The sequence below is a fragment of the Pleuronectes platessa genome, chromosome 6 (assembly GCF_947347685.1).
Source record: "Pleuronectes platessa chromosome 6, fPlePla1.1, whole genome shotgun sequence".
In the NCBI taxonomy this organism is placed as follows: Eukaryota; Metazoa; Chordata; class Actinopteri; order Pleuronectiformes; family Pleuronectidae; genus Pleuronectes; species Pleuronectes platessa.
This window is the reverse complement of record NC_070631.1, coordinates 17,699,725-17,770,914: the sequence shown is the minus strand read 5'-3', so window position 1 is coordinate 17,770,914 and position 71,190 is coordinate 17,699,725. Positions and strand designations below refer to the sequence as shown.

General features: G+C 42.1%; 3 protein-coding genes and 1 long non-coding RNA gene across 7 annotated transcripts in view; 2 read left to right on the top strand and 2 right to left on the bottom strand.

The window, feature by feature from the left end:
• Positions 1–1,789: 1,789 nt before the first annotated feature.
• Positions 1,790–8,334, bottom strand: stac3 (SH3 and cysteine rich domain 3). The gene is made up of 13 exons (XM_053425291.1): positions 8,124–8,334; positions 7,399–7,439; positions 6,804–6,882; positions 6,060–6,213; positions 5,823–5,920; positions 5,598–5,655; positions 4,953–5,044; positions 4,713–4,779; positions 4,353–4,402; positions 3,771–3,853; positions 3,582–3,633; positions 3,330–3,467; positions 1,790–2,586 (listed from the first exon to the last, which is right to left on the bottom strand). Exons 2-13 carry the CDS (start codon positions 7,404–7,406, stop codon positions 2,479–2,481), a joined length of 987 nt encoding a protein of 328 aa, XP_053281266.1. The 5' UTR covers positions 7,407–7,439; positions 8,124–8,334; the 3' UTR covers positions 1,790–2,478.
• Positions 8,335–10,563: 2,229 nt separating this feature from the next.
• Positions 10,564–25,967, top strand: LOC128442269 (methyl-CpG-binding domain protein 5). Of its 4 annotated transcripts, none has more exons than XM_053424649.1 (13): positions 10,564–10,767; positions 11,697–11,906; positions 13,058–13,197; positions 13,816–13,918; positions 14,102–14,273; positions 15,702–18,134; positions 18,382–19,373; positions 19,642–19,750; positions 19,911–20,050; positions 21,637–22,410; positions 22,644–22,696; positions 22,927–22,993; positions 24,120–25,967. In XM_053424649.1, exons 3-13 carry the CDS (start codon positions 13,082–13,084, stop codon positions 24,189–24,191), a joined length of 5,031 nt encoding a protein of 1,676 aa, XP_053280624.1. In that variant the 5' UTR covers positions 10,564–10,767; positions 11,697–11,906; positions 13,058–13,081; the 3' UTR covers positions 24,192–25,967. The 4 variants fall into 4 exon arrangements, with proteins under 4 accessions (XP_053280624.1, XP_053280625.1, XP_053280626.1 ...); XM_053424650.1 differs by lacking the exon at positions 10,564–10,767 and adding an exon at positions 10,815–11,140; XM_053424651.1 differs by lacking the exon at positions 10,564–10,767 and adding an exon at positions 10,815–11,144.
• Positions 25,968–27,418: 1,451 nt separating this feature from the next.
• Positions 27,419–47,845, top strand: kif5aa (kinesin family member 5A, a). Its single transcript, XM_053425833.1, has 29 exons — positions 27,419–27,784; positions 31,427–31,514; positions 31,602–31,675; positions 32,008–32,112; positions 32,315–32,363; positions 32,479–32,534; positions 32,620–32,707; positions 35,315–35,439; positions 35,534–35,638; positions 36,142–36,290; positions 36,990–37,138; positions 37,258–37,430; positions 37,839–37,907; positions 38,088–38,294; positions 39,274–39,420; positions 39,503–39,691; positions 39,873–39,990; positions 40,126–40,187; positions 40,673–40,782; positions 40,948–41,049; positions 41,706–41,766; positions 41,966–42,037; positions 42,444–42,548; positions 42,927–43,143; positions 43,261–43,435; positions 43,688–43,767; positions 43,985–44,024; positions 44,267–44,352; positions 45,219–47,845. Exons 1-28 carry the CDS (start codon positions 27,656–27,658, stop codon positions 44,343–44,345), a joined length of 3,123 nt encoding a protein of 1,040 aa, XP_053281808.1. The 5' UTR covers positions 27,419–27,655; the 3' UTR covers positions 44,346–44,352; positions 45,219–47,845.
• Positions 47,846–69,389: 21,544 nt separating this feature from the next.
• The window catches only part of LOC128442888 (uncharacterized), a 2,096-nt gene continuing 295 nt past the window's right edge, over positions 69,390–71,190 (bottom strand). Inside the window, exons 2-4 of the long non-coding RNA XR_008338909.1 lie at positions 69,867–71,171; positions 69,639–69,757; positions 69,390–69,549 (exon numbers count right to left, since the gene is read on the bottom strand). This is a non-coding gene — a long non-coding RNA (uncharacterized LOC128442888). The remainder of the gene's footprint in view (positions 69,550–69,638; positions 69,758–69,866; positions 71,172–71,190) is intronic.

The following is a 71,190-nucleotide window of genomic DNA, read 5'->3' as shown; positions in this document are numbered from 1 at the left end:
ACTGGCTACTGGCTTGTATGGCAGCACTATGGAAACCATGTGGCCCATTCAGTAGAAAGGACATCATAACCTCTCTGCCCTTTTTAAAACTAATCACTGTCCCAGTTTAGAACAAAGCACAAGATGGAGAATCCATTGTTTGTTTATCGCACTAATTCATGTTGTAAGGTTAGAGCTAAAGGGATCGAAGTGCATTGAGGTAAGAAATGCAAACATAAATTATGCACAGTTAAGGTGGACAAAGAATATATGTACAGGACCAGGCAGCAGCAGCTGAATAAACATTGTAGCGTATAAATATATATATAGCAGATGAATATAAATACAGATTATGTGGTGAATACTGATAATGTAGAAGAGTAAGTTCCTGGTACCCTGTTGAGAATTGTGTGTCTATTTTTGTCACTGCACTGAGCTCAACTACACTGAAGTTAGAATCCAAGTTTGTATACTCATACATGGCAAATACAGCTGAGTCATGTTTCTAGTTTCAAGTTAAATTTGTCATCTGCAGGCTAACACAGGGTCAACAGCACAATGAAAGCTGTTGGACAGGAAGAGACAGGTCAGCTCAGCAGTGCAATAGTTACATTAAAATAAAAGCAAGGTAGAAAGAGCTGACTATAAAAAAGTCAATACAATACAGTACAAAACTAAAACTATATATATTCAAAGGCGCAGTTTGACATTCGTTACAAATTAAGTAACAGCTTTACCTGTATGTAGTGTGTGTGAATAGTTATTGCACCGTGTGTTTATCAGTTGTTTCACATTTTCCTAATAAAACTGATCCTGATTAGCTGTGTTACAAACACTATTGCTGTTGTATAACCTCACCTGATGGTCTCATAACATGATGAGAATGGAAACATATATCAAAAATTACTTGAAGCAGCAGTTCACTGATTACGTAATACGTGTCTATGGCCACAAGAGGGTGCACAATTCAACATAAACCCAAACTATGGCCTCGTATCCTCACATTTGACTGTTGACTTTCTGTTGCACGTGCAGATGCGTTCTTTCTTTTTTCGAATTTCCCTCACAAATATCCTGCAAGCACAACCGGGTGTTTTATTTTTTAGAAATTGTGTAGGTCCTCTTCATAACATTTAGTTTAAGTAAAAAGAACATGTCGCTGAACTGGTTATGCATTGCGAGTTTGTCGTGTGTTTTATCCTCCGGGGCAGTAGGTGGCAGTAACCTAGCACCCAGCTGACTATAGTACTGGAAGAAAGCTAAACAAAATGTCGAGTCCCCCTTTGCTGCGATGAGTAGTGTAAACAGTCATTACAGCATCACGTACAGAGAAGGAAGAGGATGAGCTCTTCTCTGCCGCCACAACAAAACTGCGATATTTTTTTTTATAGGGTGGTGGTGTTGTTGACAAGCTAACGAAGCAGCCCGGGGGGAGTTTGTATCTGGAGCAGATCGAGCAGCTCCACGTGTGAAATCTTTTTATTCTCTTCGCATCTCAATAGTTTTTATTTCAGTCCTCAGCTGAGTTCAGACAGTTCAATGAAATCTTGACCTCGCTGGTGTGGAACCATAGACCAGTTTGTGGAACCTACGTGTAGAACATGTCGGACAGTTGTGAGCAGATCAAATGACAGAGGAAACCTTTCCTGAGCCCTCACCGCTCATGGCACCGTCGGTTTGCCTGATTAGCTCATCTGAGCCTCTTCATTTACCAAATCACCAAATCATGAGTTTTAAATAGTATGATGCTTTCCAGAAATATATATATTAAAAAAAAAAGTTTCACACAAGGTATTTAAGTGCACTTCAGGTTTAATATTTGAAACATTTACACGTAAGGCATTATCCAGTCGTATCCACAGTAAAGTCATGTGAAATTCTGTTCAAACCCAGTCCAGTAAAATTGTCTGCGTTTTTCCTTATTACATTGTTAATAGAAAGATATGTACATGTTGAAATGGCTTTATTTATGTAACTGTCAAGGGCAGAGAAGCAAATGGTAACAAATCATTCCCATTTGCTGCCTCTTATAAAAAGGTATCTGCTACTCAGAGGTAGAGTTGTAAGATGTTAGAGGAACTTTCCATCACTATTGTCAAAAACATACATGGATGCATGTTTCAAATATCAATTGCAAAACAATTCATGACTTGCACTATGACCTCTGCAGGTTTCCCCAGCCTCTCCTCAAAGCTCCTGTCAGCCGGCAGTAAATTAAAGCATTTAGCTTTTTTATTTTTAAAACTATTCACAACAAAACCATTATATCACAAATTGTGTCTTTCCAACTTAAAACTGTCAGTGTCAATGAAACAGTTTTTCAAATCCTCAATGTCTTTGTTCTCGTGCTTCACTTCGTGTCAAAGGCGCAAAGGGATCACAGCAAATACGCATCTGCAGTGACCGACACAGTAAGAGTAAATGTAGAAAACAGCTGTAAGGCCCCAGTTTGTGCTGATATTTAAAGTGTGTTGTGGCTATCACTGCACATCATGGCTTCTATGTCACAGTGATCTCCTCCAGCAGATCAGCAGGGAAGTAGCCCAGCTTGCGTCCGGTGCTGACCTTCAGGTAGCCGCCCTTCTCATCTCCCTTCTTCACCACAATCTGAAACACAGAGGTGCAGCAGTGTCGTCAGGAAGAACTTCCACCTGCTCTCAAAGGATCCTAAACATGTTTTCATGCACCATGTTTAGAAGCTGATGAAGAAGGTACACCAATGTTAGCAGGTAAAGCATTGATAAGACTAGAATGGCACTCAGTTGAACACATATCTCTGCCAAGACCCAACAGTCCCCTTAAATTCAATCATTCTGCACCAGATTTCTCTATTACTCATAGACATCAGTACGCTTAATGTACCTGGCTTGTTTCATCTAGAATAATGAATTATTCCCTGGGGATTGTAACATTTCAGTTGAAAATGTTTAAGAAACACAAACAAATCCTGGAACCACTGCTTTGTGCAAATCCACTCCAAAATTTGAAGGATACTTCCCTGACCTATACCGTGTCCCTCCATCAAGTTTGTGGAAATCCATTTGGTTGGTTTTTGTGTTATCTTGCTTGCAATCATACAAACTAAGAATTTAGGTAATTAACAATAGGCCTATACAAGGGCGGGAGGTTGATATAATGATTTTACATATCTGTGTTTTTTTAAACCTTATCAGCTGTTTGGTGTGATCGCTGAAGAAAATAATTTAATATCGGGAGATATATGTTTCATTTGTTCCTATAAAGCAATAAATGCACCGACAGATGAGAATCAAGTTCCAGTGTATGATCAGAACATTTTTACATTTTGCTCAGTAAATGCCAACACTTGCACACTTTAGTGCAGCAGTTACCTGATCTTTCTTCAGTGTGATCTGTCCCATCTCTCTGTTCCCCACAAAGGAGCGAGTCACCTTGAAGACTCTCTCCGACGCGCGCACCTTTATGAGGTAGTTGGTGGGGAAGTAGCCCGTCTTATCTCCCATCTTTCCCTGAAAGCACGGCGGGGAGACTTTGAGTTCATTCTCAGTACAAACTTTAAAAAACAAAAGAAAGACAGAACTGAAGCAGATTAAAGCTTAATATAATCAGGAAGTTTCACTCACTCTCCACCACTCTTCATTTGAGTCATCCAGGACGGTGATCCGATCACCGGGGCTAAAACACAACCAGAATTTAAACTCAACATTTAAAAATTCTTCCTCGCTGACAATGATTTGATTAAGCAAATAAAAGAATATATGCTTGTGAGTCAGTAGTTAGTAGTTAAGGCATTGCTTGTCTTTCAAACTTACTGGATGTCCAGGTCGTCTTTCTCAATGGCCTTAAAGCGGTAGAGAGCCAGGTAGTAGTGGGATTGGGAGAATGTGCCTTTACTCTGTTGATGACACAGAACAGAGGCTGCTGTAGATTACAACTGGTTTTCATTTATAACAAAACTAGAATGATCACTCTGTTGTTATATGCCTCCATCAACCAATGCAGTGTCAGTCTAAATACATTGTTTCTCCATGCAGACGCATATGAGGTCATCATGACATGTGACCCCTGACATCTAATCAGTTCAACTTTGAGTCCAAATGATATCTGATCAAAACCTGAAGAAAATCCCTAGTGGTAAACAAGAGGCTAATAATGGGTTTTGTGAGGCCACCATGACCTTTGACATTTTTTCCCTCAAGTCTTATCAGTTTATCTGTGAGTCTGAGTAAACACTTGTGCCAAATCTCAAGAAATTCCATCAAGGAATTCTGGAGTCATCATGTTCACAAGAACTGGTCGGACGGACGGACGACCTGACAATGCTCCAAGCCACTGACTGTTGCGGAAGCATAAGAAGGTGCATGTAGAAATGTTGCAGCTGGTTTGGTTCTCACCTTTTCATCTGCTTTGTGTTCTCCTTTGTCTTTCTTATCATCAGGCTTACCTGTGTGCACATCAGAGTCAACAACATAGGCCTCACTGTTTTACAATACAGCCATTTAGAACCTGAGAACGACTCATTTCATATTATTGTTATTGTTTTGTATTTTGTATTATATAACATCCTTGTGGCATTTATAACTTTTTAACAGTTATTCTGCATTTTTACAGCACAGCTTCTGGATGTTTATTTTCTTACTTTATTCCATGTAAAATATGGGTTATCCACAAATGATGTTAATTTTGAATAGTTGTTACAACAAATATATAACACAGAATACATGTAACCATCTAACTCTATTGTTTATTTGTACCTTCTCCCTCATCGTTCTCTTTGGGCTGTTGGTTCTCTTCTTCCTCTTCCTCCATCATCACCATCAACTAGTTGACAAAACAATGATAAAATCTGAAATGTACATGAATATTATATTCCATGTATTTATCAACACAGAAAATTCAAACCTTTTCAAAATGCTGTATTTCCTTGGATCCCTTGTGAATGTGAATTCATGAAAAGTGTTTATGATCTGATTGATGCTATATTGAGTACTCACGTTTTTCTTGTCGTTTTCATTCTTTTTGCGCTCCTTATTTGCCATGATGACCCCGACCCGCAGGGTGTCGAAGACGGGGTCGCTCCTCGAGTCTGGTTAAATACCGAGTAAATAGGGAATCATTCAATCTGATATTTTTCATGAATAAACTATCGTCCTTCAGAAATAATTGAATTGCACTATATGATATATGAAGGCCATGGCCTGGATTTTTTGTCCTGAGTCCAAGAAATGTCTGAGCAGATATTTAAACACTTTGGGGTTGTTGTTGCAATTCTATAAAAACTGAATCAAGCTCCAAGAAATTTTCAAAAATTCAGTGTGTTATTAGATACTTATTTTTTCCATACGCGTGCTAGTGTTTGAAATATAACATTTTAAACCAAGATTATTTAAGCCTTCAATTTATCTGGAAACTTAAAAGTTATAAAATCTGGAGATAAATTGGACATTAGTATTTTATTGATCAAATTAATTGTTCAGTTGTCTTCGATAAAAATTAAAATAATCGACTTGAAGGTTTGTTTATTGTAGAATTTAAACTTTCTCCATATCTCTCAAAATATTGTTATAAAAAAACGAGGCTATACAAAGATTTTATTGATGTTTCTACAGCGCTGAATATAAGGACAAACCCATATTTACTTGGATCTTGGTCGCTGCTGTACAGGGGGGAGCTGTAGGCCCTTCTGAAGCCAGGGGGCTACGGGAACAAGAAGAAAACATTGGGTTTGAATGTGTCCAATCAGTTGTAGTCACAGGTATCTGTCTCACCGCAGGCAAAGCAGTGGGAATATATGTGCGTTTTTAGCAGCCCACTCTGCTGTACTGTAGATATTCTTGTTTTCTAAAAAAAGGAACATGACTCACAATTTTTCCAAAGCATCTCTGGAACTCGACATAGGACTGACATGAATGGTGGATGTTGGTCTTGCAGTTTTTACACCTCAGAGCAAACTTGTTGTTCACTGAAAGATAAACAAAGGAACATGTGAGGGGCTGCTCAGAAATCCAGATTCAAGCAGTAAACACAAAACATTTACATAGAAAAATGTAATTTTTTAATGTTTGCACATGTAATATCTCGACGTGAGGTCCAGTACGTACAGACGATCATTCGAGCACAGACGTCACAGAACTTGGGTTTCTTGCAGTAGTGGTCCTTGAACTTGTGAGGTTTGTCGTTGACTCTGACAACTGGTGGAGGAGGTTCTGGTTCCTTCTCCTCCACCTCCACCTCCTCGTCATATATGAAATAGACCTGGAGATAAAGGCCGTATGTCAGACAGTCATTAAAGACACAAAAAGGCACTCAGTGGAGCACTAAGGCCTAATAATCCCTTCATGAAACCACATTCCAATTCCCTAGGATCAGATTTTGATTTGAACCAAATTTTACAAAAAAGTTTCAGTAAATTAAATCCTGGATCCACACCTTCATTCCCTCTGTATTGTTAAAAGCAAAAATTTGTGTAGAATATTTATGGTCTGCAGTTTTGCCCTCAAATAATATGCAGACAAATTCCTACAGAGTGAGGACTGCTACTGGATGGTGCTTTTATTTGATGCAACCATAACTGCAGAATTTGATGTGTCCCAACATCCCTGTTTGACACATTGAGCATTCTGTTGTTCATCACATTTAAAATGCAGGTCTCGTCCTCTCTGCAGATCAGCCTGCAGCTTCGCGTTATCCCACGAGGAATAAAAGACTCTTAAGTCAGAGCTCATATTTTTCCAATTGACGCTGCACTGCGTTCCTGTCCCAGCTGGTGGCTATTTTAAACCGCTCGGGAATGGCACCGCTAACATTGGGGGGTGGCTGGGATTTGACATGGTCTTGTCACTCACAGTGTCTCCGTCCTCCTTCAGTAGATTGTCAGGAGCTGGAGGGTTGTCATGGATATCCAGGGAGTTTTTGTCATCCTCCCTGACACACAGACACACACACACACACACACCCACGCACACACAAAGAAAGTAAAACAGAGCGAAGAGGAAGATCAAATCATGCAGATACTAAAGTTTGTTTTAACTTGGGCTTAAATAGGGGATGGGAACATGAAAAGTGATTGTGTTGAGGTTTTCTGGTTTGTTACAACAACATCATGCAGTGACCTGATGCAGCTGACACGATTTGTGTTGGCATCAAATTGCCGTTCCACCTTAAAATAGTTGTTGATCATTTATTTTGGGAGACTCCCGTGGTTCATTTTCTCAAATTAACATCTAGGTGCTTTTATATTATTGTATGTCAAAATTGACAGACATGGATAATTGATTAAGATGTAGGCGCTATTGGATGTTTTTGTACTTTTCTGTCTGGGCTGTTGCAACATTTAGCTCAATAAGAAATTCAACAGAGTCGTGTGGGGGGGGGGGGGGGGGGGGTGCAGGCAGGCAAAGTCGGGGAAGCAATGTATTTGTATCTTGGAGGTATACTCACTGGTCCATGGTGTTAGGTGGACAATGTCAGCACTCCCTCCCCTATGAAGATATTTAGATCTCATTCATTTGTTCAGCACATTTATTAATTTTATCATAACATTTGATACATTTGAATTAATGTATTATTATATTTCTGTGAATTGTGTTGTTTCCCATATCAACTGCAATTGACCTGGACAAAAGCCACAAGCCTACACACGTGTAATCAACACAACTGAATGAAACTGAATGTTGTGTATAGGTGGAGCCTTTACGTGACTTTCGGTCGCATACACTTTTGTCACCATTTATCCTCTATAAAGGATCCCTTTTTTAAAATGTTACACAGCAGAATATTATATGATTTTTATGATGTAATCAAGTTTAGCACAATGTTGTTTAAGGCACACAGTGACACAAAGACATGAAAAGCCAGATAACAGTATGTCTTCTTGTGTCTATATATGAGTACATAACAAAAAGGCTACATGTTGCCTTGCACCTAATGCTAATACACACACACAAACACAAACACACACACACATTGTTTAAATGCACTTGACAACTTGACCTCGACTATATAGGGGTGTGTGTAATTTAATCTAATCACAGCTAAATTAGCTGCCTCTGCCAATAAATGTAAACAAGAGCCAAAAAGTCTTTGTTAATTAAGAAAAATCTTTTTTTTCCAAAACCACGCATCACACAGAGGAACACTACAAACCAGTTGAATAAGTCCTTCACCTGCTGACAATGACTGTAGCCCAGTAGATCCGAGTCGGTCAAACCAGCTGCGTAGGGCTCTTTGGATTGTGTGCACAAACTTGCACAGGCTGGACCCCTGGCCTTGTTCTCTCTGTCGTGTCTTCAGGTGATTCCCAAAGTAGGATTCCCAGCTCAAGATCTGAGTATTTGTGTAGTTATCTATAATTTTGTATGTGAGTGTCTGTGTGTGTCTTTGTGATAGGCTGAGCACTCATGTGTCAGGCTGACTGCTTGCGACAGCTGGGGGCCTCGGACTGAGCGCCGATGACGAGGGGAAATCAGATACTTTCTCCCCCCTGTCTTCATTACACACACAAATACTCCCCTCTTTCCCCTTGTCCCACTTGTTTAGGGGGAACAGAAACACACACAGACACACAGACACACTAAGGCATTTACTTTGATCACTGCCCTTGCCCTTTAATCCCAGTAAATTGGATGCACAAACTTTTATCTGAAAAAGTGCCATATTCAATTTGTAATATTGTGGTTACGTTGCACTGTCAGCAAAAAAGGACTAATAATGACAATGTTGTTATTTACCTGATTTTACACTTTAAGAAAATATCTTAAAATTTGAAAAGGTTAATCAAATGTGAGGGGGGATTTTTCTTTTCTTTCAGAGGTTAGTGCTGTGTAGGAGGGGGTTTTACTCATGACCCCTGTGTTTTTGCCCTGGCAGCTGCCCTTGTTTGTGGATTATACAACTAGAACTGTGCTCTTACATCAGACCAGGGCCGGTTGCATTCACACCTAAACCACCTCATCAGAGATGAGTAGAAGTGCTGTTGTCTGTGTTAACACATCTTCGATAACACCTTTATACAAGCTGACCTTTTCACATTTTAGAGGCTGCAGCTTGTTGAGCTGTGAAATTTTTATGGAATTATTTTGACAGGTGTTTCTATTATTTCGTCCACTTCATTAATATCTATCTATCATAGAGCAGGCTTAATAACAGAAACGCCTTAGTACATTGCAACAGCATCACAAACTGCAGCCTCCAAAATGATCATACAGTTGCATCGTCACCGATCTAAAACAATTTCCACTGAATGGTGCTGTGGTAGAGAACATACCTCCGTCAAGGGCCCAAAAGTCCCCTTAAATTAAAACAAACTGCAACAAAGGTTGCACACTCATGGATAGCAGTCCTCTAAATATACTAGATGTTCTTTATCAAGATCTGTGTGTTATTAATTTGGAAATTGGGGAAAATCTAAAAGAAAAAAAAAGCCTTTCTTACCATTTTGAAAAAGTAAAAAAAGCAAAAGATCCTAGATCTACCTCTTTGCCCTGATCTGCACCAAATTTCTGAAGTTTCCTTATATCGCCCATATCCCAACCTTCCAGCAAGTTTTTCAGAAAAATTTTTTGTAGGTTATATGTAATCCAGCAAACAAACAAACAAATGGACAGGGGCAGAAACATATTATCCTTGGTGGAGGTAATAAAAAACTGAAAACTATTTCAGAATCAGAATCAGAATGTATTTATTGCCAAGTAGGTTTACACCTACCTGGAATTTGCTCTGGTTGTTGGTGCATACAACGAACATAAAAACAAAATAAATACAACACACATAAGAAAAAAATAATATAAAAGAAAAATATATAAAAGATAAAAGATAAAAAAAGTAAAGTGAAATACAAAATCTTGATCGAGGTAAAATTGTACGCATTACCTGCCTATATATCAGTCTATATATGCGTATATTTATATACATTTATTTTAGTATCTCATTAAAATGATTAAAAGCTCATATACAGTTTATATCGTTATGCAATCATCCTATATGCCACTGCATTTTACAAAGTAGGTGTCTCTTCCTATACAATTTCATCTGTAGAGGCAGGAGTGAACATATTCGCTGAATTTCATTTTATTGCAGTCCTATTTTATATTAATTTGCCTATGTCTGTTCAGTTTTATACTTTCATGTAATCTCTCGTTTTCTTTTGACGATCTGCTATAGTAACAACATCTTGGAAAATCTCAGTAAGTTTCACATGGAAGGAGCAGGGAGTGAAAGGAAAGGTCATGTGGTTTGCATTATTGCATTACACTTTAAAATACATAGAAATGCATAAATATCATACATGGGTGTATGTTGGACTTTTTGTCAGCATCCTTTGTGTTTTTAAGGTGAATTTCAGTGCAGAGAGCAGAGAAGGTGTACAACTGTGTGAGCTGTTATTATTGTGTCGTTATCATCATCATCTCACACACACAGACACACAGGCATAGACGCACACACACATACACGCACACACCCCCACAGAAACGAACACACACAGCTCCTCCATTATAGCATGCTCCTGTCTGGAGCACTACAAAGGTCCCGGTGCATGTCGGGTACAATACTCCCTGGTCACCCAGTGCGCATGCCCGACAAAAAAAAAAAAGCTCCATTATTTTTTTTTCTCGGAATCTGTAAGAAAAAAAAACACAGAGGGTAGCTGTGGATCTGGATTACATGGGTCGTTATTATGGTTGTGGGACCACGGCGGACTGGAAGACGCTTTAGGGGAGCTGGGAGCCAGGTGGCGGCCGGGTAGCGGAGCAGCAGCAGCGGGAGCGGAGCGGGACATCCTCCAGTCTTGTCGGGACTCTCCACCATCAAGTAAATTTCAGTCAGTTAGCCGTGTTAGCCTAGCCACTGGGGCTAGCAGCGACAGCCCAGGCGCAGCAAAATGAAGCGTTATTGCCCTTTGTTTTAAACCCGACCGGCAGACGTCGCGCACACGCTGAGGGCTGCTGCTTCTCGCCCGAGTGCGTGATTTGAACGGACGGATTACTTTATTTCGCGGTGATTTATTTTGAAGTATCTGTCCTTTTCAAAACACTCCGCGGCTAGTCCGTTAGCTAACCAGCTAACTCTTGATTCTCCCGCGACCCAGAAAAGCCAGGACTCCAAAACTTCGCCAGCAGGCAGAGAGAGAGAGGCTCGCATGTCCCGCTAACACCGAGGCTAGCTAGCGGCTGTCAGTCAGTCAGTAAGTGAGTGAGTGAGTGAGGCCACGCATGCATTTCCCTGTGCAGCTGTATCGGGCTCTGCTCGGTTCTGGTCACCGTGGCTAACACGCAAGAGTTTCGCATCGGAGTGTTCTGTGCGCCTGACAGCTGTCACGACGAACGCACTATAAAGTGGGGGTAGCCTGCTAGCTGCTATCCTAGCTGCTAGCGTTGCCTCGTAGTTGAGCAGGTACTGTTGTTGCAGAAAGCAGATATGTTCCCCTGAGTTCTGCATCTTAAAGATTTTTATTTCAAGCTGCGTCCATGTTGCTAGCACGCTAGCTTCTTGGGAGGGTAGCTGCTTCATGTTGTAGCTAAAGGTCCAGCAAACTACGGGCCTATCGAAACACACCCTCCCACATGAGAGCAGTCGCAGCTCGTCCTGAACTTGTTTTCTTTTATAACACTGTGATCTCTGTGATGTGAGCACGCTGCCGCTGCCATGACATCATTTGCAGGAAACAGTTTCGAGCGCGAGTTATTTACCCTGCTTCACCCTGACAGATTACATAACCCACCTCCACACTTCTTCTGCAGGCGCTTCATCTTCACCCGAGCCCCTACTCTGATGTGAGCAGGACAAATACGTCTGCAGGAGTCATCCTCCACAGCGAGGAGCAGCCGGGGGAAAGTCCAGGCATCGAGTCAGGTTTTACTGGCAGTCTGTGCGCTTCTCACCCACCAGCATGTACACCGGACAGTGGATCCCCTAGCCAAAACAGATCCTGGCTTCCCAAAGATGACACGGTATGTAAAAAGTGCTTTGTTTGTTTGTTTGTTTTTTACCTTAACTGACCTTAAACTAAAATCGTGTTTTCTTTTAACATGACCACATCCAGTCATACCTTTTATTATCAGAATACGTTTATGTTTCATGATTCTGTTAAATCGATGCAGATTTCATCATAGTGGTTCAATTTATTAATATTTGATCTTTGACATTTACATGTGGTGTTGTTTAAAGAGACGGAAGTGGCATGCAGCTTGTTTTAATCAGTGTTGATATTCCTTAGATATCACTGCAAAGACATGCGTATGGGATCTGAAAATAAACGCGCCTATTTTAAAGCTCTGTAAAAACCTTGGATGCTATATGCAGTAGTAATGGGTCATTACACAATGTCATTGTCTGACTCTATAAGACATCTTTAGCCCATACCTTAAAAAATGAACACATGAAAACATTTAAGACAATGACATTGACTTTGAAAATGAAAAACAAGGATTTGTTCTCAACAGGGTATTTGTAAAGCCCCCACTAACATCTGTCTGCAATGGGAAAGGATACATCAGAATTCCCTCCCGGGTCAGATGACTCTGCAGAACACATGACATTGACAGTGATTGAAAAATGACACCTGGGTCAACGCGCAACTTTCTTCTTAAACTTGGCAGTCTAGAAACTGACTCCACATTTTCTGCTCAGTGTAACAGTGTGCATTAATACTCTGGCCATGAACTGAAAAACAGTTTTTTTACATCTTGGGAACAATGCACAACTGCAATTTTTTTTCTTTTTTATCATGCAAGATGTTTCACTGGCTTGACAACAAGATGAGAGAGCTTCTCAGTATTTTGGTGCATTTTTTACGTCAAACATGACTCATTAAAGGAAAAAAACAGAAAGTCAAACTCCTTTACTGGCAAGGGGAAAGGAGTAATTCTTTTTTTTTTTGTTTCTTTATGTGCATTTCAAGAACCTGTGTACGTGATAATTTTGACGTAAAAGATGTATAACATACCCAAACTCCATCCACCATCATACTGCTTATCTTATGGGGCTCACAGCGTGGGGGAGCTGCAGCCAATATATCCGAACTCTTGTCTCTTAAAGTAATTGAACTTGATTTTACGGTATTGAGTTGGAATGATCTTTTAACAGTAGCTTCCTTTCCAAGGTGCTGGCACACGGCAGCTACGAAATGATGGGAGGCAGTGAGACTGTCAGTGGGGACAAGGATGGTGTCCACGCCACTGCAATACACGTCCCCATCGGCTGGCAGAGGAGAGTGGAGGGCTGGCAGGTGATCTATGTCAGGTGTGTTGGCTCAGTTGAAAGTGTCTGCAAGCGCACTGCACATATTTGTATATTTTCAAACTGGTCAAATGGAAATACACTGCTGAATGAGCTTGATCTTATGTCACAGCGATTTATTTATTGACAAAAAGATATGACAAGGGGACATAGACATGAGATCACATTCACTTACGTGTACTTGGACCAAGTTTGACTAAATTGGTGGTCAAAGGTCAAGGTCAATGTAACATCACAAAACTTGTTTTTGGCTGCAACTCAATAATGAATATGCTCATTAAAACACACTAAAGACATTTTATTTTTCTGGATCGACATGGATATAAATAAGGGCTGCACGATATATCAAAAATATTTTTCCTGTCGTTTTTTCTTTCTTTTTTTTCCGTTCCAAAAACATACAGTAGGGGAACCTTTTAGAGAGGCACTTAAAACACAACATGTTTTACTTTGTGGATGGGCTCAAATACTCATGTCAACAAGATATTTAAACGTGCAGATTCTGGTGTGTGATCAGGTCTGTTACTGAACACTGCTGTGCTTTGGACTTGTCTTTGCTTGTTCACTTTTCTGTTTACTTTGTGTTTGCTGTAACTAATTATTCCTGCCTTCTTCCTGTAGTCCCAGTGGCACTGCCTTGTCCTCTCTGGATGAGGTCAAGACCTATCTGTCGACTGATGGCACCTGCAAATGTGGTCTGGAGTGTCCACTCATCATCCATAAGGTAAGCTTGTAGTATAAAAGTTATAAAGTTGTATTTGTGTGATAACGTAGGAGCCACTCTTGCTCTTTGAATTCAGTTTAAAACACAACTACTGTCATATCAACAAATTACCTTTTAACCTCTTCAAAATCAACTGACCAGTATGTAATAAACATCATGCTTTTTTATTCTGGTATCCTGCAGGTTTTCAACTTCACTGTGGGAGTGAAGGTAAAACAGCACAGCCAGCCTTTAGGCAAAACAGAGCAGGACATGACCAAACTGTGTAACCACCGCAGGAAAGTGGTAGCCATGGCTGCTCTGTGTCGCAGTATGCAGGCCTCCCAGCTGCCCTTCAACAACCTTCATCATGCAGGTAAATCTTGAAGCATTGAGTAACACTTCAGATGAGACACACCAGTACACTCCTGAACCTTTTATATCAAACATTGTTGAATAAAATAGTAAATCAATCGATGCGAATAACTTTTCTATACGAATTACTAAACAGATGCTGATCAGCATCACAAGTAAATTTTAGTTTTTATTTAGTTGTGGATGGAGACTCTCAGTCCACCAGAGTTTAATAATACCTACATTTTTTTCTATCAAAACTGTCTATGGTGGAGTTGCATGTGTTGTACGCACATTAGTAACCTTACATCAATGGTTACATGTACAGTTATACGATTTAGTACTTATTATTTTTACAAGATTATCCTCGGAGGTGAAGTTAAATCAAAGTGAATAACTTTATACATATTTCCCCTTATCCAAATCAGTTCTGTAAGCAATAACTCTTATTCAATTTGCAGTATTATTAATGTACGTCCCCTTTTCACAAAACAGGATCCATTCAGTAATTGTTTGCTCAGATGTGTTGTTGGGAAATTAACAAATACATTTTCATCACAGGCTGTTACACGTGGGTTTAAAAGGGTGTGAATTATTTGACTGAGTGAAAATATTTGGATTACAAAATGTCACCAGTTACTGCAAACTGGTAAGTGTCTTTGAGTTCAGTGTATTTAGAGCTCTACATTACGTATTTTAACATCACACAGACATCCACCAATATAACAATAATTATATTTAAACAGCAAACCTAATTACCATGTACAATTGAGGTACCCAGTTATGTATTGAAAAGGTCCTCCTGCCTAGTAGCTGCTGATCAAAGCTTTTTCTGTGTTAGTCATGCCTTTTAGTGCCTGTATTTGTGCATATATTGGGCATAATAAATCCCCCCCCTTGGTAAGGTGTCATATTGTTTTTAGAGATGGCATGTTCTTACCATGTATACATGATTTATCTCAGTGTACTCTGGCATCCTTCACATCCTCTAAAGACATACAGATTGTGGTTAGAATGATTGGAGACTGAAATTTGTCTGTAGGTGTGAATGTGAGTTGTATGTTTGCCTTCCAATAAGCTTGTGACCTGTCCAGGGTTAATCCTGTCTCTTGCCGAATGTCAGCAGGGATTGGCTCCAGTCCCCCTTACACGCAACACTTGATGGATAAGTGGTTTAGATAATGGAAGGATGGATGATTTTTGACATCTCCTCTGTCCACAGACCTTCATTTTTCTAAATCTACCAGTTGGCAAAAGTTAGTGGTTGTGCTTGGTTGTATTTCTGTAGCACCTTGCACACCAATTACAGCATTAAAGATGTAACATCAGGATGCTCTTCCCAAACACTCACTCGCAGAATATTCATACACAGTAATTAGCCCAGAAGAGTATTTATAATGGATGAGAAAATGACATAACAAGCCTTTCTTGTGTGTGTCTTCACTTTCAGAGGTGAGCAGTCGAGTGGACAGTCGCGATCTTAATGGGATACTCGTGGAGCGGGAAGAAGAGGACCGAAGCCTTTACCATCCCAAACTCCATCCATCCCCTGCTCGACCCCACAACAATTTCCACTCAAATCCCTGTGCCAGCCCTAAATCCTCCCACCAGTTTATTTACCCATATAACGGTTCCAACAATATCCTCCACACAGGCACAAACCCTCATCATCCCTTAGATACCCTGAGAAGGCTTCACCATCCTCCTTCTCTCCTTGCACCTTCCACCTCTTCCTCCACCTCCACATTCCCCTCTTACAGCGCTGCTCAGAGGTCAACCCGCACACCCACACCTCAGAATGTCAGCCAAGGTCAAAGAACACCCAAAACTCCAGAGACCCCTAGTTCTCCTCTACTCGGGTTGCTCTCTTCACCTCCTCCCTCCTCCCCGAAGACCCTTGGTGGAGTAGGAAGAGGAGGACAGACCAACGCTAGTCATCCTCATGGTGTCATCTCGGGGGGCTCCACCCCCTCTCCGTCTCCCTCCCACTCTCCCTCTTTTCATAACATAAACTGTGTTTCTCCTCACCAGCGGACACGCCACCCATCTGCGTCTCCCTCCCCTATCTCTGAGCAGGGTGGAGGCACTACAGCAGCAGCAGTAGAAGGAGGAGGGCAGATGGGAAGTAACTTGTCTCAGAGGAGGAGATCCACCTCTTCCTCTCCACTCTCCCCTCTCCCTGGTGGCTCCCCAAACCCTAGCCCCCATTTCCCGAGGTATAAGCTGGAAGATATCTTGGAGCAGTTTAAGAACTCAGGCAACAGCAGCACTAATAATCACCACCTCCTAAACCCTAATAACCCCTCCTTACTGACCAACCAAAGCGGTAGCAACCTTCATGCTTGCTCCTCGAAGCCTTCTAAGAGTATCTTGAGTCAGACTTCCAGCTCGGGACCACCAGGTTTTGGGTTAAACTCTGCCGGTCCCTCTAGTTTACCTCTGGGGGCATTTTTGAACCACCACAGCCATCAGAGCAAAATGCCACACCCAGCTTCTTTCCCTGCAAGTAGCTTGCTCTCTGCCGCTGCCAAGGCTCAGGTGGCAAACCAGATAACCCAGGGCCAGAGCTCAAATGTGGCCAGCAACGCAGGGAGCTTGAACTCTTCTCTGGACATCTTGAAAGAGGCACAGCAGCAGCAGTCGTCAAAGGTAACTAACAGCACTTTACATAACAGCCACCCTCCCTCCTCCACTGCTTCTAGGTCTCCCCATCCCTCCCTTGCAGCAGCCTCTGCCATCCTCTTTCCTCCATGCCACTCTCTGGCTCAGTCCCTGGCTTCCTCTCTGCCCCACCTGCCTCCCACCGCAGAGCGCAATGCATCGCACAGGAAGAGGCAACGGCGATCTCAGACAGTGCTCAGCATGCTAAGAGACACTCAGCAGCTGGCTAATGGGCCACAGGCGATGTCACCAGGAGAAGCTGCTTCTGCCACAGTTATCAACCTTTCCTCCTCTTCGTCCCCTTCCTCCTTGCACTCCTCCTCCTCTACCTCAACTGTGCAGAACCAGAATGCTGTCATGGATACCCATCATCGTCATCTCCTCCCCGGGCAGATAACCAGGCTCCCTGTTCCTCGACAGACCGCACACCTTCCCAGGCCTCCACGACAAAACGAGCCCCTGGATTTCACTACAGGCCTGACGCCCACACCCCTTGGCTTGGATCCTCCAACCCAGCCTCTGTCTGCTCTGTTGCACCTACTCAGTGTGCAGAATGCACAGACCACAACTACAGTCTCTAACTCTGCTTCTGCTCAGCCAGGATCTATGTCTATTGAAGGAGTTGGACACACTAATAGACAGAGCCCGAGACTGTCACCCACTTCTCCTGCTCATCATTCTAACATCAGGCATTCACAGTCCCCCTCCCAAAGTAATGACACTACTTCTCTGCCGCTCTCTCCTCCTCCCACTTCCCCTCAGTTCAGATCAGCACAGTCTCATTCATACCCACCGTCAACTAAATCAAGTCCCCTACAGAGACATTTTCTTTCTTCAACACTGCTGCCCAACTCAAATGTAGCTTTACCCAACAGCAACAGCCCATCTCTGCGTACGTGCCCAACTCCCTCTGACAAGACTCAACCAACTGAGAGTCACATTCCTACAACAGACTCAGTTTCCCAGGCACCTTTGCAGGAAGCCTCACCAGGGGGCACCATGGGAATGGAGATGGGTAGTAGCACCACATCAACATCAGTGGACCTGACTCACTCTCATGGTTGTGTTTCTATGGCAATATCCACCTCCCCGAAGCCTCTTGATCTTAGCAACCATGTCCTGGCCCTTCTCGCAGCCTCCTCCACCGCTCCACAAGGGGAGGGCAGCTCCTCTGACCGCACCACTGATGTTGAGATGTCTTTCCAAGGAAATCGTGCTACAGGTTAGGATATTCTTTATTCTGCAGTGTATTGCTCCTGCAAATGAAATATAATTTTTTAAAGCATATAGAAGTTAAATTGTTGTTAACAATTTGCAGCATACTGCAAATATACCTATATGGAGACCAAAAATCTGTCATAAATATTTATCTTACAACTTAAGATAAACACAAGGAATGTGTTTGGCTATATGGTCTCCACAGTTAAGTCCTGTTGTTATATAATGGTGGGTTGTCCTTTCTTCTGCAGGGCCAGAGGAGCCTGGATGTGCGGACCCAAAGGTCCCAACAGTAACTAAACCTCCAGCAGCCGTCAGCCCTGGGCTTGCCATCTCCACTCCTCTTGGGGATAATAACAATCCACATACCCCTTCAGCCATGGCAGACTCGACCAGCACCTTACCTCTGGCAGAGGCCTTTCCCTTCATGAACCAAGAGCAGCTTCTTCAACTGCTGTCATCCACAGGAGGATTACCATCCCTCCTGGACCCTACAGTCCTTGCTTCATTGCCCCTAGGGGGAATGTGGTTGGGAGGGCAACATGCCCAGATGCCCCCTGCCAATGCGACACTACAAACACCGGAGCAGCATCAGTTACTGATACAACAACAACAAGAGAGGCAGCAGCAACACCAGGATCAACAACAGAAGCAACAGCAATTAAACAATCCCCTGTTTCCCTTGTTGCCCTTGTTGAGTGGTACCCAAGGGGAGTTGCCTCTGAACCTTTTGGGCTTATTGAACCCCCTCCCACCCCCAGGCTCTACCCCTACCACAGGACAGGAAGCTGATTTTGGGCTAACAGAAAAGTCCAACCTTCAGGCTCTGCTCATGGCCTCATTGTTGCTCGGGCAACAGCAGGCACCATTGATACCTTTGTCTGGGCTGGGTCATTTGAGCCAGGTCAGTTTGGAAGTTCCTCTTCAGCATCCACAGCAGATCCCAACCACATTGGAGGGCCTCACCCTGGATAAAGTCTCTGGCCTCCTTGATCCATCTACCCTACTGGGCCCGGGGCTCTTGGAGGTCGCCCAGGGCCTTCTGCCGATCCCTCCAGGAGCTGAGGGCCTTATCCAAGCCCTGCAGTCTTTGCTCCTCCCTGCCGCTCTTCCTCCTTCCCCTGCAGCCTTCCTGCCCCTCAGCCCTGCCTTGCTCTCCGCTGCCCTGAGCTCTGCTGAGCTCCACCCGCCTCCCCACACCCAGTTAGCTCCTGCACAGCTATCCCAACATACCCAACCTCAGGTAGGCTCCCTTCTCTCCTATAACTCTTTCCTTGGAGCTCCTAGTTTCCCTTAAAGCAACTGTGAGCTACTTCCCTTGCCTGCTTCATTTTTTCTAAACTACATTTAAATGAAGTCCTCCTCTAACAACATTGTTTTTTGTGGTTGCTGAATTGAGTTGTGAATGCACTTATTTCTGGAAAGCTGTCCCGGTCTCTACCTTTTTTTTAATCAGTTTTTTGGGAGGCCTGAAACTGAAATCGTCTTCTGTCCTCTACTCAACTCTCCAGGTATCTACTGATGCTGGTGTTGACACCCTCATACCCCTGTCTCTCCAAGGCAAGGACAACTCCATCCTCCAACAGTTACTTCCCACTTTGCTTAACTCCGCTGTATTAGGTGAGTTGTGCCCACCCTTAGGTAACACTTACTTCTCAAGATTACATTTATTGTGTTAGGAATGACTTATATTAACCACTCTCAGTATAAAAACATGGAACACTGTAGGCTCTTTGTAGTAGTATGATATCACTGAACCTATGAAATGTGTCTACGGTAGGAGATCTCTCTGGTATCGCGGGCCTTCACAACATGATTGGAGCAGGTTCCATCCTCCTGCCCTCAGTCCAAACCTCTGCTTTGGGTATGCCTCTGCTGCAGGGTCCTGATGGGGCCATCAACTTGCTTAACAACATACAGGTAGGTAACTGGTGGATTAAGTGTATATGAAGGCTACTGCCTGAACAGGGATTTTATTGTGGATGAATGCTCTTAGAATATTCAATGATGCTGTGAATTTTTTAACTGATATTTAAGATCAAGATCTGGACAGATGACTCAAATTCTCATTAAAACTGAGCAGTTTATAAAATAGAAAAGTGGCAGAGGTATTGACTGTAACTCGCACTTTAAAATGCTTAATGTTGCCTGTGGCAAGTCTTATCAGCCATTCCTGTTAACAGTTATCAGTATATATATATATATTTATAACCTGCCCCTCTTCACAAGACATTAATTAACAAAGCTAATAATTCAACAATATTCCAATAGCTGCAGGCCAACACAGCCCCTCATATCAAAACTTAATTAACACATTTCATTGTATTTCCTTAAAATACTGGCTTTATTTTGTATTTTTTTTATATAGTTTTCGTTTTAGATTCTATGGTTTCTTTGTTGAGATGTTACATTAACTGATTCCTTTCACTGTTCTGTGACATTCCACCAATTAGGTTCTGAATCTCAGTTTTTTTTAAAGATGTCTGTTCCTTTTAAATTATAATAGCTTCCTCTTTTTTCAAATCTCTCTGGATGTTGGTAGGCAAAGTTGTCTTATGAGCTTTATACATAATTTGCAGAATACTTTAAACTCTATGTAAACTCTATCGACTTCTATCAATGATTATTATGGCTTTTTTTTGTAAAATAAAAACTGAAATGGTATATGTTTTGCTAGCACTTACCCAAACTTCATCACAGTAAGTCAGATATGGAACGATCATTGATTGAACTTGCGTGAGTAAAGAACCTTCACTCGGTAACACCTCTGTACAAGTGATGTGTTGTTTTTTTCAGTCCAGCAACTTGAGGAGAGGGAGAAGTCGTCACTCTAGTGGATTGCATCACATCTACTTTAATTCTATAAATAATTTATTGCTAGAAACCAAATAGCTTTAAGCCAGGTCCTGTTTAGTTTGTAGTTTGTTAGAAAATGTGTGAATGTAATCAGGGCTCATGAAAAACCTGGAAAAGTCATTGAATTTTAAAATATGTTTTTCCAGGCCTGGAAAAGTCATGGAAAAAATAAAATCCCCAAAGTTATGGAAAAGTCATTGAAATTTGTTATATTCATATTTTCATGTCGTTCATTTACGCTGAGTTTTAAATAATTCATATGCTTTTAAAGAAATACGCTCAAAATATAAGCAGGTAACTTGGGTGTGTGTCATTTAAGGTATACTGTATGCCTTGGAATTCTCATTGTTAGTTTAAATACTACATTTTGTCACTTTTTGCGTATACACCGAGATTTCACAAAATGTCATGGAAATCCATTGGTCAAAATGTGTATGAACCCTGATAGTACTTTACAGCTGGTATTTCAATATATAAGGCACCTATTTCACATTTAGGCAAATTAGTATCGGATCCAGTATTTGTACAGTATAGTGCATATGCCAAAGAATTTTGATAATTTGCTTTTCAATTGTTTTCCTTTTGGGTCCTTAAAACGTTTTTGGAAAGTTTGCCTGTCTGAATGAACTTTTTCTTTTTTTGCCCTCCAGCTTAACCTTGCATCACACTCAGAAGGAGAGAAGCCAGTCTCAATGCAGGAAAGACAAAGTCCTGCTCCGCAGGAAGACATTCCCGCCAATCAGATTGCACCTGATATGGTCCACAGACCTGCTCCAGCTCCGCCATCAGCTCCTACCCTTGCCCATGGCCCCACGCCAGCCCCCCAGCGAGAATCTGAGGGAAGGCCTGTTATTGATCCTTACACTTCTTTCATGGACACAATTTATACCTCCTTCCTTCAAGTCAGTGCTAAAGAGCAGGAAGATGGGGCCCACTTGGGGCCATCTGATCCCACTTCACCCTTCTGTGCCTTACCGCCGGTTTCCTTCCCAGTGGAGCACCATACCCCATCCACCCCTGTCCCAACTCTGCCGCAGGCAAGTGCCCCGGTCTCCCTAAGTCCTCGTAGGGCTTGCTCCCTCCGTAACCCAGACCTTTCCCGACTCAGCCTGGAAGCAGCAGCCCATTCCCCTGCTCAGGGGACGCCCAAACCCAGTGAGGACGGGTCTACGTCACCCTTGCACAGGAAGCCAGTCATAGTAGAGGGACATACCCACCCAGAGCCCCCTATGCCACCCATATACTTGGAGGAGGCTAAGACGGACTGTCATGGGCCTGCTGCAGCTGTTTGCCCTTTCGTGGAGGCAGGTGGGGATAGGCAGGGTCGTATTCCCCATTCAGGGTACCTCAGTCCCATGGATGGATGCAGTGTGAGGCCCGGCGAGGAGACAGCTGGGACATTGCTGCACACTGAACAGGGGAGGGTGAGTGTCACGTTCCTCTGTTTTCTTTCAGCTCAGGCACAATTTCATATCACAAATTTGGACTGAAGCATCATCCTGCTGAGACAACAGGATTTGAATGTTTGTATCAACCTCAGACTGTAAAAATAGATGTATTAGTATTGTAACGAATTTGAGAGGCTGCATTTTATATCAGTGATGGATGCTTTCACTATTGGGTTTTTGTAACGGGATTTCTCTTTTCACCTTCTAAGGATCAAGCAGGAACAGTGGGCGGAGCCAGAAGAGGAAGGAAAAGGAAACAAACGTAAGTTCTCTTTTTAATGTTTCATTTCTCAGACATGTAGACAGTGGAATAATCTGAATACATTTATTTTCAGTAGAAATCTGAGATGGACTCACTGAGCAAACACTGTGATCTTCAGTACTTTAGACAATATTTTAGTTTTGCTAATGATTCATTACAACTTGGTCTTATCAACCATATTTGCTGCCATATGTATTGAGTACTAATGTGTTTCTTACTTTGTTTGTTAGGCTACAGAACGTGTTGGAGGACTTCAGAGACATGGATGCAACAGCACTAGAGGAAACCAAGGCTACAGTAAGAGCCAGCTCCCCCTCCGTGCCTCACAGATCTATCAGTTTAATTATCAGCAGTGATGGTTGCCGATCAGCTTTCAAACCTCCAGTTTTAAAATATTCTCCATTTGAGAAAATGTAAGTTAAGATGATCTGGTTTTTAAATTATTTTTATTTTTTCCTGTGTAACAGTACAACTATACCAGCTCAAGGTGCTCTAAAATAATTTGGTACTAGAACTTCTGTGTAAAATACCCAGGTGACACTGGAATTAGATTATAGCATTTCCTTCATCCAAGTTTGATCAAACGTTTGTTTTAAGGTTATTTATATATTATATATCTATATATAATGTTTTTGTTGTTATAATTTCTAATATGTAACTAAATATCATTTAATAATTTCCTACCCTGATCCACCCAGTTATATACTGACTGTTAAGCATTTTAATTTTTTTGATGTAGGACCCCAAACCCCCATCATTTAAAGATTGCTCTTCCATTTTAAAAACACAACCAGGTGCCTATGTTGTCCATGAGCTACTGTAAAGCTTGTCATTATAAATATATTGTAACTGTTATTATCTTTGACCAGTTTCTCTAACTAATTTGATGCATTAGATCCTGAAAAAGTTCCTTAAGAAGGTGTGAGAACCCTGAACTCCCTGTAATGCTCTATTTGCATGTTCGGCCTCTGCTTCTGATATCAGACAATGACAACAAGCTCTTTATAAGCAAGGGAAAGAAAAGCTCGTATATGTCTAGATCAGTAGCTTTGTGGTTAGTTAAATGAGGTGCATCGAGAGATGTGCCTGCTGAAGGAAAGCTCCACTTCGTGCTTGCAGGAAAATACTACTGACTGTCTTCTACTGAAAGGTCATTCAATCGAGCAACACAGGTTAATATCAGAACATTGGTATCCATGTAAACATAGTCACTGTTTTCAAGGTCAAGAATGAAACTTTAATGCCAAAAAGATAGTTCCTAAGAAAAATCCTACAAATGGTGAAAACAAGACGCTGGATCAGCAGCCGGAGGCTCAGAATTCTATATTTACTCTGCTCTGCACTCTAGTCTCAAAACGTTTGCTACAGGGGAATGAGGAGATAAGCCTGACTGACTGTACTCTCTCTCTCTCTCTCGTTCCAGACAGCACTGCTGAAGCCTGAGAGGTCGGTCCGTGGCAGGAGGCGACGAGGCACAAGGTCACAGAGACAGTGATTGGTGGAGGGAGCTGTCAGTCAGCGCTGTGTGCAGCAATCATAGGCAGCCCTCTATCCCCCCCCTCCATTTCTCCACCATCATCACCACTGTTTAGCCCTTTTTCTTATTAATTCAACTGCACTAATATGTTGTTGTCATGTCAACCATTGTTATGGCAACCACTATGAAAAACGCATAGGAGAGAGATCTAGTCTGAAATTAATTTATAAAAAAGTCCCAAGAAAATTGGAGAGAGTTTGTGGATACTTTTTCACTTAGGTCTTCTCTTAGGTCTAGTTCACACAATAATGGTTGCTTGACATTGTAATCAGAGATCTGTTAATTATGGTTGGTGTTAGATTTATGTCAGTGAGAAAATACAAAAAATAACAAACAGTACTGTTTTCTTCTCATCAGTGTGTTACTGTGAGTCAGGATAAAGCCCATCTACTTGAACGATGCTCTCTGTTGAAAGTGTGTGTGTGCACATGTGTGGAAGTGTGTGTGTCTTTTTATGTGTCTTGAGTGTGTGTTGGACAACAGTGCTATTGCTGAGCCCCTCGCTGTCCAATCATGAGTTGAATTCTCGCACACAAGACCCGGTTCGTTAGTGAGGTAAAGAAATGCACAGCAGTTGTATTTCAAAGAATTCATGAAGAAAGAAAGAAAGAAAGAAAGGTGCTGGAAGAATATGAGAAGAACCAGAGTTTTTTGTTTTCCTTCCTCAGGATGAAATAACCTTTGTATGGGCTAAGCCAAGGAAATAATGTGGATCACTATCAGGTTTCAAGTTTACATCGGCCACTTGTCACATGTTGTTTTTCTAATCCTGATTCCACATCTTGTCAAGATTTCCCATAATGGTTTATATATCACTAATAATCTTATGAACTGAGAAAATGTTAATTCTAAATTTGAGGTTTTTTTTGTACAACTGTTTGAATCGTGTCATAACACATTAATTCCCTCACCCTAAAGAGCAGGGAACAAGTGACTCTGAACCCCCCACAGGTTTTGAAGTTTGCAAGGTCCACAACTGAATCTGGAACAATTCAGAAAAAACTTTGAGCATCATTTACTTCACCTTTGTAACCCACTTAAATTTCACATGCTGCGTTACTTGTTGCTGTGAAGAAATACTTGTGGCTGTGGTGTGATGGAGACTATGTAATTATCTGTTGACTTAACACTCACCCAAAACGTTCACCCCCCCAGCCACGAGAAACATGTGTGGAGAGAAAAAAAGAAGGATTTGATTTTGAAACTGAACATGAGCTCAGTTTATAGAAAGAACAGTATGTCTTTGGAGTGTATGAATGAATGTCTGGAAAACGTAAGACGCAGAGAGTGATAATGTCCTACGTGGATCTGTTGAATCCGTGTGTTACTGTGGATTTGGAGTCATATCCTCCCTCTGTCTCATGTCACTGTTTGAACTCTCCTCCACACACTGCCCCGCCCCAAGAGTACTGGCATCACTAGCTGTATTTAAAAAAATAAATGAAAAAAAGAATAAAGAAAAGTGAAAAAGAAAGCAGATTATGCAATTTCTACACTTGGAGATTTGTACATATGTACAGTTAACGTGTTTTATTTTGATTTTATATTGTTAGAGAAAGAGACGAGAAAACAATGAATTGTGAATTTTTCTGGGAATTGTAATTAAGTATTTTTCTCAATCTACCCCTTTGCTTTCAATACTTATGTTTAAAAGACGATTAAATTGTGGACTGTAGCTTTCTTTTTTATATGGGAGTCTTTTTTTATTTAATATTAAACTATTTACAGAAAATGTATCTTGTGTTGACGTCTGTTCAGAAAAGGATGTGAGCAGCTTTATGATGCAGTTTTTTGTATTTATCTGAATTTGCCTATAACTTGAACATTGTTGAAAGGCATCATATTGATGAGATTGTTTACTGTTTGAACAAAATATATGAAGAAATCAGTTTGTAGTAATTGATAGCTTGGAAAGAATAAGACTCCTAGTCTTACATTCTTTAAAATAATCATAAAATTACAGGTATTGCAGATCAATAAAGTCAACTCTTATTTTCCAACCCGATCAGACTTAAAACTTTAGTAAAATCACATATGAATATATATATACAAAACACATAACTTTTGGAACTTCTTGTTTTCAGACTGAAACTAAAGCAGAACTGTGTTTTTTTAAGAAGCAGAAAATAACGTGATCTTAAACGACACAATAAAGCGAGAGGAGGAGGGGGGGAGGAGGAGGAGGAGAGGGGGGCGGGTCAGTGTCGCTGCAGCGTTACTTCCTGGAGGTTGAGTCTTCATGACAACGTTTAGTTTATCTGTGACGGTTATTTTGAACATAATTAATTGAGACTTAAAATATTTAACATTAACACAAAATCAAGGCTTAAATCATTCATGGATCTTGGGGGAAATAATCAGGATTGATGTTCAGGACTAATTTGTTGCAGATCCAAATAATAGTCTGGATTTAGTGAATTTAACTGGCAACATTCTTTATTTTTCTGTTTATTTCTCATCAGTTTATCAGCCTTGGGCTCAAACACTTTAATATATGAAGAAAGACACTAAAGATGAACCATGACATCATTAGAGTTCATGAGATCCTTCAGTTGTGGCTCTGAGGTTTTTTAAAAGGTTAAAAATTTGCCCTTCTTTAGTCCAGGGATAAGGACAGAAGATGTCGCACCTTGTTAAGCCATATGAAACAAATTGTGATTTGTGAATATGGGCTACATAAACAGAATTGAATCAAAAGTCCTCCCTGCCCTCCCATGACGGTGTCTTGTGTCTATGAGGACACACAGTCAGGCGTTGGAGAGGGGCCAGAGACTGTATGAAAGAGCGGTTGCATCATGGGGCCTGGTGGCTGCCTCATGCAAACTAATCAAGTCATCCTTCGCCTTTCTGCTCGGATGTGACGCGGTGGTTTCCGCCTGCCCGTGGGAAGGAGGAGGGGGGATGCTGAGCTGTGATGCTGATGCTGTGGGTACCACTTTAACGAGACGGATGCAGACCACGCCCTTTCTCGACCCGCCGACAGAGGGCGCTGTGGCGAGCCGAGCACCGTCCCCATCATCTTCATCAGCCGCTTTACCTCCGTGTCCTTCCAGCAGCAGCTCACCTTCAGCCGGACACACGCACGTCCACTGCCGCGCCCGCAAAAAACAACAAATAGCGATCGTCGAACAGAGGAGCCCGAGCAGAGCCAGTGTCGGTGGTTGTAATGATGTAGCGGGTCGTTTCACGGTTTGACTTCAACATCCAGCGCCTTCGCCTCACTGCGACACGGACACACCGACCAGCTGCGCACAAATACATCTGCAGTCGATCTCAGCCCGAACCACCCGGCCCGTCCTGCGGCCTCCTCTGCACCAAGAAGGTCCAAGTGTCTGCGCATCGCTCTCCCCGAGGCTCCGCGTCCGCCTCCAGCAGCATCTTTCCAGCAGGAAGCAGCGTCCTCCACCAGCTCAGTCTGCGCCATGGCCGACGTCCCAGCGGAGTGCAACATAAAAGTGCTGTGTCGCTTTCGCCCCCTCAACCAGTCGGAGATTGTCCGCGGGGACCTGTTCCTGCCCAAATTCCAGGGCGATGACACCGTCTCCGTCGGGGTGAGTATACGAGCGGAGGCGCTTTGTTGTGCACACGCAGGCCCCTCATCCATAAATCATCAGCTGGAGCCTGAGACATCTGTTTGGGTGGTGGGCTGTGCAGCAAAACCTGATCATCGGTGCAGCACATAGAAATATGACATCCCTCCCCGCACATCTCATCTGTATTCTGTCTTTACATGACAAAGCAAAAAATGCGTGCAATGTTGTTGTCGTGCGTACTCGGGCCTTTGGAGATCTGCACTCAATGATACAGGCTCATTGCATTAACTCTAATGAAATGTGTCACCTACATTAAATAATTCTAGTTCTAGTTTACTGTATGGACATCAATCCTATCTCAGTGCTTCTGATTCATAACACACATCTAATACAACCTTATAATTCAAATGATTGTTGATGAATGACAAATTATTTTCCTGGGCCTCATCACTGTAATGATTAGGTATTTACCTCTTTCTAATTCATTCTCCGATATGAAGGAGACTCTTTCTTGTTGGTCAGCAGATGCTGGTCTCAGGTCAGTGATGATGTTACATAGACTCTGGGTGGTGAGCTGGGTGGACTGAAACCGGACTACACTGTTAACTTGTTGTGAATGATAAACCTTTTCAGGAAACCACAATCAGATTTTGGTCAAAACTGTGAAAAAAGGACATTTACTAAATATAAAGATTATCAAAATGTATCCAACACAGCAAAACTTCTCCATCTGTTTACATGATAAAAATGTTGCTCAATCAATTTTCTTCGAAAGTGTATGGCTTATTCTAATGTTAGTTTCTAATATAATCACATTTTTTCTCAATTTTTAATTGGGAGTACGTGCTGTTGATTCGTATTAGCCTTATTCAAAATATGTGAATGAAACAGACTCTCATTTCCAGAGGAATTCTTGGAACAACTTGATTTCCATTGGAAACAATCAGAAATAGTCCCACTTCTTGTTTTTGCTCCGTAGTTTTAGTTTTTCAACTATAGACAGAAAGGGTTTGACTAATGGAGATTAACTAGGTAGGCCTATTTGAGAATAGTGACTCCACCTTTGCTTTGTGATTCACGGTTACATTTGAAATTCAGAATAGCGACATTGAAATTGATCCCATGCTGAGTTTAAATGAGGTCAAATCCAATTTCAGAGGCTCGTCCATCAATTTCATTAAATTATGTAACTTCAGTTCATTAAAAAATGGGGCCAGTTAGCTTAATACTCCGTTTGATTTAATTTTTGCACACATATATTACTGGTGGTCTCTCTTTAGATTTAGAATTATTTCTTAACCATGCAACTTAAAGACTAAACAGAGCTCAAAAGAGAGGAATAGTCATCTTTGGGTCAAATGTAGTGAAAAGGAGGAATACCGTTGAAACATCCTCCTGTGACAATGGAGACATTTGGACCTGACCTTCCTCTCTCCTCTCAGCATGATGCTGGACAGTAGAGCCAGAAACTGATCTCTCTAATTGCGAAAGGATCAATAATCATTAAACGAGCTCATACATCACTTACTGACCTGTTTTCTCCTTTCTCTGCCTCCATCCCCCTGCCTGTTCCTCTGCCCCTGTCTTTCACCAATCTCTTATTTCTTTCCTCCCCTGTTTTCACTCTCCCTCCTTCGCTCATCCATCTCCATTTGTATGTCTCATTCTGTTCCTCCTCCATCCGTCCCTCCCTCCTGAGCCCCCCTCTCAGTGGAATCACCCTGTCATGGCGGCCGAGATGAATCAATCTGTTAATGACATTTCATACGGCTGGCTCGTGTTCTGGTGGCTCGTGTTATTGTGTTGCATTGTGGGCCAGTGTATCAGATGGGGGGGTGACATTCAGAGGCTTTAAAGGCCTGGTTTATGCAGGGAGGAGCGTCAGGGCTGAGTCACACGTGGGTGTGTCTCACAGAGGTTGTTTGTGTTGTAGGTGGAGCTGTGGTATTGGGGACACATGTAAACAAACCGTATTCCTGTGGATGAAGCCTCCACCATACGCTCTAATGGTTGAGATATTTAGTTTTAAGTAAATATGTTAGTCTTCATGGACTTTTAACTGAGCTTTAAGGTAAATTCATTTCCTGTCTCTTTACATAGCTACTGTGACATCTGTAAGACAGGGTTGTTTTTTTGTAGAGTGCTAATTCAACCATTTCCCCTGAGACGTCAAAAGATGAATGAATTCTTTCCTCACATTCTAAATGAATGGGTTTCGACTGCTCTCCTGTGTTCTGTAAAAGCCAAAAGCTAAATGAGAAGATTAATACCATTCTCATACGTATCTGTAATATTAATGCAAAGCTATAACCAGGAGACTGTCAGCTTAGCTTAGTTTAGCACTAAGGCTGGTAATGGGGAAAAGTCCATCCGGTTCTCTCTGAAGATGAATTCATGTTGTCGTCACTACAAAACAATCTGAAGCAACAAATAGGATGCAACGTGTTAGTGTGAGCTCTGCAGGTCCGATGTGTTGAGTTGAGGATGATCTATATCTGCAGAAATGTAACGTAATATTCATAATTAAATGTTTTCGTCAGCGTCTAATCCCCTGGCTGAAACTAAGAATCATTGTCTTCTTGTTACCTTTGAAGGAAACTCACTCTAAAACTCTAAATCAGGAGCAGGCTGTTTTCAATGGAGTCCACCATGTTGCTTCACCATTATTCTACAGTAGCCTGGAGCAGACAAACCAATCACTCGTTCTAGAGAGGGTCTTTTGCGTTAATGTGCGTTACCTGAAGGTCACCATAGGTTCTCCCACACGCTTTGCAATTAGAGGTTGATGAAGGGCTATTCCATTGGTTGCAATCTGCAATTTGGCCACTAGACATTATATAATCATACACACTGAACATTTGTCCTCCCTGTGTTTCCAGTCTATGTGCTAAGCTAACCGTCTCTTGGCTGTAGCTTCATGTTGATCTTTCAGCAGCTTTTGGTAACTCCTGGCAGTGAAGTGAATGAGCATACCAATTTATCTTAATAAGTGAACCCACGGAGTTACAGATGCTCATGTAACAGCTCATTAGGACCATAGACTGTATATAACTGTGGTTGACACATCTCCACTTCCAGAAATGAGGCTTAAATATGTTTTTGTATTTCATAATCTCAGGAAATTCCTCTAACCTTAAAGAAATACATTTGTTGCATGTTTTCACGCGACAACAGTAATATATTGTGTTGGATAATAGCGTTAATATTTTTTTTTTCAAGAGAGTTGCACTTTTTTAGATGAGTGTACATCCTATTCTTGGTGTCTTTATATTCAGGCCAATGAGGATGAGTCAGTCACTGAGCGACTCACAGAGCTGACATCATTTCACAAAGCTTACGTACATAGATGACTCGCTTTCGGGGGAAGTGTTTTAAAAAAAAAATAGAATTTGGTTTCAGATAATAGATTACAGTTGATATTCGATATCAAAGTTGATGTTTTTATTTTTTTCATTGATTGTCATTATTTCACCCTTATTAGTTTCATTCCAGTCACATCATAGCTAACACGTGCTCTGTTAAAGAATTCAGACATATACGATTAAATACAGAACTTTAAAAATTGATTAGTTGAAACCTGGAAATTTCAACACAGTTTGGTGATAAACATTCTCTCATATGTCCCTTTATTAACTGTGCTGTTGTTCATGTTCCTCACAGGGGAGGTCCTATGCCTTTGACCGTGTGTTTCCAACCAACACCACCCAGGAGCAGGTGTACAACACCTGCGCTAAGCAGATTGTCAAGGGTATTTATGAATAGCCTATTTCCAAATATTAAGAAGTACCTCCAATATACACTGTGGTCTCATTTCTTGTTTTTTTTTGTCTCGTAGATGTGCTGGGTGGCTACAATGGCACTATCTTCGCATATGGACAGACCGCCTCCGGAAAGACTCACACCATGGAGGTGCACTTTTCATTTAACTAAAAAGATGCAGTGTTTGTACTGTAAATTTGTTTTCTTCTGCTCTGGTCATTTTATAGAATAAATGAATACTTTGAACATGTCTTCACCGGATTCATTTTAATGTTACTTCTACCATTGGAAAATGACCCTTTCATACTGGATTTTTTGTTTTGAATGACACCATGTATTTCATCTCTATTAATTGATTCTCTGTCATTATATATATATACATATATGTGGTTATGACAGAATGCTCTTACTCTCCCTTACTTTGAATTAACGTATTCATGTATTAAGTCCCCATTAACACCCAGTGATTCTTTTATCTGCAGGGCAAACTCCATGACCCTCACCAGATGGGTATTATTCCTCGCATCGCTGAGGACATTTTCAACCACATCTTTGCAATGGATGAAAACCTTGAATTCCACATCAAGGTATGGGAGGAATTAATGTCTTATGTTGTGTTATTGGGTCGGTTTGTGAATCCTCTTTATCACGTTATTAAAAAATATGCTCCACTCTCTCCTTGTATCCACAGTTCAGTTTTGTTTTTGATCAGTATAATAATTAAAGTCTCTAAAACACATAAACATAATTTTTTGTCGGGGTTTAATAAATGTCCTTCTTCCTCAACAGGTTTCCTACTTTGAAATCTACATGGACAAAATCCGTGACCTGCTGGATGGTTAGTGCTTATAAGTACTTTGAGCTTCCAGACTATAATAATGTATAATGCACCATCACAACTACTTAGTTTTCAGAACTTGAATAAAATATCATAATCTTTCTTTATTTTTCAGTGACAAAGACCAACCTCTCTGTCCATGAGGATAAGAATAGGGTGCCCTATGTGAAGGTTTGTGACAGTTCTGTTTTACATAGGGTGAAAATCGGACTATGTTAAATCCTCTGTATTAAATCTGTCCCCTGTTCCGTGGCAGGGATGCACTGAGCGTTTCGTCTCCAGCCCTGATGAGGTCATGGATGTGATCGACGAGGGCAAAAGCAACCGTCACGTGGCTGTGACCAGTGAGTCCTTTTTTGATATTCTGATATTTGATCACATTACTTGAATATTAGAAATCGTCGCTACATATATTTAAAAAGAGCGATCCAAATGCTCACAGTGAAACATGTTCAGCTCTTGACCGTAGCAGGAAGTCTTCTTACCGCTCCACTTGCGCATGAGGGCACGTGGTCGATGTTTCTCGTCGGTGGCGCTCGCAGCTCGTCACTGATGCATGAACTCTTCGCTGAGTGGCCTGTTATTGTGTCCTGTTATGTCATCTTTGTGTTACAGTGTGTTATACTATTCCAGATGCTTTTAACAATGCTCAAAGACACTTTACATGGGTTTAATAAAGCACAAGCAAGTAAAACAAAACAAAAGTCAAACTAAAACTAGACGATAATCTATGGCAGTCATCTAGCATTAATGTTTTTACTTTTAATTATGTTTCAACAATAAAAGCTCCCTGATCTGACGTAATCCCTGCTCTTGGTTTTCTCCTCTGAGCTGCTGACTCACTCCCTTTGGTCCAGTAATAACGTCTGACTAATGACTCCAGTAGCGATCACAGTGATGCAGTAGCTTCATCCTTGGCTCCCAAACGGTATTACAGCATAAAGATAACAGATAACTTCATTACCATTTAATTAAGTCAGTCATTATACTCATTCATTTCAGTAGGTATGTAATATATTGAAAGATAAAACATATTATTGATAAGGAATATATTGGTTTTACCTGTTTATCTGTATGAGACATAATTGAAAGTGTCATAATTATTTTTTTAAGCAAAGAATAATTTTTGATGAAACAAGTTTTAATACCTGCTATCATTGCAGATTTTGTGTTTTCAGGTATCTCAAAAGACAAAATAATAAAAATACAATAAAGAAACCTCCTCTGAGAACTCTAAAAGCAATAAAGCAGTTTATGTACTGCCTTGTTTATTTAATGAATGAATATATTCATTTATTATTTCTGAGTCAGAGTCCTTTGCTGAATTTGACCTCAGACATATGAAAAAAGAGTGAGACCAGATGAAGTCTGGGATTCACTGATCACAACAAAATCACAGGGACTCCTTCACTATAAATAAATCTCAACCCATTCAGTCCTTTCTTCAGAGTTAATGCATCTTCAGAGTTATTCTTGCATTCAAAATATAGTTAATTGAATATAGGATCAAATTAAAGGCTAGTGCTGCTCATTGTGTTTACATCAGTAATGTAACACTTGAGTCCAGTTACTGACAGTTTATGTGCAGACATCAGCACTGACTCATCTACAGAGTGTCTCTGGTCGTAGACTAGTGGGTCTTAATGGATTCAAATCCAAGGCTCAGATCAATAGTCTTGCAGAGCGCTATAAAAGACCACTGGTGTTATAAATCCTCCATCCATTGAACTGATCTGTTGGCAGTCTCTTACCAGACGGACCAATGAAACACAACTCCTCCTCCTCATACTTATTTGCAGCTCGTTCTGGTAGAAAGTGAGCCCCTGCTGCATGTTAAAATTATATAAGTATTCATTTCTGCCTCTGTGTCATGACTTTGAATTAAACAGTGAAAAGGGGGTTTTATAAGATCCACGTATATATATTATGTAAAGAATCATGTGAAGAATCATGTGAGCTTTCATTCGTATACATTTTTAGTTTGTTAGAGAGATGATGGATGTGTATGATTGACAGATGACAAATGAAATAGATCATATCTCGTTTAAATAATGAAAGGTGAAAGTAACTCACGCTTAGAGAAGGACAGATCTGTGCAGCAGAAATAATATTTCTTAAAATATAAAGTATTTTAAAGGTAATTATGTGATAAGAATCAAATTCTAAAACAATCCAGCCTGACGAGTTGGATGAATGTACGCAGCAGAGGGCCAGATTTAGTGAGAGCGCCTCAGCCTGTTTCCTGTCTGTGCTTGCTGACTCACCGTGCTGCAGAGGGGTGGGCTGATAGCAGACACTGAGCTCAGGCCCTTAGATATCATCTTTGGAGAAACCTGAACTCTCTGACTCTGAGGACGCCCAATAAAGCTACAGGCATTCAGATCAGTCTTATCTGCACTGGGAGTGGGGACTCATTTCTGCTTCAGTGGATGCTTGTTAAAAAGGATGTGCATATCAAATACCCACGCACTGCTCTGAATTCCCGAACATAAATGGGAGAAAAAGTTGGCATGATCGTAAACACTGCTGATACTTAACTGGAGAAAGTCACATAGAAAAGAGTTTGTCTGTTCTAAAACATCTATGTCCTCATTGATTTAAAAAAAAGAAGTTAAAATCAGAGTAATTACTGACGTCTGGTGGCTGAATGTTTATAGGGAACGCCACACAATAACATGGTCTTTAAAATAAACGTCTTTAATAACAGATGATCAATGGAGGTCCCTCTTTCAATTTATACTGTGAGAATGTTCTTTCCTTGGATTGAATAATAAAATTCCCTAAATAAAACAAGGCTAAAAATCTATGGTGATTATATCTCATTCCTGAATTCTTGTCATTCCCTTTAAAACACTCATTTCAACATTGAAGAAGGAATTTGTACAGTAAGTTCTAAGACTGCACTCAAACCTGTGGTGTTTGTTTCCCCGACTGTGTCTGTCTTTGTTCAGACATGAACGAGCACAGCTCCCGCAGCCACAGCATCTTCCTGATCAACATCAAGCAGGAGCATGTGGAGACTGAGCAGAAGCTCTGTGGAAAGCTCTACCTGGTCGATCTGGCTGGCAGTGAGAAGGTCAGACACGCACAACCTGCAATTCAACCTGACTTCAGAGTTTTTGTTTTATTACATTTGTTTGATTCTGAGCTGTGCATTGTGTTTCCTCCAGGTGAGTAAGACCGGAGCTGCAGGAGCCGTCCTGGATGAGGCTAAAAACATCAACAAGTCTCTCTCTGCTCTGGGAAACGTCATCTCTGCATTGGCTGAGGGCACGGTGAGACACTCCCACCCGAACCCCCTCTTTCTTTACAGGGAATAAAGAGTGATGCCATGTGCTTCTGATTACATTTTTACATACAAAAAAATATTTTGGTGACTTTATGTGTCTTGAGTGAATATATGATCCATAAATGGACCTTATGTAAATTAGTCGATATATTTTCCTTATGTTCATTTTAGATGAAATGTATTTTCATTTTAATAAGTGAAAATTTATTTATTTTGTGGAATCTGACTAAATAAACTGAAACTTTCCTACAAATGGGACTCCAGATAATGTGGCAAATCTCCAACTCATTTCTGAGACTTTTCTTATTTCTGCCAACACAACATGTTTGATTGTCAAACCCCAAAACTCTCCCTGATACTTATGAGATTAGTTCAATCCAGCACAATCAATGTATCCTCTTCTTCTCTCCTCCTCTCCTCCTCCCTCTGCGTTGCTCTTCCTCCCCCCTCCTCTCTCTTCCTCTCTCCTCCTCTTCCTCTCTCCTTCAGAAATCTCACGTGCCGTATCGTGACAGCAAAATGACCCGCATCCTGCAGGACTCTCTCGGTGGCAACTGTCGCACCACCATGTTCATCTGCTGCTCTCCCTCCAGCTACAACGACACAGAGACCAAGTCGACTCTGATGTTTGGCCAACGGTAGATACCCCTGTAGAGTCCATGTGTCTTTGGAAAGAAACCATGCTTTTCAGAATAAAACATTGTATATTTGAAATAACCTCTACATTGAGCAGGAAAACAAACTGAAGCAGGATGGTGACCATGTTTGACTAATATCAAGACATGGCAGGTGCTAACTTACACTGCACACTTCATTATCGTTATCATCACAGTCACTGACGACTTTGAGTAGTTTCACTCATGAGGAGGAAAACAAGGAAGAGTTCATCTAATTTGGATTGAGATCAAATGATCTGATTTTTTTCCGGACTCAATGGAACCTTTCCTGGTTAAGTAAAGGTTTAGAAAATGTTTTGGAATTTTAATGTGATGCTTGCTGTGTTGATTATTGTTCCCATCTTACAGTAAGTAGGTCAATGAGTTATTTTGGGCATGCCCTAAGATCCAAACAGAGAAGATGCAGATGCTAAACAACACTGTTCATTTGAATAAAACCCGTTGCAATGTACATATCAAAGTACATTTATTCAAGTATGGTGCCCAAGTACAATTTAGAGGTACTTGTACTTTATGTTGCTTTATTTCTCCATATTTCATAGGGAAATATTGTACTTTCTATTCCACTACGTTTATTTGATATATTTATTGAAAAGGTTGAACTTTGAACTTCACCACACGAAGTGGTTTTTGGTGAGTGACTCTATGTCTCTGTCACAGTGCCAAGACCATCAGGAACACCGCCTCCATCAACCTGGAGCTGACGGCGGAGCAGTGGAAGAAGAAGTTTGAGAAGGAGAAGGAGAAGAACAAGACCATGAAGGATGCCATCACCAAGCTGGAGGCCGAGCTCAACCGCTGGAGGAATGGTGAGTCATTGATATTTTCCAACTGAGAGACTTTCACGAGAAGCCTTGTTTCTGCAGCATAACAGCAACTCTAGTGCACATGTTTAAATGTCCTGTGGTACCTTCATCCCTGCCTTCAGGAGAAGAAGTGCCTGAGACAGAGCAGACTACGGCAGACGTGGTGATCCATACTGTCGAGGAGCGCCCCATTTTGGACAACGACACCTCCTCCATTGTGGTCCGTATTTCCGAGGAGGAGCGTCAGAAGTACGAGGAGGAGATCAGGAAGCTGTACAAGCACCTGGATGACAAGGTTCAAACGCACAGACATTTTTGTTACATTCGATAGAGACAATCCAGAGGTTTGAGTCCTGAGACTTGATAATCCACTGGTTCGGTATGGACCCAGCCCTTTGCTGTGTGTCCTACCACCCACCTGTTCTCCTATTTCAGACTTTCTGGCTGTAGAAACAACAAATAGAAACAACTTAAGTCTCACTTTTCAATTGAATGCTGTATGCGCAGATATTGATTACTTATATTATATTTCAGAAGATAATAGTTTTATAATCAAAGATTATACAAACCCCCTGAAACGTGTTATTCACTGAAATATCATCATGGATTAAAAAATATTAGGCAAGATGAATTATGATTATACACTCATGCAAGTTTTCCAGTGTGGGTGGTACTGAGGTTGGATTTTCTATCATTAATACAGGATGATGAGATCAATCTGCAGTGCCAGTTTGTGGAGAAACTGAAGCAGCAGATGATGGACCAGGATGAGGTGGGTACACGCAAACACACACACACACACACACACACACACACACACACACACACACACACACACACACACACACACACACACACACACACACACACACACACAGACACACACACACACACTTAAGCCTCTCTATATGTCTCCCTCTCATTGACACTCACCATGTTTCCCTCCCTCCAGCTCCTGGCCTCATCCCGTGGGGACGGGGACAAGGTCCAGGCTGAGCTTGGCAGGCTGCAGGTGGAGAGTGACTGTGCCAAGGCTGAGGTGAAGGAGGTGCTTCAGGCTCTGGAAGAGCTGGCTATCAACTATGACCAGAAGAGCCAGGAGGTGGAGGAGAAAGGCCTGCAGAACCAGCTGCTGGCCGACCAACTGGCCCAGAAAATGGTATGTTTTAAGAGGTATGGTGTGTATGTGTGATGCTGGAGGCTGGAGGTGCAACAGAAAGATTCAGTCACTAGCTGACGGCCCCACGGAGACAAACAGCTGCTGTAGCAGAGCAGTTTATCATGAATAAAACAAAATGCAGGAATTAGATTGCAATCAGGTAACGGAGAAAACTCTTTAGGGCCTTTTTACTCAGTTTATTTGCTCCACCAATGAGGTCTAGTCCTCGTATGTTTTCCGTTACCTCCATCAAGGAGATTTTTTTTGTTTGTTAGTTAGTTATCAGGATTATGCAAAAATACTAGATGGATACAAGAGACATGGTGGAAGAATGTGGTTTGAGTCAGCGAAGAACGCATTTAATGTTGATGCAGATCCAGATCAGGAGGCTGATCCAGGAAACGTTTTTGCAAGACAGAGATTCTGAGATTTCTCTGAGAATTATTCATAAATTCTGATGAATTATATCCAGCATGTTGAAGGGATGGATATTTATGAGTGTGGGCAATTTGGTGTAAATGTGGTTTCGTAAGGGGCCTTGGTGGAGGTATGCACTCTAATGACTGATAAATACATTACATTAAAAACATTTTTACTACATATACTGTATTTATTTACTCTGGACTAATATTTACTGCCACAGTGCTTGTAGTTTATATTTAGATACTATTATTAGTTGTATTCAAATTTAGATGACACATGCTTACATTTACTCAATCCTGCTATATTTTATAGTATTTTACCTGAAGGTGGCGCTGTTGGTAGCAACTTGATCTTTTTAAATGGCTTTTTCTCAGTGATGAATCTGACTCTGATGAAATCATACATCAATCATCCATTTACAAAGTCCTAATGTTCCTTGACTGGTTTTAGAAATTAGATAAATAAATTATGGCATCCATCACCAAGTCAGTATGTCACTCTATAGTTTGAGATCTAGTTTGTTAGAAAGGTTACCGACTCTTCTTCTGTGTGACAGGCCAGTCTGATGGAGCTGGAGGCGGAGCTGTCTCGTATGCAGGAAGTGAGCGGTCAGCAGAGGAAACGCATCGCTGACGTCCTCAACGGCCTGATGAGGGACCTCAGTGAGTTCAGCACCATCGTGGGCAACGGCGAGATCAAGCTGGTGAGTGGAATCACAAGCGTTGACTGACGTTTCAAACAGAGGGCAACCCCATACTGATCTGCATCTCTCCCCCAACCTGCAGCCGGTGGAGATCAGCGGCGCCATCGAGGAGGAGTTCACGGTGGCTCGCCTCTACATCAGCAAGATCAAGTCGGAGGTGAAGAGCATGGTGAAGCGCTGCCGACAGCTGGAGATCATGCAGCTGGAGTGCCACCGCAAGATGGAGGAGACAGGGAGGGAGCTCTCCTCCTGCCAGCTCCTCATCTCTCAGGTGAGGGACAGTGGGAGGGAGACAGGAAGGGATGGGGCACCAATAAAGGGATGTAACTTAGAAAAACTGAACCAAGCAAAATTGTGAAAGTGAAATGTATTTGTAGAGAATCTTCATGCTCATCGTGGCTGGGTTTTAAGGCGCCCTTTGTGATTTGATTTGGGTGATTGTGTTTGTGCAGCACGAGGCTAAGATCCGCTCTCTGACGGAGTACATGCAGAGTGTGGAGCACAAGAAGAGGCTGCTGGAGGAGAGCCACGACTCGCTGAGCGAAGAGCTGGCCAAGCTGCAAGACCAGGGTAACATGACATCAGTGAAAGACTTAATATGCAAGCAAGAAAGATAAAACTGTGCTACTGTACTGTACATACTGTATGTTGGGAATCTTCTGTTATTATGTGTTAACTGAATGCTTCTTTCTGTCATTTTTCCAGATAACTCCCTGCTCGAGGGGAAGGATGCAGAGAAGGGCGAGATTGAGGAGGGAAATGTGAAGGTAAGAAGATTTCTGAGTGGATTATGTTACTTTAAATTCTGACATGGGAACGGAGGAAATCAGCTTCAAAGAATGGAGAAGTGAGCTGGCTTTGAAAGCTTCTTTTGAGCAGCTCATTTACAGAGTTACAGCTCAAATATTTCCAGTAAGATCTTGGGCTCTTGTTTGGAAATGTGAGTCACCATGACTCATCCCTGATCTATGTATCATGCGATTTTTATGCTCAGCAAATCAGCAAAGGCTGTAATATAATAAATGTACATTTTATTTTTTCTAGTTATTTATTTATTTTCAACATATATACATATCTGTAAATGTGTAATAGCACATGTACTTGTTCTTCACATCACATGTTTTTTGTTTGATGTCCTTCCTCCTATTCAGCGCGCTTTCTCCACCCATGTTCAAACTGATTTAGTCGATTTTAAATGTATTGTGTTAGAACTTTCTGAGAGACTTTGTGCATGTGCTCTTTTCAAATGCAGAAGACTGTCCGTCAGCAGGGAGATTCCCACCGCGGCATCCATCACCAGCAGCTGACCCGCCTGCGGGACGAGATCAATGAGAAGCAGAGGGTCATCGATGAGCTCAATGAGTCAGTGACCATCTTTGTTCATTATTTCTATCTTTACACAAAGATAATACTTATAAGATACTTTCTTCTTTATATTCCTAGTATATAGTATTATCATTATGGTTCATAATTTGCTCATATTCATTTGCTTTATCCTCCTGAACATGTGTGTGTTCTCTTCTCCAGTCGTAACTCTAAGATGGAGCTGGAGCTGGCTCAGGTTCGCGCGGACTTTGAGCGTCTGAAGAGTCAGGACAACTCCAAGAGCGAGCGCCTGGAGGAGCTCTCGTAAGTATCAGGGAAATCCTGGACTCATGAGAGTCAGTACATGTTGATAATTGGTGACATATTGATCAACATCTCTATAGAGGATGTTAAATATTAGAGGAGTGATTGGAAACAGTCCAGTCTACCTCAAGGATGCTGAGAGTTAGGGGGCTTCAGCATCACCTACTGGTGAGGGACAGCAACAACAAGGCAATACAGTTTTCTAAAATCAATTTAATAATCTTTAATTTGATTTTCTACAGTAATCTTTTACATTAGCATAGTAGCAGACCTAACATTCAGCCATTTGGTTTTTATTTTTATATTTAAATCCATTTTTAACACATTCAGTATATTTTCTGTGTCACAGATGAGTCATAGTTTACGTTAGACATTAAACTGATGTGTATTTTCTTATGTTAGTAGTAGACCCCTTAAGCTTATTTAGCTGATTGTTTGCTTTTCTAAAACTGGTATCCAATGTTGCACTTTCAAATCAATAAGAATAATCACTGTCTAGACTTCATCTTACACCCTCAACACTGACAGACTTCCAGCGTCCCTGGTTCATCTCCTCATTAGATTCAAAAACAGGAAACTCCAAGCTCAAAACCAAATATTACAATGTTCTGACATATAAAATATGTTTAAAATGAGAGTTTTGTTGTTTCTGTCAGATTCCTGCATGAACGTCATGAGCAGACCAAACAGGACTTGAGGGGTCTGGAGGAGACTGTCGTGAGTAAAATATAATATCTTTCTGCCTGCATCGGCTCTGAAACATTGTCCCCCCTTTTGTCTCTCTCTTTCTGTCCTTGTACCTTTCAGTCTGGTCTTACCTTAGTCTGTCTCTCCTTTACTTCATATTAAACTGTGTTTTATTTGACACTGTCCATGGTTGTCTTCCTAACCTCGTCTCAATCTGTCTGTCCTTCAGGCCCGCGAACTCCAGACCCTCCACAACCTGCGCAAGCTGTTCGTTCAAGACCTCACGTCGCGGGTTAAAAAAGTAAGCAGCTGGACAACAGGAGGCAGCGACTCTGGATGTTTTTGTTTTCATTATAAGAGGGCTTTAAGGAATCTTTGACCTTAATTCTGCCCCCGGATCAACCTATAACTAAAAACAACATCCATAATCTCTCTCATCCTTTTGACCTTTAGATATGATGTATGTGAAACAAGAAATTTACTTTAAATATAGAATAGTGGAATAAACTGAGGGAGTATCCAGAGGCCTAAAGAGTTTTTATCTCACCATGCAAAATACTAGATGATTAACTAGTAACTTTGGGCATTTGACCTTTCCTTTTTTTCTTTCTTGCAATGTTGTGGTCTATCACGGAGCTGTTGAAAAGCTCACCACCTTACTTTCTATTTTATTTTCTCATCTTTTTGCTCCGTTGTCTCTCCGGCAGAGTTCCGAAATGGAACCTGATGATAGTGGGGGGTCTTGCACCCAGAAGCAGAAGATTTCCTTTCTTGAGAATAACCTGGACCAACTTACAAAGGTTCACAAACAGGTGAGACACACATCAAGTGCCTGAAACTTCAACTTTCACTGATGTAAACACGGCTCGCAGGTTGCACTGCTTCTATATCCTTAGCGTACATTAGACTGGGAGACTGCTGTTTTTTCATTCCAAGAGACACAGCAGTAATTTGCTCATTATTTGTAAAAAATAATTTACTTAACATCCGTTAAACATATTTAAGTAAATCAAAAATACATTTAAGTGGCTGGAGAAGTCGCGAATAGATTTGAATCAATTATCTTCTTCACATTATTGGAACTGGGGGGCTTTTATTTAATTCAACCAGCAACTTGGAGCTGCACTACATTTTTCTCTCCTCTCTCGAGTGTCGTTCTTTCTCTCTCACTCTGTCTCTCTCCCGTCCAGCTGGTTCGTGACAATGCAGATCTGCGCTGTGAGCTTCCAAAGCTGGAGAAACGGCTTCGGTCTACTGCTGAGAGAGTTAAGGCCCTGGAGACTGCACTGAGGGACGCCAAGGAGGGCGCCATGATGGACCGCCGCCGCTATCAGCAGGAGGTCGACCGCATCAAGGACGCCATGAGAGCCAAGAACGCCAGCCGTCGCCCCCACGCAGCACAGATCGGTACTGCACTTCGGTTCGATCGTATTACTGATTATTATGTTGTATTAATAATGGGAAATATATTTACATTTTACAATGACACAGCCGAGCCCTAACGTCACTCTTTCATCCCGACAGCCAAGCCGGTGAGACCGAAGCAGCTGCCAAGTTGCTCTCCCACAAATCCGTTCTACACCTACATCCGTGCCACTGAACACGCCAACACCTACAGCAATGCCCTCTTCCAAGGAAGCGCGACACAGCAGAGCGCCGCCACCGCCACCTGCAGCCCCAACTCTGTCCAGAGCAACACGTGAGTGGGACCTGTTCTGCCTCTGCCTGATGTTACCCAGTGTTAATGTCAGGTCCATGGTTAGGCCTGTTCATCGCTAGTCCAGCAGAGATCCGCACATCTTTATATAAAGAAAGCAAACAAACTGTATCATATGGACACACTGTATACACGATTATCTACTTTTGTTATTTGAAATGATTAAGGATCTTCATTTGTAACTTCACATACTGTGCCAGGGTTTTAATTTGTTCTCTCCTGTGTTCTACGCAGAGTTTCCACAGCACTGGGCTACAGAGCAGGCAAATATAATGGAGACATACTGGAGTCCTTCCCACTCAACATTGACAATGGTACCTGTATGCAGTCTAATGGTCATTTACGTATTTGACAGTAATATGTACATGTGTATTTGTATATGCTGATGTAGATGTATTTGATTATCAAATGGGTTTTAATATATCATTGTATCAATTAATATATATTAATTCAAGTTAATTGTATTACTGAAGTATCATTAGTATGGACTGTTTCGATAAATCAATAAATCAAACCAATCTTTTGTTACAGGTAACAACCTCAGTGAAACGAGAGACATCAATGACAACAGGTGAGGACTTGAGCTGCTTCTTGTTTCTAGTCACTTGAACTGTTAGAATATAAACTGTATTCTAGATTAAACAGGGATTTTACTTGATGTGAAAGGAAAATGTTAAATACTGGTCATTTTGGCTGCTGTTCTTCATTGTGCTGATACTAAATGCGTCGTCCAGTAAGAGTTATTTGCAGTAAATTATAATGACAGAGTTGGTTGTGCACTGAGTGTGAAGTTTGTGCGTCCTTTGCATTAAGGAGTGATGTTCACTGTGGCAGCGAGGTGGATGATACAAACAGGCACTACATCGTTCAGCAGGAGACAGCTGCAAGTTAGTCCCAGGGTAACTAACCACACAAACACGCACACACACGCACACACACACACATACACACACACACACACACACACACACACACACACACACACACACACACACACACACACACACACACACACACACACACACACACACAACACACGCACACAAACACACACGCACACGCACACACACACATACAAACACAAAGCAGGCTTTGGTTGGCTGCAGGTAAACAGGAGACAAAAGAGGTGGAACACATTGATCGAAATGCAGCGGCTTTTAAATGTATCTACATTAATATACAGATAGGTGTTAAAAGAGATCAGCAGAAATTTAATTTGACCTAAAACATATACAAAAAGTATCGCTGTTGTATTTTGTGTGGAGAAATGTTCTAAATGTGTGATAAAGAAACCAGATGGACTGAAAAAATCTTAGCCCAGATATCTGCTGTTGACACCGGAGGCCCCGAAATATTGGCCATTGCCTCCAGAGGCTGATTCTTCAACATGGGGTCCGAGATTTCATTATCACAACATCATGAGTTGATGAGAAAAAAAAATATTTGTACTGAAACATAAGCATAAACCCCACTCCCAAGCCATCCTGAACAGCTTGTTTTCACTGACCTGCAGCCATTGCACTTCTCGTTCTGCTGCAGTGATGTCACAGGTGTACTCCTGGACCCTGTGACATCACTGCCAGCTGCATAACAATTTCAACAAAGCACATTTCTGTCAGCAGCTAAATGCACTCCTCGCAGTGTACGCAGCCAAACTCTGGGGGGTTCGATTTCATCAGTTTTATCAATTACAAATGATTAATACGATGTTTCCAAATCAATCTTTCCAAATGATGACCACCTCTTATTCTCTCTCTCTCTCCAGATTTGTGACCAAACACTGTTTCCACCCATGGACCCTCCCCTCCCATCTGCATGCAGCCCGTCTCCCTGTCCCTCCACTGCATCACTGATGAAGACGAAGATGAGGATCTGTAGCCCTGTATTATAATTACTAGATGAAGCCCCCCCCCCCGCTCTTATGGTGACCACCCTCATCGTCAGGTTTGGGATTGAGTCCACTCCAGTTCAGTCAGTGCAAGAAATACATCAAATCAGATGTTTTTATAGTTAAAGAATAACCATGAATTTGACCACAATTTGCCAGAAGATGCCTGTGATGCTGATTAACCCCCCGAGGTGTTTGAACTGAGGTGGGTCTGACTCCATCCCTGAACACCTAGTACACACATGTTGTAAATAATAGTGCTGTATACTCCAGTAGAGGTTTTCGACCAGCAACTGTTTGTGGGAGCGCACAGCCTCCACCGTCCCCCGCACACGTCTCCTGTAGGGCATCATGTGGACGACATACAGTAGGCACACATGACCTTCTTTCTCAGTCGTAAATAAGAGCATAGTGTAGTGCCGGCTTGTAACAGAAGACCCACGCTCTTCATGCATGTTAGCGGGTTAGCTTTCAAATTGTTGCATGTCATGATTCCACTCAGGAGCTGGAATGCCACGCGTGAAGCGTCTGATCGACTCCGACAGATGCCCCAGAAGGAAAGAGAGCTGGTTTCCCTTAATCCCGATCCTGGTCTCAGTGCATTACATTTTCTATTTTAAAATAAACTCCACTCCATGGAGGGTGGTTGTGGCTGTATCACAGGAAATATTGAAAAACTACTACTTTTTATCTTAGAGGGAGACATCAGATGCAAAAATACGAGGGAAACCCGGCCCAGATTTAATGTGTACAGTGGAAACCTTTTGTAATTGCTTTCATACTGTGATGTCACAGCTGTACCATGCTATCATACACTCCAGGTAATGCTGCCCATATGCATTTAGTGTTGCTCCCTCCGCTGCATCCCCTCCTCGTGAGTCTTCTTACCGAGCCTTACCAAGAGCTGGTTTCTCCTGATTAAATTAACATGCGGTACTCATTACACAGTATACTAAGATGTCGTCTTTTCAATTAAGCTTATCGGACAATTTGCAACTTAGGTACAAAAACTCTGCGTAGATGTTCTTCGTTATAAAGTAGATTTAGAGCTAGGTAGAAACATCTACATAAACCTTCTACTGCAGGAGAGTAACTGAGCGTGTGGGTTCATTCATCAAGTCAGCTCATATAATATCAAGCTCATTGTTAAAGGAGAAATATACTACAGCGATTCTCAAATATCTCCGTTAACGTTTTTAACTTTTGAGGCTGAAAGGACCTGATCTGAAGCTGCACTATTGACGTACTTCTGAATTTTGGTTTAGGAACATCTCTCTGTTAAGACTTTGTGGAGGCTGTTTAGTGATTCTTTGTTTTTAGACTCAGATCCTTCAGACGTCCGATGATGAGAAAGTGTCTGTAAACTCGTCCCCGGCTGAGCAGCCACCAGTCGGGCGTGGACGGAGAATTTGACAGATTGTTTGTTGTCAGGTCGTGCTGTAATTCTTCTGTTAAAAATCCTGACCAGCCAATCAGGATAGAAGAAAGCAGCGCGTCGTAGGTGGTGGGCGTGTTGGGACTGAGCAGAGTCACTGAACAAAAGGTCGGAATAGAGCAGACATGGTGTGGACCAAATTTAAAAGATATATTGTGAAGCTGAATGTGCCTTCTACGATTCCAAATAACACAAATATGTTCAAATGAGAGAGATTTAATTTGACGAGTTAAATTCAGCCTCTTTTACTATTTGAACAACACAATCTTTAGTTTTATTTTCAAAACTATTTCTGGATGGAAACTTCAGTGTGTTACATTGAATGACTGAAGGTTTGTTCTGTTATTCCGCCCAGGTACAGTATGAACTCAGAATGATCGTTGACAGGCTCAGTTATGACGCCACCACTCGGTCTCATGCTCTCACTGACATCAACAACATCTCAGGGCTTCACATCCACAATCACACTGATCTCGAGCCACCACCACTGTTCTCCTCGTCAGATTCAAAGCTACGCGGTCGCAGATGAACAATCAGCTCAGTGTTTCTTCTTAAACAACAGAAGAGGATGACGACTCTTATAGAAATAATATCATTTCACACAAACAGTACGTCACATCTCCATTCCAGCTCATGTCGCCCTAAATGAAATAGACCCTCAGCCCGACCCTGGTCAGACCCTACTGTACGTGTCCAGGCAGACCCTCTATTTGACATCATGTTTTAAGTGTAATAAATTATTTTAAAGGAGGGGGAATGTGTACTATATTGTCACCCGCTGTCCCACTGTCTGATTTCAACATATCTAAAAATGTATGTGCTATATATTGTTAATCTTGTAAGTAAAGTGGCGTGCCATGACATAGTGAAACGCAAAGGAAAGGTACGCGCTAATCTTGATCAGAGAAACGTTTGTTTTATTTATTTCTGTATGCCGATACTGTAGCGTCGACATGACTGTGTGAAGAATCACCGTGCAAAATCTCTGTTTATATAGACTCATCACTATGCTGTACTGTATGTGAACCATTGTGTTGTAGTAAAAAGTTCAATAAACTTGTAGAAAGGAGATTGTGGATGGGAATCATTTCGGTCCAAGGGGAAACGCCTGAAAATTCCAACACACAAACAGGTTCATTTTATTCAGCTTTTCAACACAATTATAGATATACACCTCACTTTATGATTTCTATGGTCCAGTATAGTCCTGCTGTTGGTTTCCTAGCTGCATTTTATCTCTGCCAAGAAGTTTGTTTGTTTGATTGTTTTTAGCAGGACTACACAAAATACATTAAATGGATTTCTACAAAACCTGGAGGAAGGATGAAACAGGCCATAAAAGAATCCTTAAAATGTTGGTATGGATCCAGACAAGATATGGTGATTTTTGATATTTTCACCAATTTCACTGGGAATAATTCATGAATGATGATTATTGTCCAGTTTTTTACTAGCTACCTGCTGTAGTCTAATAAATTCCCCACTGGAAGGGTGTCAGGCCAAGTACGGCGGATACCACTCGTGTCACTTTTAGAACTTTTATTGCTTTCGCAAACACAACAAGCACGCTAGGTAGCCTAACTGCTACCGCTAGCTAGTGACATTTAGTACTTCCGTACGTCAGTACTTAAGTACATCAGTACATCAGAACATAAGGTTGTAAACCTGCAAACAGAACACAAACACCAACCCAGAATTAACCAAATGAAATTATACGTTCACGTTATTAATTCTTGTTGTACATTACTAGACATGTTAATCACTCACCCCTACTGACCCAGGGCTTGAGATAGAAGCCTCCTGCTGTCAGTATCTTTTCCACTCCCCCTAGGATCTTGTCTAGACAGTGTGGGTCATTGTGGGACGTGAGGAGGTCATCAACGTAGGAGTCTTCCTCAATGACTCTTCTTTCCTCCTTCATATCAGAGAACTGTGGCAACTTTGCGGTCTCTCGCATGGCAACCTGCGCGATGCACCCCGCTGGTTTGTCTCCCATGTTCACCCTCACGACAGCATAATCCTCAATCTCATCTTTCGGTGAGTCTCTCCATAGGAACCGATGCACGTGGACCTCTTGTTTCTCCAACCACACCGAATTATACATCTTGGTGATGTCTCCGATGGCTGCATGTTCTCCTTCCCGGAACCTGAGGAGCACCGCTCTGATGGGATTTAAGACGTCTGGACCTTTGAGCAACATGCTATTCATGCTCACCCCTCTGAACTCCTGGCTACTATTCCAGACGAGGCGCACCGGCGTAGTCACTGAGTGGGGATTTGGTGCGGCTAGGTGGCTCACCCACCACACGGCGCCATTCCAGCTGTCCATCTCTTCCTTAGTAAGCTTAACAGCAGCTCCCCTCCCCACCATCTCGTGGACTTGCCCCATGTAAGCTTCTTTCCACAGGGAGTCTTTCATGAGCCGCTTCTCAGCCCTCAGGAAAGTTGCTTCCACAGCCTTTCGGTTGTTGGGAAGAGAGGCTGGGTTTTCCTTCCATGGGTACTTCGCATCCCAATGTGGCTGGTCGCTGTGGGTGTCACTCTCTCAGAAGGTTAAACCTGCCCTTATTATCTCCAGCTCTTTCTCGTCAGCAAGGGACATCTCCTTTCCTCCAGGTGGGCACTTTCCACAAAGACACCCTCCACAGGTAGGATCACAGGCAGCACCGATGCTATCCCATTTTAGCCACTCAATGACTTCTTTATTGCATGCTGCTGTCGTTCGAACCTCCACACTGCTTTCTCGTTCCAAATGGCTTCCTGGCCTTCCCATGGAGTGTTCTTCAACTTTGACGGCTACCGCCCTCATAGAGTGTGCGAAGTGCGTCTTCGAGTGCCATGTAGTCACCTCCACTTCTTCGAAGAGCTCCGGATGCGCACCACTCCCCGTCTTGCCTAGGGGACCGTCCCACAACACCAGGTCGCCGACCCTTTGCAGTCTTTGTGGAGCTAATCGGCCTTCTCGAGTACTGATCAATAGATCGATCTTCTCTGGGCGGGCCAGTTCTCCCGGCTTAGCTTCGGGGAAAAACTGCTCCAGCCTCTCCGATCTCACCACTCGATCCACTTTGGCTATGTCTTCCATCCCGTAGCAGATCATCTCGTGGAACTTCAGGGTTCCTCGTGAGGTCCACACTTTTATTGTTACAAGATACCTTTTTGTATCAACTTTCACCTTCATCGTGCCGACACCATACACGACAAGGGAAATTGGTTCACCGGTCAGTCCAAGTCTTTCCGCGGCTTGGTGCGTAATGTAATTGGTGTCAGAAGCAAGATCGACCAAGGCTCCAAGACTGTCTCCTCTCTTCGACGTGACAGGTACGAGCATCATAAGGACTGGATGTTCTTTCAAATCACTTTGTTCTATCAGATCCTTGCCAGAACAAACTCTCGACGTTGCCTTGTTGGTACAGGCCCTGCAGACAGCTTCCAACTGGCGGGGAGTCAGTCCCAACTCGGCGAACACAGCCTCCTGCTCCTCTGTCGGACCACGAGGTCCCCTCTTTTCCTCTGCTTTGCTTTCCCTCTTAGCAGCATCCTTCTTTGTTGGTGCCTTAGGGCAGAGGAAATAGTGGTGGTCCACCGGAGTGTCGCCTTTCTTACACTCCTCCTTACGACAGAGGAACGTTAGAGTGCAGGCACCGTCGACCCCGTGAACATCCAGGCACTTTGTACATGCCTTTGCCTTTTTCAGCCGAACTTTCTTCTCTGACAGACTGGCCTTCCTGAAAGTTCGACAGCGAAACAGTTTACCTCCATGTTCTCCATCGCCACACGCAGCACATGGTAACTGCTTGGAATCTCTCTTGACTTCACTTGCTGTAGACTTAGTGAACGACTTCTTTTCTCTCCATCTGTCACCTGGTTTCTCCCGGTAGCTTGGTCTCTCAGGAGCATTAGCAGGCCATGGCTTGCTGGGCAGCAACTGCTCCAACCTCACGAGCAACGACTTTTGGTCTTCCAGGAACATCAAGAACCTGTCGAAACGGTTTCCTGGGTGGACGTTATTAACAGGGTCTCTCACACACATGAGCCACTCTCTTTTCATGACATTGGGGAGTTTACTCTCTAAAGACCGAATCACTAGCTGATTCTGTATAGCGTCTGTGCACCCTAGGTCTGTGAGGTCCAATGTTGCCCTCTCCACTGCTAGGATCAACTCTAACGTCTCTCGTGGTTGGTGGTCCTTTACAGCAGGACGTGATTGTAACTCCAACATGATCTCTTCTGTCGTTTGCGCTTTATCACCATAACGGTTCTCTAATTCCCTGAAGATATCGTTTGCATCCCTGCAACGCAACAGTCTGAGTTCACTCTTCACAGTCTCTCCTATACTGTCTAGCAAGTGAAGTTTCTTGCATTCCCATGACCCCGTAGGCTCCGCTTGCGCCTGGATACTCTCCCATTCAGCCTTCCAGCGCCAATAGTCCCTCCTGTCCCCGGAGAACTTAGGGAAACTTATGGGTGTGAGTCTTATTTTTGGTCGGGCCCATTGAGAGCTGTTATCCCCACCGGCGCACGTACCAGGGTCGCTACGTGGCATGCTACTACTTTGTCCCATGCTGAGATTGACGGGTGGAGCGGCACGAACGCTCAACAGATGTGGCGTGCTGGCAAGGGTTGGAGGATGGGCGAAACTGACACCAAGTCTATCCTCAGGCCATCGTGACTGTAGGGTGGGCTGTAATGCCTGTTGGGGAGTACTGTGTGTGGTAGCTGCTACATACCTGTTCTGAGGTCGGCTAGTGACAGTAGCTCCTTGAGCAGCGCTGGTAGTGATGCTTGCCCTGTCAGTGGACATGAATGAAGGAGAGCTCGAAATATATAGAGTTCCCTGCCCATCAAAGGGCGGATTGACAACAGCAGGCTGGGTGTTAACAGGTGGAGTAGCAATAGCAAGGGTTACTGGTTGGGTGAAAGTGATGTTACCTGCAGCTGTAAGGCTGTCGCTCGCTGTTGTGACATTTCCACTGACCACGTCACCACTTCCTCCATCTTCATCCTCTTCCTCCTCCTCACCTCCGTTATCGTCGCCATCGTCATTTTGTTCTGTACTGTTCCTCTTCCTAACCTCATTGTCACGTTGACATGTCCACTCATCCATCAGTTGCTCCTTGTCCTCTCTCAATGATAAAAAGAGCGTCCATTTATCCTTCCCATGCGGCCGGTAGTCTCTCCAAGTGTACACAGCCTCTCTGAGTCCATGGAGTTTCCTATCCAATCTCCTGCTTTCGACCCCCTGCCGCGTCCATGGCACTACTTTACCTTTCCCGAGCGCCTCAGCCTGATCAAAAGCAGACTCAAACTGTGTTACAAGAGCGTCTATGTCTGGCGCTGCATACTTGGACCACAGCATTTCCATGATCTTGCCCTCAGTTTCAAGGAACTTTTGCTCACTGGCGTCTCTCCGCGCCAGGGCGTCCCGCAACTCGCTGTCGCCACCTGTAGGGTCTATCTGGCTCTGTGCGTCGATATAATCATGACTGACATCGAGGAGTTTGTCATAATCATCCTTTAATCTCATTAACTCTTCTGACAACTCAAGTTCACGTAAACGGCCAGTACTGACTTCAAGGCGGTTCATTCGTGTTGTAAAGTTTCGTTGCGCATTGGAGCGCCTCCGCTTTAAGCTCTCTAGATCTGGCTTGTCATCCGCCATTTTGTCTTCTTTAGGTGTACAGAATTACTAGAATCACCTTTTCCAAAAGGACTTCTTCAAAAGATTCGTTCAAAATGAATGACTCGTCCAAAAGATCCGTTCAAAGAATCGTTCTAAACAAACGGATCGTCCGCGAACGGCACACACGTCTTTTGCCGGCTGCTCTGGCAGGTAGCGGCGTTGTTTACAAAGTCACTTTCCTAACTCTGCAGCTGTTATATTATCCACACAGTCTTACTCACGGTTGTGGAATTATTCAGCCCTTTAACGGTCCCGTTAGCTCTTGGCTTCGGCTCCTCCGTTCTAGTGGCGTAATTCCGGCCGCTTTCTTTCCAGACTCCGGGTCTCCGTTTCCGCGCTGGCTATCCTCCGCTCGGGGTCCGTGTACTTCCTGGCACGGCTCCGATAGCGGTTTACAACTGTCCAGTTTTTTACTAGCTACCTGCTGTAGTCTAATAAATTCCCCACTGGAAGGGTGTCAGGCCAAGTACAGCGGATACCACTCGTGTCACTTTTAGAACTTTTATTGCTTTCGCAAACACAACAAGCACGCTAGGTAGCCTAACTGCTACCGCTAGCTAGTGACATTTAGTACTTCCGTACGTCAGTACTTAAGTACATCAGTACATCAGAACATAAGGTTGTAAACCTGCAAACAGAACACAAACACCAACCCAGAATTAACCAAATGAAATTATACGTTCACGTTATTAATTCTTGTTGTACATTACTAGACATGTTAATCACTCACCGGCAAGGCGTACCAGTCCTGACCATCAACTAACTGAAACGCAACCTAAGGGCGTGGCCACCTACACACTGTGACTACCTACGCATGCGTACCCAGACTCTCTGGAGACCAGGAATGATAACAAACAAACCTATAACCTGGCATTGTTAAACATATATGAATTATAACATAAATATGCCTGCATTCCAAAAGTAAGGAGTAAATGCAAACAATTGTTTCCTCAAATACCCCAGAAGCAAATCATAACATTCATCACTTTTAATATATATATATATATGTGTAAAGCAATGGTTAAACCTGCTGGAAAGTTCTACAATTATTAAAAGATCTGACATATTAAGGGGATTAATATCTATGAGTTTGGGATCTAGTGTGTCTCTATTGAGTTTCAGGGGACTGTTGGACAGAGTTGTGTGCTCTATTGGGACCTGCAACTGTGAAATATTAATATATATATAAAAAAAATAACATTTTATATAAGAGAGATGTCTAATGGGGATATGTAGGTATACATAATAATCTGAAATCCCAGCAGATCAATATTTGTATGTTTCCTCTTGTGAATGTAACTCATTCTTTATTTCCTGTTCTGTTTTAATGATAATTACTCTCTGTTTGAACAGTCATCAGCCATGTTTCTTCTGCGGAAGTGTTGAATCCCCCAAAGGAACTTCCTCTGCTCCCTATAATAAGCCGCTCTGCATCGTTCCCACGAGAAAGGAAGCAGTGATGTAAACAGCAGAGGAACGTGAGGCATCTTCATTCTGGAATCTGCTGCATGCTCTTATAATAACACACATTCAGCTGATGAGAGAAGATGATCAGAAATCTAAAATGTTAGATTATTATCTGGAAACAACTAGTTGCTTCCGAAAAGGAGTAAAAGAAGAAAATAAATTCACTTGAGTTATTCCGTCAGAGTTATTGTTTAGCCTTATCTGGAGCAGTAGATCCTAATATTGCTGATTCCCATAATTAACTTAGGTTTAAATAAATTCATGTGAAAGCTGTTACACTTAAAGGAATCAACTAAACTGATGTGTTTTAACTGACTAGTGATGCTAACACTATGTGTCTGCTTCATACATTATAGAGTATAAACATTCATCATAAATAGTTGTTTACTTACTTTTGGTATTTTGTGTAATTGTTTCATAATGTGAGGTTCAGAGGGAGGATGATTTAGTTTCATGTGTTTATTTACGCTTACACCTGTAGAAAAAGAGGACAACCTCAGGTCATCAATGTAGAATAATAAAAATAAAAACAACATCAACAATGATAATTAAAAGCATGCAGCGTTTTGGTGAGCGTCAGTTAAGTTGTTACTGTTGGCATGGCAACAGCATGTTTTCCTTCTATGCGTAGCTTTTTCTTTTTCATCAGATGTCACAAGTGTTAAGACCATAGACTACATATAAAGTTGAAAGCTTATATAGAAAGGAAGATGGTGGAAGTCACTGCTGGTCTGAACAGTTTGACCTTTGGCCCTGGATTCACCGAGGATGAGAAGACCGTAATACATATCTATATTTGACAGCCTTACTTAGAAGTTACTTTTCATATTTTGGGATTTTAGATACTGGATGATTTAACATGCTTTAAAAACCTATTGTTAGAGAATAACCCAGTAGTTTCCAACCTTCTTCGTCTTCTGACTCCTTACAGTCTGCTGCAGCTTCTTTCCATGTGATGTCCTGAGGCTGCCCCCTGCTGGATGCTGGGTTTCCATGGCTGTGACCAAACAGCTGCACTCCAGCTGTTGTCCTGCTTTGCTAATGAAAGAATACTGCATACATGCAGTATGCGTTGAGAGCACAGCATTCTGGTTTAAATGTTACTATCAACACATCTCCTTTGGTACTCTGTTTGCATCAATCATACTGAGTCAGGGTGAAAATTAAGATGAATTACACTACATACAGTACAAGCGACACACATGTGTTGTACTAACAGGAGAAAACTTCCGTCAAAGTCGAACACAACACGATATTGATGATGGATACACAGTTGTAGCGATGGTGGATACTTGTGTATTCAAAACAAATGAGCTGTTAAAAGACCTACCTCTTACATAAGTAACCGTCAAGTAGATAAACTACAGGTCTATTAGAAGAATTTAGATAAACCATTAATATTAGAAGAAGAGAATTTCCTTCTCAAACTGAGAAACTGTCTCTGTTTACACCTTAATCCTAATATAGCTTAAAATCCCAAAGCAAAGAATTAATTATTATTATTAATTATCATTGTCAGCTGTATAGCCAGTTACAGTTTTTAAGTGGGTCGCATCAAAAAGTAATTTCAAGTAAAGTTGAAAAAAATAATAAAATCAAACTATTCACACAACGTGCTCCTGTGCCAATATCAGCAAACAGCTCCAGGAGGTTTTGAGGTACGACCAGATACTTTGAAGGGACATAAAATGGAGGGATAGTCCAAAGGAAGCAGAGAAAATACACATGAAGGCAGAGCATGAGAGATGGATGGAGTGGATGTGCTAATAGTCCAATAAAACCAAGTATATTTCCTGTCAGCCTCCCTCTTTTGCAATGTGCAATATTGAATTAGCTTGGACCCCTAAAGAATGTCTGTATTAAACTATGAAATGGTCTCAATCTCCTTATTCGCCTCCCCTCAATGTTTCTCCTCCCTCTTCCTCTCTCCCTCTCAGCAGCAGAATGACAGGCTGGAGGTGGGATCACATCAGATACCATGCAGCGAATCCAGCCTGAGCAGCAATCCAAGTCGCTAACAGAACCTGTCCCGCTGGGTGTCAGAGTGCGGCTATGGCGAGTTGACCGGCATATGCCGTTCCACTCGACGCTGTTGGATGCACAACAAAGAGAAAAACAAACCTTAACAACAACAAACGCACAACAGTTCCTCATAGCAGCATGATGCATACAAAGAGAAGTATAAAAACCTACTCATTTTGGCAGCATAGTAGGGACAATTGCTGATGTCACCACCCGTGGCTCCGTGGACAGGCAAGCCAGCATCTAAAACATCCTCCTGGATTATTGTTTTTTATAGCTTACAATTTTGTCTGCCTGTGTGTGCATCTGTAAACAGTCAAAAAGTTCTTGGGGATCCATGACAGTTTGTGTGTGTGTATGTTGGGGGGCACCAATTTGAGGGAGCATGTCTGAACATGTCACTGTGCAGCATCAGTTCTCCTGTGGAATCGTTTAGAAATTAACTGTCCCTCTCATAATATAAATCCTCAAGTTCCTTTTGTACAGAAAAATAGGTATATCACCTGCTGCAGTTTTTGTTTTTATTTACTTTGCTTATTTACACAATATAAGCTGATATACATACTTGAAATGTGTCGTCTTAAATGATAGTTCCCAGAGAGCTTTCATCCTCCCCTCAGTACAATGTAATGCTCGGGAATACAATAACATTAACATTCAAATTCCCTATTAAATGGAATGTTAAACCGTAATGCATAAATTCATCATGGTGAATCCTGTGAAAACCTTAAAAAATATGGTATTTATTATAACTATAATGAAAATATATTAGATTGTTTTAATTCTTTGAAAAACCTGATGCCCAATTACCCACAATGCACCTCAATGGACTTCAATGTGTAAAATCAGATCAGAGCAGATCATCACTTTTATTCAACAGAATAATCACTTCTAACACAATATATACAAAATCATTCAGGTACTAAAACTATTTGAAGCTATTGTAATGTGCAGGATAACGTCTCCAGGCTCTGAGACAAAGAGTCGTTGTAACGCAGGAAATACACGATTACAGAATCAGTGCTGAGAAAACAAACCTGGTTTAGCCTTAAATGGCCACTAGGGGGCAGACTGGTCAAATGTGACTGAATGAGTGAGTGGTTTAACAAACAAACCTTTGGAAGCCAAGTGATTTATGGGAGATAAAGGGATGCAAATTAAGTGAAATGAAAATAATTGTACAACTAAATAAATAAATATAATTTAAATAATAAGCAAGTAGGTAGTAGGTCGTGATCAATGTGTTTATTTAGATATTTATAAAGACCCTTGAAAGCTCTTTACAGTACAAGTTGCTTTCACTCGTTCCCGCACACATTCAGTAACTTGTCCAAGGACACTTGTAGACTGGAGGTGCTGGGATTGAACCACCAACCTTCTAGATTTGGTTTGTAGAGTCGTACATTCTACAAACCACGGTCCTGCTGTTTTCAGACCAAGACCAAGACAATATTATAATACCAGGAGATGCATGGTTCTATCCTGCTGCTGACGATATATTGTCTCATGGTGTTTTCAGTTCCGCTCACCATGTTCTGCAGCTGTTTGTGTTTTCAGTCCCATCTCTCTGACAGGGTTCGTCCTCCAGCTGCCGCTGCTGTTGCACAGGTCACAAAAGTGAACACAGTTAGTTTGACAGCTTCGACTCACAGATTGACAGGGGAAAGATCCGCGCTGCAGTCTGGTTGTCTTTCTGTAATAAAGCTCAGGGACTCGGGCAGCGGAGGTGGGAGTTTACATGATTTTATAAATGGTAAAGGCAGGGGAAATTTGTATCTCTATTGTATGCAAAGGAACCGAAACCGAGCCCAATGCTTTTCCCCATTTTAGACACGTGAAAAATATCAAGTAGACAGATGTTTCCAGGTAAATCAAAGAGGAGGACGAGGGGTGTGACTGACTCGTCCAGGCTCTCCTGTCCTCTCCAGCTGCGTTCAGGGATGAGGTCTCCGTGGCCGATGTGCTGCAGACTTCCCTTCAGAGGCGCCGAGAAGTGGATCGAGATGGAAAAAACGGCATCTGAGGGAAATCCAGTAACAGAAATTAGTCATTTGCAAGTTCCACAAAAACTCTGCTCTGCTTCAGTTGCTGGTTCCCCTGCAATTGAGCGCGTGCTGAACTTTGGTGGGCTGTGTGTTTCAAATAGAGGGGGGGGGGGGGCGTGTGTGTGTGTGCGCGTGTGTGTGTATGTGTGTGTGTGTGTGTGTGTGAGTGTGGTTAGTTCAATCAGTACCCAAAAGCTCACAGCCAACAGCATGGGGAAGCAGGGACAACACGAGGGTTAATTTAATTTAATTTAACTTAATTTTTTTATATTAAATTTCTCATCATCATCATCATTTCTCCGCGCTGGTTCAGGGGTAAATCATGATGGTCTTCACAGATGACTGGCCTAGGCAAAGCCTTTAGCCGCCACCAGGGGCGCCGCTAGGGATTTTGGGCCCCATGAAAAGAATCTTTACAGGGCCCCCAACACAGCGGCAACATTTTTGATGCTATTTTACATACAATTATGCATTTTAATGGTATTTTTGACTATCATTACCATATTTGTGAAAGAAGAACAGCATGACAGTTGACATGTACAGTAGGGGAAGAACTGAGCACTCTGAATACAATGGAATTCATTTTGAGTCATTTATTTGCTGCACCACTGATTCTTAAATTGGAAATAAACTCTTCCATGAAAAAATAGCAATTATAATCAGTGGAGAGAAAAAAATCTCAGCAAAAACAAAAACGCCATCAGAATACAAAATGGCCATATATGATTTCTCATCATTTAAGTAGAACTTAATATATGAAAGAATGGCAAATATATATATAATATAACGTTGCCGACTGAGTCAAGCTTCCTTTTGCAACCTTTCAATCACTGGTCCTTGCTCAACTCTTCTCACCAAAAGCCCAACGCCGAGCCTTCTCATGTGCAAAATCACTTATCAGGTCTTTGAAGTCCAGCTTTCTAGCCAACTGACTCTCAATTGACAGCATGGCAAGACTGCAAAGTCTTTCCTGAGACATTGTGGACCTCAAATAGTTTTTTATCATTTTTAGTTTACTGAACGCTCTCTCACCACCAGCAACAGTAACTGGCAGGGTGCAAAATATGCGCAAGGCGATGCACACTTCTCCAATGTATTGTACATTCGACGCCACTTCACATCACACATTTTATACCCATTTTGACTGGTCAGTGCACTAGTGGAAGGCTTTTTCTGTACATGGGAGAAAAGCACACATGGTATGCAATAAAGTGAATTATTACTTTGACTAAAAGTCAGCCAGTCTCTGTTTACCTTTTCTCTTTTATTTGCTGCCTTTGTATAATTCAGGTAGTCAGGGAATGGCTTCCCCTTTGAATCACATGGCATTTCTACTTCTTTCTCTCTCATGGCCAATTTCCTTACTATCTTCTCCCTATCCTGATCAGTTAAAGCTGCTGGCCAGAAACCAGGGTCATCAGTCAAATGATCTTCTTCCCTTTCAAAGACCTGAACATCAGCTTGTTGTTCTTCCTGCCTCTCTGTTGTCTTTCTGGCTCTTTCTGTATTCAGTCCATCCTCCTCTGAATTCCTTTCAACTTCTTCGCCCTCACTCTCTGTCGCCTGTGTTTCTGCACTCTCACTGTCATCTGTACCCTCTTCCATCTCTTCCTCCACTTCCTCCACATCCCTCCCTGACAAACCAGAAGAGGGTCCTGGACCTGGCTCTGTAGAGTGTACATGGCATACATTAATTATATATGATTTCCTATAATATAACTATTTGTAATAGCATAGTCACCAACATGTAAACTTCTTTGATTGGACTGAGAGCAGTCACCCCAGTCTGCTGCACACACCACAGATGTTCTCCTCTGTTCTTACTGCACGTCTTCTATTTCATTTTTTAAAAGGGTTTATGCTTTTTAAACCATTAAAATTGTTCAAAATGCCTTTTATTTAAATCATTTTAATTAATGAATTACCTTCATCTTTGTATTGTTTTGAGACTGTAGTAAAATGTATTATATTTTGTATTATATTATGTATTATTATTATTATTATTATTATTATTATTATTTCAACACACACAGCTGCTCACCTCCTTCCTCATGTGGGGGCACTGGGGCTGATTCAGGGGCAGGGGGAGTTGGGGGCTGACAGACAGCTGCTACAGCTTCTGGTGCACTTGACTCTGTTCAGAATGAGGCATCATTTTGACAGAGGGGAGATCAACTATTATTGAATAAGAACAGCTTGATAAATGTTTGACTGGATTGATTATTTAACTAATATAGCAGTAAAATGTAAAAATCCAGAGTTTTCTTGAGCTAACATGGTGAGAAAAGTGAGCTAGCTTATAGACCACAGACAGGGACAAAGTTAATATCCATAACTTTCCACCACAACAAACCCACCTTTTTTTTTGGAAATACTGGGTGACATATTGTCGACCCTTCAACTCCTTCTCCTCTCTTAATTTATTTTCCTTTCTTTTTTGGCTGCCTGATTTTTGAGGCATACTGCTGTCTCCTCCGCTTTGCCCGCTGTGGCGCGCTGTCTGTGACAAATCGCAGGTGCTACCGGCTGCAGCTGATCCAGTAGGACTGAACCATTTTACGTAAATAGAGGGGGGGAAGGGGGGGAAGGGGGGGCCCTGCAGGGGTTGATGCTTCCAAAACAAATAAAGGAATTGTTACCAGGACATGGAAAATAAAACATGTGTGATTATATGTTAGTTAATAACTTAGTGTCATTATTTTTTCTGTATTATAATTTCATCATCATTAGGGGCCTCTCTGGGCCCCCCTCCATCATGGGCCCCTAGAATCCGTCTCCTTTACCCCCCCTTTTCGGCGCCCCTGGCCGCCACCCCCCCACAGGAGATTATTTTACATGTATTTAACATGGGCGAGGAAAGGAGGCGGACCGTTTTTCGGCCGCTTCTACCTCCTGTGATTCGCCGGGGTTAGAGGTTGATGGTGTGACGTTAATTTATTGTTTTACATTGCATGTGTCACGTCATGATAAATAAGTCTCTTGTACCGCCCTCTCTGCATTTTGCGCCTATGTCGCCTGTACCAGGAGCCGCCCCTGATCTGAATGCCGAAGCATTCTTGGCAAGATATTCGACCCCTAAAATTAGCAGGCCTTCAACCACCTATTCATTGCAAAATGTCTTACACTATATACATTTTAAAACAAAAGTAAATAAAAAAATATATATTCAAAAAAATTATATAAAGAAAAATTAATTTAAATGTGCAGATCACTTCTGCACAGGAGGTAAATTTGAGAAAGTTAAAGCCCTAAAAAAGTCTATTAATTTGCCCTCAAAATAATAATTATCCTTACAATTACAATAGGGCCTTACTGTCTGTCAGTGCCTGACAGTGCTCGGGCCCTAAAAACTATATATAATTACAGACTCAGTAAAGATATAACAAAAAATCTGATGACAACAATTAAATTGCTTAATTAACACAAATATACCCAGCTTATGAATTCTCTGTGGTTGTGCTGTGTGTATAAAGCTGCAACGTGAAATTGGGTTTAATTTGTGGACACGTGACGCTCAGAGGCTCTTGTCTTGTTCTCTGTGGTTTCGGTCTCTCCCTCTTCTCCCTGTCTCTCCATTGATTTCCCACTGAACTCTGCGTGCGTCCCCGCTGCGCGCCCCCGCTGCCTCGTGGACAGACTGTGTGGCACCAGCAGGACGTGGTGACACCGCTGAGCAGCAGCAGCAGGAGACAGCGGGGCCTCCACCTCCACACCTCCAGGTTCACGCACAGCCGGGCGGCTTCTCCGGTTTCCGCAGCAGCGTGTACCCGCACCGAGTCCCGCACCGGCCTCAAGGCCAATGTATGCTTCTGCGTTTTGACGGACACGGACAGATAGGACCGCCCTCTCCAACGTGGAACGCCCTCTCCGTGCCTCTCCGAGGCTCCTTCGAGAGCTTTTCGTGCAGCTCTCATTTTTCTAACTACACGTCGAAATGACGGACAGCCCACGGATAGCACTTGGCTGTGATTGGTCCGCTAACGCCAGCATTTCGGAATGGAAACTTCCTGTTCCATTCCCTACATCACAATAAACCAAAATCACAACTACGACTCTATGATTAATGTGACAAGTGTGTTAAGCCAGCGGCGTTGTCCGGCTGACGGTGGCTGGTTAGAGCACTTACAGCATGTGTGTACGGTCACATACGGTTATAACGAACTTTGATAACGGGGCTAGCGGGCTAGCCACCATGCTAACTGCGGTGGGAACAGCGCAAAAACCCGCTGACTTTAATCCCACGGCTCATGACACTGTTTCTCAAACACCGTCAGGTTAGAAGCAAACACTTGGTAGTAGTTAGTATCGGGTGTCCGTGCTGACTGTGTGTGGAAGCTGGGGGGAGCTAGCTGCCTCCGTGTAGCTTCAAGCTGTCGCAGCTGTTGAATTAGCAACGCAGTTTGGAAACAAGACCGGGGAACCGCTGCGTTAAGACACGATAACATAAACATTATGATCCGCTGGGTGTCACTTTATTCAGCAAAAACTGTCGCGTCATCAACATCCTTTTTCTGTTAGTTGCCATCGTTCACTGTGTGTGAGGAGCCGGGAGGACGTAAATAAACCAGCGTGGACTTCTTCTATATACCTCACGAAGGTAGGCTTGTCTAAGCTCGACTTCCGTTTCGCCATCTACTGTTCTGGCGGTGAATTGTTTTCACAACAAAAAGGCTCGTAGAACTATAAATCAAAAAGGGTCCGTCCGATCCGTCCGTCCGTCATTCCGAAACGGACTCGGAGAAGCATACTGAGGCCTTCAGTCTGGACACGAGGAGCGACACGCAAGGTAGAGAGCAGTCCACCATCGATTACTCATATGATCGATCAAGTCTATTATAGTTGATCTTAACAAGGTGAACCACTGACGGATGTTGCACTTCTGCTACTATGAGATGAGTAAGTTGGTAGAGTGGAGTGGCTGATAAGGATGATGATGATGATGATGATGATGATGATGATGATGATGATGATGATGATGGTGGTGGTGGTGGTGGTGGTGGCTTTTTGCCCTCTGTCGATTTCTTTATAAGAGAATATTTGAAGTTTGTAGTATTTGCAGTTCCATGTCTCGTCCTGGTGCCTCAGTTTGAAAAGTCCAGTCCTGTGTGTTAATGATGACACGTCTGAACAACTGAATAAAATTGTGTTTGTATCTTGACACATGCATGAAACAGGTGAAATAGTGTTGAGGCTCAGATGTCTGCCTTTAATCTTCATGTATCTGCAGTGTGCTACTGCTGCAGATCCTCCTCTGTGACTATCAGGCAGAAAGGTCAGTTGACTGCATTATGTAATTACTTCAATCAATATTCATTTCCAATTTGATCACATAATATGCTGCCGCTGCACATGTTATGCAGTCACACTGAGACGGATGCTTTTAAATCTTTATTTTCAGACATATCAGAGCATTATTAGGCTGTCTCTTCTGCCGTGCACAGATTTATAACAAAATATAGGAACTTTGTAGGTTTCTGGAGAGGAGAGCTATGATGATTATGTGCAGGTTAGGCTCCTGGTGGGAGAGAAAATAAAATCATCTGTCCTTAAAGGCGTCACATGTTTGACCCGCCTGGCCCAGGATTTACACAGTTTCGGTCTGCTCACCAAAAATGTCTCATTAATGGCAAATTTATGTCATGTTTTCTAATGATCAACAGCACCCAGAGGATTGTAATTCTGTCTGATAGAGTTCACATCAATAGAGGATTGATGAATCCATGTAGATCTCTTTTAATCAGGAGCTAAGGAGAAGGTGTTAGATGAGACCTCCTAATGTGTTTTAGCTGAATGCTCATTCAAGATCAACTCAAATCTTAGCATGAGACTTTATGACATTTTGCTATATCATTTTTGTAATAACTAAATTGCAAGAGAGAACAAAACAGGATGAACTGGATTCACAAGTAAATAGAATGTCATTCAGTAAAGCACATATGCCTCCGCCAAGGTCAAACACCAAATTTCACACACATTCATAGACATGTTTATTGAGTTATAATTTGAGATTTTGGGAAATACACATATTTGTGTTGCTTAGACCTGAATGAGAGGATTGAAACCACACTCCACACAGGGGAACAGCCTGTCCCTTTCCTAAAGTAATAAAACCCAACACGACAGACTAATCTATCTGTTCTCTCTAAATATTAAACTATTCATTAACATCAGAGATTAAATTAAGAAACAATGTAGAAAATGCCTCACAGGAAAACGTGCCTCTGCTGCAATTTTTTACGGATTTGATCTCCGGCTTCTTCTTTCTCCAGGCCGGGGGTGACCTGACATCGTCGGTCAGAGTTGCACGTGCATCATTCATATGGGTGTCACACTATTAGTACCAGACCAGGGAACAAGTACTGTATGAGTCAACATAAAGGTCTGTATAAGACCTCGCCAGCAGGCCAGAGCTGGGTCAAGGCCAAGGATGGTCATTTTCTTTACTATAGACTAGTGCAGAGCCCATTGTAAACTTGCCTGATTTGAATGGGCTGTTAACTTGGCCTGTGGCAAAGCTGGTTGGAGTTCAGCGAAGCTCGACTCAGAACCATGAGCTGGAGAGTCACTTGTCGTTGCCATTGTCGTGAACACACTTGTTGTCGTGATCAACAACGTTGCTTGCGTTGATGAGTCTATTAATATTGAATGTATCACATGTCTAAATCACACCAATTCGACACTGGACGTCCGTTGGCCCTTAACGATACACATACCATGTGTGAAGCAGATAATAGATAGTTCTTGAGATATGTGAGCCACAAACAAACACACAGATATCTGGAATTATTACACAGATAACAGCAGCTGGTCAGTAATGTTCTGCTGCAAGATGAAGGCATATTATCAGGAATAGGATTAAAAAATAAACTTTAGACCCAGTGTTTTGCCAAATTTAAAAACTGAAGCGGTTTTCTCATGTTTTTTTCCTTCTCACTGTAGGTTGTCTTTAGCATCCTGCCATGCCTTCATTGTTATTTTGTTAGTCCGCACAGCTACTGTAGGTATCACATTTCACTCACACACACTCGGACAGAGACACACACACACAAACACACACACACACAGACATAGAAACACGCACACACACACACACGCACACAGATTGGCTTCTGTGAGAACAATATGTTTAAAAAAGTCCAGTCCCCAGTCACAGTTCACTCTGAGTGAACCCAAACAGCTCATGGTGATTTATGTCCGCCAGGCTCTGTTCCAGAACACGGAGCTGTGAGGCGGTCACACAGTCAGTTGGACGGCCAAAATGGATGCGTCTCGTTCGCTCCCCCATTGGTTCGATTTGTCCCCCGCAACCCGGAGCTGTAGCTGTTGAATCACACAGCCTGGATCTCCTGGTTCAGCCTGTTTTTAAAAAGTAGGGTTTGTTTGTCACATTGGTGTCACTATAGTAATGGTCAACATGCATGTCAAGCCTGTCTGTACCTTTGTAGAGTGGGTCAGTGCTTGTATACGTTCTGCACTGTGTGTTGAAATATTTTACCTTTGTCGAGCTGGAAATCACACTCTAGTGGAGGAGAGGTGAGTTGAACAGGCTGTGATTGAAGGCTGTGGTGCTCGCACACGCCTTACGTTACGTCCTCAAAGCTTTAATGTCAGACATATTTTTAAACTGTCATGAAGACATAATAGAAGAGTGACATGCACTTTTGGGATCGCAGCTTGTATTGCCTTGTAGAAAGACATTTAACCTCCACTCAGGCATGTCTCTTGGGGTCAGCATCTAGTGGTTACTACAGGTACTGTATCTTAAGGCAGTCGCATTGGATTTAAGGTTCAGCTATGATGAGTGAAAACCAGTTCGGACGCAGCTAAATGCTGTTTTGCAGAAAAACCATTGGGGTTTTCTGCCAGTTGTTTTCCTTTTCCACTGACCACTGACCACAGATCACAGGCAACATACTCAGGAATGAAAACTCTTTGGTCTGTATATTTCAGACGGACGCACAGCCAAAGTCTTTTCTTGTCATTCCTTCATTTCTTTTCTTAACTTATCTTTTCTGTCTTTAACGTTTAACCACCAATGTCCAGGTTAATGATCTAATCTTTCAGTGAACGGATCAGTTGCCAGGCATACCAGGCAGTCACTCAGTATTGAATGAGTCAAACAGTAAGAAGAGTCTACTCTCATTTCTTACAGAAAATGACCGCTCTTCAAAAACAAACAATTAAGAAACCAAGAAGTAAAAGTTGCAACTGACAGAGTTTGGGTTGATCTCCGGCAGGAACTCGATGATTAAGCAACTGCTGTGGGTGGCTCGTGAAGTAGAGCGTAACGGCCACTTCCCATAAGGCCGAAAGTTCGATTCCCTGCTCTTCTCAGTCTCCTTGCCTGTCCTTAGGGAAGAACCTGAACCCCATACTTACTAATTCTGGCAGTGTATGAATATGTGAAAGAAAACGCGTGGTGTATGAATGTATGTGTATACAGGTGAATGGAACTTGCACAGTAAAGTGATAAGATCAGGTTGATGAAACTATAAAAGTTTGTTAATCCAAGACTCCATAAGAAGCATTGAAGAAACAGCCGGTTCCCCATTAAACAGTCAGTTGCATGAACTTCCTGCACAGCACAGGCTTGAGCCGCACTCGCTCGATGGAGGAAATGCATATTCAGCTATGTTAACTGCTTTGCAGAATGCTAATGAGGTGCTAGCTGCACATAAGCTCGAGCTTGGGAAGACGCATGCCTGAAGTGCTGAGGATGCTGGAGGCAAAAATAGAAGGCCAAGGCTCGAGGTGCGCATGTTTCCATCACTGGCTCAGGATTAGCAGCTTCTAAACACGCTGTTCCAGTAAGGATATTGTAACAAAGCACAAAGAATTGTGAGAACACAAACACTTAAAAAAAATCTACACACTACCAGCTTTGCCTCCAAATACAATAAGAACACTATGATACACATGTTTTATTGGCTGTTTTCTATATGTCTGGAGCTGTTATTTTTTGCAGAGCGACATTCACTGTGAGGACTTCAGTCAAACACTACCTGCAAACACTTATTTTTATTATGTGTTTTATCCTCTGTGAGGTGTCAGATAATAAACCTTGAGAATCTGTTTCTGAACTGATTTCCATGATGTGGTGTGTGTCAGGCAAGAAGTCATTAAAGTTTGATGCTGATCCAAAACAGGGGGAAGAGGCAGGAGTTACTCTCCTTTAACTATTACTTAAGTTTTTAACATTCTGAGATGGGACGTTTTCAACATTTTCATTGATTTCTCAGAGCTTATGCAGTAGTTTATGGATCCTGCCCTGAACCCTCCCCCAAGATTTTAATTTGTTCAGATCCAAATTAAATCTTGATCTAGTGAATGTGGTTTCATGAGGGGAATGTCAATCAATTAATTATAGTCCTGTGAGGCCCACAGGCACCATCTCTGTTAATTTTTTTCAGATAACTATTTATTGATGGCTTTGAGACGTGCAGGATTTCTACAAAAAAGTTTTGCAGAAACTCATTACAAAGCCTGACTTTGAATAGAAACACTAGACTGTTTTAAACACTAGCCTGCTTGAGCGTCAAAGATTTCCCTAAAATTCCCTCTGGTTTCCCAGTCAGACTGAAACAAATGATGTAAGTTCCTTGTCATTGTAGAAGAAATTGAAAATCCAGAAAGATTGATCCACTTTTAGAGTTTTTTCAGTCTTTATTGTGCATAAGATATGATTTGGGCAAATCTGGCAGCTTGAAGTAAGGATACACAGCAGCAACAGCGACACTAGGAAGCATCCATACAAATGTTTATTTAATTTAATTTCCATTTTCACCAGTGTTCCTCATCTGGATCTCACATATGTTTACATGTGTCACACTGAAGCAGCTCTCTGAAAGGATGAACAAACACACACACATACACACACACACACACACACACACACACACACACACACATAAAAATGTGGATTTGTTTTTAACCAGTTTGGCCAATTCTGCGCATATTGAGATTTACAATAATGACCTGACAAAGAAGCACAAGAGGAGGGGCTTTGGGGATTAAAGCAAAATGTCCTGTTTATAATATGTGAGAGTGACATGCAGACAGGGCAGGGGAGAGCGAGACTGAGTAAGAATGGGAATTAGAGAGAGTGAGAGAGGGACACAGAGAGATGAGGACAAGGGCGACAAAGCCTTGACTACGACCAGTTGAATAAACAGCTTCTCTCCTCTGGCGAGGACACGCTCGCTCTGCTCAGGCCTAATACCACAGACATGCTGACAATCGCACGCAAACACAAACACACACACACACATACATTTGATCCTCTGTCATCCTCTTCCTCCCCCCCCCCCCCCCCCCCCCCCATTCTTCTTCTCTCTGTCTTTGTGTGTCCCTTTGTGACCTGTGCATGATTTGCCTTGTCGCCCAGTGGAGTCAGTGCATTAACAGAGCCACGAGAAGGACGAGAGGGAGGAACAACCGTGACTGCGCCAGTATGTCACAACAACGACAACAACAACATGAACACACATTTGTCCTCGGGCTCGTTCTCAGCTGCTGAAGTCGTGCAGAGGACACGTGACCCTCACATACATTTCAAAGAATAAACAGACGCAGCTGAGATTTTCTTCTGTTCTCACCGGAGCACAACACTATCGCTAATATAGAATTACATGCACAGAAAAAAATATCATTTAAATAGCATACATGATGAAATATATATACCCCAGTTTTGGTATTATCACTATTACTATTACTATTTGGACACGAAGTCCAGAAATGGAATCAACAGCATAATGGTTCAGTCTTGTATAAAGCTAAAACATAATAATAATCTCATGTCATCAAACAAAATGTCTGGATTCTGGTTCAGACAGAGAACTACATTTAATTATTCATCTTTGGCTATTGAAAGTGGCTACATCCATTAACTAGCGGAGCCGCGGAGCGAAGGTGTTATCTAATTAGCATATGACTCAGGGCCAAGCCGCTGCTGAGCCTCTCTCGATTCCCCATTGGAGGAAACCAACCCGGAAAGTCACTCGTGGTTGCCTGGTAGAAGTGTTGCCATTGGTCACCCTGGGTCATTGCAGCACACACGTGGGGTAAACGCCTCCCACACAATATTAATAATAAAAATTAATTTATAGTTGTTACTAATAATATATATAATAATATTTAATAATTTATTAGTAAGCCTTTCCCAAAAGCAATGCAGTTAATTAAGACATTCATTCATGTGATGCTTGATGTAATATGTGAACATATTGTACAGGTAAAAAAACATGAACGAGGTATATGTTGAGTCAAAGCTTTATTTACATACAGCACAAATATTGTACAAACACGACTGGCCTAGCCAGTGAAAAGCTAATCAGGTGAAGCTTGAAATGTCTCTTTGCAGCCTCTGGGTCATATGTTCTTTGTGGGACTCTGTCCGAATCTGCCCCAGTGTGTAGATGTCTGTGGTGTGTAGACGTCTGTGGTGTGTAGCTGTGAGATCCAGTGTAGCTTCTAGTCTTATTTGAAGTGTGGCACACAGGTTGTTGAGCTCCTGGCTGTGGAAGGATGGATCCATGTCATCTGTCCCGCTTCAATCAGCTGTAGACACAATCAGTACAATAAGCACAGTTCAATGACAACATACACCTACATGCATCTGAAAAATGATTTAATGAATCAAACCTTACCCTCTTTCTTCTCTGCCGTCTCCTGAACTCCTCGATGCTGAGGCAAGGTCCGGTTGGTTGTACTGGAAGCTCCTTCATACCGGCTCATAGTGGGTCTTAGGACGTCATAGTACAGGCAGCTGTAAAACAATATGAGTAACATGAGTTTATTATTAATAAACGGAAATAGCCTTGCTGCATCACCGTTGGATGATCCACAGCAAAAATCCTAAACACATACTTACGTACTGCAAATGCGGTCTTTCAGCGAGTCTCGGCGTAATGTGCAGTGACTGCGTCATTGTGTGCAGGAATCCGGCTGTGAAAAAAAAACTATGTAATGGATCAGATAAAGTAAAGCTGGAGGATGTATTTTAAACAGAACAGCTCTTCTTTATTCATACCCTCGCTCCGCCGGCCATTTTCATCACAGCTGTGAAGAGGGAGTTTCCTACAAACAAACAAAAACTACGGAGAACTACATTTAATTATTCATCTTTGGCTATTGAAAGTGGCTACATCCATTATTGACGATCCTTAGTTATTTATTAACTAACTGTTTTTTACATTATATAATCTGAATAATTATTGTATTAATCATTAGCACAATAGACAGTTATTGTTAGATGCAGCCATGGTACCATTTCTGAAACTATACCCGTTTTATACTTTTTCATTATTTTATTTATTTTATTTACCCTAATGATGTACGCTACATAATGATTCACAAATAGTTATTGCTGAAATATTACTACTAGTTGTTAAATTACCAAGATATTATTCATCATATCCTAAAATGAATGATTAAGCTTGATGAGTCTCTATTCCTTGCTTCATGTTATTTGTAGTTCAATGTATATGACTCTGTTCAAAGTGACGAAGTGTAAATTTAAGAAGAATAGTTTTGTTTGAATCTTGAGTGTGAGTTTGACAAACACTTTGCTGTCACTTTGTGGTTTCCTTTGCAGTGGTTTTGTATTGTTGAGGTTAGGGGTTATAATTTGTGGATACCCTAACTGCGTGTGTTGTCAAGTTCAATTTCTGAAGTGGTATTGATGAGAAGTTGTAAATCGTTAAGAATGTATAAATCAGTGGAAGTTCTCGATCGGGCCCCATTTGGAAGTCAAGTGATACATGTGCGCACACAGTTTGTTCTTTTTTCCCTTCACCTTGGTGAACTCCTCGAGCTCTTCTGTGTAATGGTTCTTCAACATATGAGATCGCTGACATTGTCAAGCGATTTGTGTTAACATGGTGAAAATGGATGTTCGCCTGTACAATTTTTCATTATTAAAAAACCAAGGAAGGCCCGTTTGCCCACTTGCACCTTTTCGAATGGCTGCCAGTCGTTCCCTCCTTCTGACTTTGGCTTGGGAGTCTCTCATTCCAGCAGGGCCCATGTGTCTCTTCTTTCTTGAAGGGTTGCCATTGGATGAGGGATCATGCCTCTCTCACATCCTCTTGGACTGGTTTGGGCCTGTTTTCCCACTTGTGCCCTTTCGAGTGGCTGCCAGTCGTTCACTCCTTCTGACCTTGGCTTGGGAGTCTACTGATCTGAGATGTGGATAAGAAA

Bases quoted from the DNA above. Each gene is read 5' to 3' on its own strand.
- stac3 (XM_053425291.1), bottom strand. The intron at 5,921-6,059 runs GTACGTACTGGA...TTTATCTTTCAG, and splicing joins CTGTGCTCGAATGATCGTCT to TGAACAACAAGTTTGCTCTG. The intron at 5,656-5,822 runs GTGAGTCATGTT...TTGTTCCCGTAG, and splicing joins AGAGATGCTTTGGAAAAATT to CCCCCTGGCTTCAGAAGGGC.
- LOC128442269 (XM_053424649.1), top strand. From the start codon at position 13,082: ATGATGGGAGGCAGTGAGACTGTCAGTGGGGACAAGGATGGTGTCCAC. The intron at 14,274-15,701 runs GTAAATCTTGAA...CTTCACTTTCAG, and splicing joins CAACAACCTTCATCATGCAG to AGGTGAGCAGTCGAGTGGAC. The intron at 22,697-22,926 runs GTAAGTTCTCTT...TTTGTTTGTTAG, and splicing joins GGAAGGAAAAGGAAACAAAC to GCTACAGAACGTGTTGGAGG.
- kif5aa (XM_053425833.1), top strand. From the start codon at position 27,656: ATGGCCGACGTCCCAGCGGAGTGCAACATAAAAGTGCTGTGTCGCTTT. The intron at 41,050-41,705 runs GTAAGTATCAGG...TGTTTCTGTCAG, and splicing joins GAGCGCCTGGAGGAGCTCTC to ATTCCTGCATGAACGTCATG. The intron at 42,038-42,443 runs GTAAGCAGCTGG...TCTCTCCGGCAG, and splicing joins TCACGTCGCGGGTTAAAAAA to AGTTCCGAAATGGAACCTGA.